The sequence below is a fragment of the Lonchura striata genome, chromosome 9 (assembly GCF_050655825.1).
Source record: "Lonchura striata isolate lonStrDom1 chromosome 9, ASM5065582v1, whole genome shotgun sequence".
Taxonomy (NCBI): Eukaryota; Metazoa; Chordata; class Aves; order Passeriformes; family Estrildidae; genus Lonchura; species Lonchura striata.
In genome coordinates this window covers 2,375,505-2,437,292 of record NC_140711.1, presented here as the reverse complement: position 1 = coordinate 2,437,292, position 61,788 = coordinate 2,375,505, and the positions used below count along the sequence as shown (strand labels likewise).

At 43.5% G+C, this 61,788-nt stretch overlaps 1 protein-coding gene and 1 long non-coding RNA gene across 2 annotated transcripts; one reads left to right on the top strand and one right to left on the bottom strand.

Moving 5' to 3' along the window:
* Window positions 1-7,690: 7,690 nt before the first annotated feature.
* On the bottom strand, window positions 7,691-61,351 carry LOC110484829 (vesicle-associated membrane protein 2). Its single transcript, XM_021555754.4, has 5 exons — window positions 61,055-61,351; window positions 26,209-26,326; window positions 20,986-21,144; window positions 19,031-19,082; window positions 7,691-16,672 (listed from the first exon to the last, which is right to left on the bottom strand). Coding segments are annotated over exons 1-5 (348 nt in total). The 5' UTR covers window positions 61,057-61,351; the 3' UTR covers window positions 7,691-16,655.
* LOC146766566 (uncharacterized) lies at window positions 21,141-23,867 on the top strand. The gene is made up of 2 exons (XR_014957268.1): window positions 21,141-23,141; window positions 23,516-23,867. It is a non-coding gene; the product is annotated as an uncharacterized LOC146766566 (long non-coding RNA).
* Window positions 61,352-61,788: the final 437 nt, after the last annotated feature.

Here is a 61,788-nt window from a genome sequence, read left to right as displayed (position 1 = left end):
TAAGTCAGTGAATAGAAAAAAAAACAACAAAAACAAATCCTTACATTTCTTAAAGTAGAATGGTTAAAGGACATTAAAAAAATCAGGAATTAGTAATCCTAAGTAATATTACCTAATTGTTGTTCCTTAGAGGAAAGGCTGTACTACAGGAAAGCAAAGGAGCTATATTTGAGAAAAATGGAGTCACTAGAACAAAACAGAAAGATGAAAGAAATCTTACCTTGCCAAAAAAGCCGAGTTCTGAGATATGCCTTCCATACACATCTGTAAAAATGCTGCTCATGGTTTCTTTGGGTCTGGATAGAGAACTAAAGGAGCATTGGGGTGTCTTTCTTTCTAGTGGTCTAAAAAACACATCTGGCCATTCATTCCTTTTATTGATATGGGTAATTTACAATTATCACTTTGATTCCCCAGCCCTGCTCTCCTACTGTACATTACCCACCAGCTGTGGTTGGTAACAATGCTGGTAGCCTTTGCTGCCTTCATTTAACACTGCAGAAAGCAGTGCTTGGTTGGGAGACTGATTCTTCTCATGCAGTGACAGCATTCTTTGTCTTTGTAAAGTGAACACAGTGCAAGGGAGACTTGGGGCAGCCTTAGAGTACAACTGCGTTGTGGTGGCAGCCTGGGAGGGAATATCCAAGTCAGCTTTGAGGTAGTGGCACTCCCTGGACAGGCACAGAGCTGAGTGGATGGAAAGCCCACCCAAGGAACCAAGGAGTGCTGAACCATGGAGCCTGTGGTGCCAGAGCCCTGCTCCAGCTGGGGAGCACACAGCAACGTGGGCAGGCTGCAGCCGTGCTGCTGCTGCCACCCTGACTCGTGGTGCTCTGAAGTTTGCTGAAGCCCTTGTGTGGTCCCCCACTCACGGCACTGCTAGAGCAAGGAGAATTTTCCTCTGCAAAAGGACTTTGCACCTTTTCTGTGCTGGTTTCCCTATAGTCCTATCTGGGATCCCCTATCAAGAGTTACCTAACACACGTTAAGAGGATGGTTAAAAGCAAACAGGTGTTTTGACTAAACAGCTCATATTTAAAGACTGGGCTAATCTACTTCATCTGTGTTTTGGCCTAATCAGAGATGCTGTCCTACTCTTCAAGGCACTTCAGAAAGCAAACTAAAAAGGGACTGTTTTTTAAATGACAGATTTTAGACTTCACTGGAACCTAATAACCATTGAATCAACTTTTCTTGTCATACATTGATTTACTACTGAGAAAACATCTTCTCAAGTTCTAAACTGCAATTAAAGCTCATTATCTATAAGTTATTGCCTCACTAAAAACTTGATCATTTGAACTTGGACTCAGATCCCTCAGAAATACAAATTAGTGCCCAAGACCAGAGACGTGGCATCTTCCCACATTGTGAGACCCTTACATTACACATCAAATTGTGAGATGGAGAATCTTGCAATTCACACTGAGCTAATGTCAAATGCCAGTTACAGAAGCCAAATCTATTTGAATGAAGTTTTTCCCAGACACACATTGGATTACAGTACAATGAATTGTATAGGAAGATTATTAACAAAATATACTTGAAAATTGACTGGGCCCATCTGAGCACAGCCACTGCTACTGAGGTGAATGCATTTCCTTGTTTTCAGTTTGGAATGCCACAGCAATCCTGTAGGATCAGTCCACTACAATCAAAGTAAAACAATAGGAGAAGATCTAGTATGAGGACATGTGTATTGCATCACTATTTGCATACTTTAATAGCTTCATCTGAAACAAAGCCTCAGATCCCCTTATATAATCAAGGTTTTTTTCTTTGTTGGCAATGGCACAGGTGGAATTAAGATTTTGTAATATCAAAAATATTTTACAAATAAAGGTCTAATTTTCAAAGTTTACCTGATATTTTGTAATTTCTATTGTCTGCTTTGTCAAAAAGTTTTATCAAAGTGATAATTGATTTACCGTGACGTGGAAAAGCAAAAGCATACCAGGAATTAATTTCTTAGCTCAGTCTTAAGAAAATTGTGTGTGAAAGTTGAACACTCTTGTATATGAAGTTACATGGTCAAATTAGGCACAAATCTCCTTGTTATCAGAATATTGTTCTCATCTCAACACTATCATTATCATAATCACAGATGATGGTGTCTGTAGTACACCAACGTTTAGTATTTTAAAAGCTTTTCCGTTTTAGATCCAAGACACAGAACCATCCATTCCTTAGTAATGGTCTTGGCTGTTGTGAGTATTGGCATGTCCATATCTGCACTGGGTGATTACAGTGGTGCTGGGACACCACCAGAGAAGAGGGAATTTTTGTGGAGCCCTTGTTTCAAACATGTTCCTGCAGTGCAGGAAGGGGTGTGTGAGAACACTATGCAGAGCTCTGAAGAACTCTTTGTTCTCCCTTCAGTTCTACTTTACTGACTTTGGAGAAACCAGTTATTAAAAAGGAAGGTAGGGAATGTTCTTAAATGAGTAATGTTTGTTCTGTGACTGTCAGACTGCATCCGTAACTGGTTCAGTAGCTCCATTCAGCTGGTGAGGTCATTCCTGTGCAACACATGACACGGGGAGCCTTTGTACAGCTGCAGGCAACATGCTTCACCTTGCCTTGTAACTTTGGAGATGGCAGTGGAGGGATCAACAGGCACTTCATGTTGATGCAGAGTTTTCTCGTGCTTGCAAGAGCACAGGACTGGCTGAAAACACACAAGAAACTCACAGCCTTTCACTTGAAGACCAAGGTGCATTTATATTTTATACTTGTTTTATAATAAGGCTTGAAAGATTCTATTAATGACAAACAAGACAACATGATCAGTCAACTTGAGCAATGCTAAAACAGAGAATGTCAATGTGTAGAAAGCAGCCCTGGAAGCATCAGGAAAATGCAAAGATGGCTTGGGCAAAATGTGCAACTTTTCTGGCTAGACACAAATCATCTGATTACATTTTTCCATAGAGAAAGTGTAAAATTTAAGAGTTAGTTAACTTACTTGAGAAGTAATAGCTATTGAAGACAAGAGGGGGAACAATATTTCATTCAGCACCATGAAACAGAGAACAGGTGAGATGAACCAGAGAGGAAGATTGAGACAATAACAAACCCACAAATAAAAATTCAGTTATGTTTGAAAACACTTGAGAAATTCAAAGCCTCAAATAGAGAAACTGATGTACAAGAGATGAAAAGGAGTCCTGAAAAACTATTAAAATGAATGCCAGTTACAGCAGAATAACTAACCCAAGGGGTGGACAATATAGTTTAATCCCATACAGACAAATTGTGACTAAATTTATTTTGCATTTGAGATTGAGCCTGACCCTCTTAGCCTATGTTGGCATCATTCTTGAGCTAAATTCACCAGAGCAGTGAGTGGTGACTGACAGAACCCCTGCTGTCACACTGCAGTGCTGCCTGCACCAACTGCCCCTGTTTGACATTCCCAGGCTGGCACCATGGGGTGGTCGTGGCTCTGCTCTCTGGATGCCTCCTGACACCAGCAGAATCACTTCAGGGAGCTCCAGCAGGCAGCTGGCTGCACTGCTGGACAGCTGAAACCAAAAAACATGGGGCTTTTTGTTCTTTGGGGTTTTTCCCTCCATTAAGGCAGTTTTAAAATCAAGAAAACCGTTATATTTTTATATAATTACTTATTTATCTACGGGGAAAGAAAGTTTAAAGACAGCCTGCTTTCTGGCATTGCAGATGTGTAGTGATGTGCCCACCCTTGTAAAAATATTTTGAGGGCAGAGGTGGTTCTGCAGATCTCCACATAAAGCTCCCAGAGATCTGTGGGCTGCCAAGAGAAAACAATCAGGAGAAGAAGCTGCTAGTTTGAGTGGATTGCATTTGGACTCCTCCCTCATGTCTGGGCCAAGTAGGAGCAGACAGGTTATATGCTGATGAGGTCCTTTTTAGTGATTATGTGCCTTTTTCTTCCTCTCTTTTTCAGGCTCACACCATGATGCACAAGGCTGGAGAAGTGTTCAGACTGCACTGTGTATTAATGACCCAAAAAGTCCAGACACAGGCATACCTTGCCTTAATGGCATCAGAAGACACTTCAATGTCCTACATGAGAGCTGATAAATCTACCTTTAGGCAAGGGAAGCCCATAACGGGCACAGCACCACCACTTACACAGCAAGCTTGGCTTTCTCACCCCATACAGTTTCCAATTCCAGGCTCAGCTGCAGAAGATGTGGGCTGGCTCTCTGTGTTAAAGACAGGCCTTGGGGATACTTGTGCTTGCAGATATCCAAAGATGTCTTTTCTCCTTCACAAAGACTATGGTTTTTTTTCATCTAGCTGCCAACCCTAGGCATCCTGAAAGAACAGTATTTTCAACAGGCATTCAAAGAGAAGAGATGCCTGAGCAGTCAAGAAATGCCTCAGCTGCTGAGTGCAGAAGGCAAGTTTTACTTTTGCTATAAAAAACCTTGGGGGGGAAGAAAAAGTCACATAAACTGTGAGACTTTTGAGTAAAACAAAAGACTGAATTGAAACTGTTAGGTGATTTGATAGGCAGTGTCTCAGGTCCCTTGGCTGCCATCTGGCTGAGCACTGGATGCATCAATAAGATTTGTTTTGCTGATAAAGGCAGGAGAATCTGGATCAAATTAATTATTGAGGATATCGCTTACTATTGATTCAACAATGATAATTTTGTTGGTCCTAAAATATAGAGATAAAAAAAAGAGATTAAAAGACCCAGCAAGAGTAACAGGATGATTCGGATGACTGCCATGGGGCTGAAGGGTAAAGGCAATTGTGAGAAATTCTATGATGGTAGTAAGATATTTTAGATTTCTTCAATGCAGACACCAAAACATTTGTGGCACCATGTACAGCATTTAGAAAACCTTTACTTAGGGCAGAGAGCTGAGACCTGCACTGGTCAGAAGACATCGAGCTGGCAAATGTGCATGGATGCACTGTCAGGATGCCCAAGAATATGGGCAGTCAAACTGAAGAAGAACAGCAAACAAAAGAGTAAGAGCTATACATTGTGCCCAGATAGTAAACAGAACAATAAAAGAGGTTTTGAGCCAGCTCAGAAATAAAGCTCAGATCGAGCTTTCTAGAGGATTGAAGCTTGCCAAGAGTGTGTGTGGTTATGAAATGATGACTGATAAGCAGGTAAAAGGATAGCAAAACTAATCCAGACACTTCCTGGTGATAAAACGATTGAACTTTGTCACTGAAACTTGTAGGTGTCTTCAGAGTCAGACATTAAAAGGAGATTAAAAGTATTCTTTGCCAGGGCAATGTGTGCATTGTAATTACTGGTTTACATTCCCACATCCTCAAGCACTATTAACCCCAGTGTACCTTGGGGCATGACACTTTCAGATGCTTCCTTTCTGCATCCTATTCAAAACTGAACTGACTCACTGGACAGTCTGATCTGAGAGGAGGAATTCTTCCTTGTCTCCCTGGTCGTTTGACTCACTAGTGAGAATTTTTGGTTTTCTCTCTTCTCTACCTTTTCTTGGATCATTAGAGAGGAAGTTTAACAAAACCTGGATTGGTGCAGGGCTGATCCAGGCAGCTCTTCCAGTGCACTGTCTATATAGATCACTACAGATCATATCACAGGAGCATGCACTGGAGAGTTTTGGGGAGCCTTTCCAACTCCTGCTGTAACTGGACTGTGGAGCAGGTGTTTTCTAGGCTGAGCCAGGGAAGGTGTAAATAGCCTGATGTTGTGTTGTACATTTTCTAGTAAAAAGAACAACCTGTCTGTCATTAGGTAAGTAGTAGAAGCCAAATTACCCAACCCACTATGTTCTACAGAGTAAATCTGCATTATGGCCAACAGGATGTAGAAACACCAGGCTTTGCTTGCCTTTGTAAAGCAGTCAGCCAACAGCTGTAAAATTCTAATTACACTGTTCAGATGAAAAGAGTGTTATTTCTGCAGAATCATTCAAAAACCTGCCCCTTAAAAGTGTAATAGTACAGTGCCAGGAAATTCCCCCAGTAAAATGCACTGGTTATGGTTACCACAGCCTGGCAAGAGCTTTTGATGATAGCTGCCCAACCACAGGCAGTGTTACAAGGTTATATTCTTCTAGATTAGAAACTCCTGGGAAAGCAAAAAAAGCTGTCTTGGCTCTACACTAGTTATCACTGCCTTGCCCTCTTTCTTATGGAACTTGAGCAGTTTACCAACTTTTCTTCTCAGATTGCAGCTTTGACCATCTTTAGTCATGTGAGACTTTTTTTTTTAATTTTAAAACTGTCAGGAGCACTTAAAAGCACTTATTCATTCACTTACCTTCAGGTACTTCAGCTTACAAAGCAAAGTGTACAGACAGTCACTTCAAGGATTGTTTTCTCTTCGAACTGTCTTGTACTGACTTTCCAAAGCATGTGCATGTCCCAAGAGCTCATCACCCCACATAATTTAACAATCTCTGGTAAGCAGCTCTTCTTTCTGCTCCCTGAAATGCCATGAATTATGCAAATCTGACCAGAATAAGATAGATTTAGATTTTTCATATAATCTTACTGATTCTTCCACACCCATCTAAATATCTCAATTATTTAAAACATAACTTCATTTTCACTTGTTTTTATCATCTACTAGAATTCTATGTAAGCTCAAGAATCAGAAATTGGGATTTTTTTTTTCAACAAAACTGAGCTAATTACACAACCTTGCTGTAAGAGTGCTAGTGGAGCATCAGCCCATTGTACTCCCTTAATGAGCCCCACTTTGGCTTTGATCAGTATCCTGTGTCCTTTAATATCATGTTCACATGCACCAGTCAACATAATTCACTTTCTCTTTTCATCCTTATTTGCTGTTTCACATAGACCAGAATGTGCAATGTATGAAATCAGTGATTGCTTTGTCTCCTTTTAGACTCAAAAGTGTCCCCAGCTGATTGCCAGGTGCACTGAGTTACCAAGGACAAATCTATAGTTTTACTAATAAAGAACCTTCATTTAAAAAGGCATCTTGACATTACCTGGGTTTGAGGTGGGGAGAGACAATAATGTGCCTTTTATGTGTTCTGAGATCATCTGCAACAAAATTAGAGAAGTTGTTGAATAATGCCCCCGATGCATCGAAGGTGTGGAGTTACTGTGATGCTTATGCAATTTAAAATTTAGGTGTAGGTGCTAGGAAGGGAGAAAAGCAGCTTCCAACCCTTGTCCCTTCAAAGGGCTTAATTGCTCATTAGGAATAACCATGGCAACAGTTACCATGCCCCATTAATCCATCACACAAGTGGCCAGCACCAGCTGCTTCAAGTTAAGGCAGGAGAGGACCCTGCAAGAGTCTGTATTCCCCTCACTGAAAATCCTTCTTTTCTTCAAAAATCTGTCCAATGCAGACCAAATTGGTGATCTGTCAGTATTTCAGAGCATTGTATTCCCCAAGTTCCCCATGTCCTGTTAACATGAAAACCCATGTTACCATTAAGAAAATTAAGAATATGGTCAAACACACTAAATACATTTTCTCATCTGCTCCTATTCACCATTTGTTAATGTTTGTATATTTTTATACAGGGTTCATTACTGTTTATACAACAGAAGTGCTTTTTCTTTTCTATTACACTGAACATGTAAAAACTCATTGTGAATTAGAAAATCTTCATTTCTAGAAGTCTCTAGTATTTTACACAGAGACGGAATGAAAGCTGAAGCTGCTGAACTGTCCGTAAACTGTGTGTATTGGGAACAGAATGATACAAACTCCAACTTCTTAAAACAAGATTTATTGGCACAAACATACATGTTACAAATGTCTACGATACTCTTGGAAAATATGTTCACCACTTCAAAAAAATCACTGTTCACAGAAAAAGTACAGTAATATCAAACTTTGTAAGTCATCACAATTTCAGCATCAAAATACATGCATTTTATCATTTATAAATGAAAATCCACTGACCTCCAGGTAAAGCACTTTAAGAAATGTCCTGGTCTCCACCACGTTATTTTTTCCTCTCCAGATAGTTCCAATAAGGTGCAAATGGGTTGTTTTCTGTAGAGGCACGAATCACAGCTCCTTGCTCAGTACAGCTGAGTCTATGAGGTGAGAGATGCTGTTCTCAGCACAGACTTTCAGCTCCTTTCTGAGTGTCTTACTACAGAGCTGAACACCACTGTGTGGCCTTTAAAAGAATGCAACTAGAGATTTGGTCTGGAGTTTGGGCTTTTAAAAGGGCAACTGAAAACTTATTTCTGATTGTTCCCATTACAGGAAGTAAAGCTTGATGAATCACTAGGAAAGAGGTAGAAGAAAGGTTTTTATTTTGCAGTGCCATTCCATCAGCATTTGAAACAGGTGGCATATCCAAGGATACTTGAGAGGAGAAAGAGCAACCTCAGTAAATCCTTTTCTTTCTTTGGTGCCAGTCTAGTAACTTAGCAGCCACTCAAGATTTTGTCCCTGACCTCAGACAGCACAGAACAAGACTTCAGCAGATGTTCTGACTCTGATTCTATGCCTATTCGGTGTCAGAGAAGCAGGCTTCACACACACACACACAGGGGAGAGAATGCACTGATGTCCTCAGCATGATCACGCCTGCCTTAGTCCAATGGCAACAAGAAAGAAAGAAAATTTCTTGATGTCAGTGGAAGTTCTTTGAAAAAAGGGGTGTGGCACTTAATTCCACTAGATCTGAATTTGATTCCAATCAGATCAGTGCACAACAAAACAAAAAGGCAAAACCATAAACCACATGCACTTATAAAGGTGTTTCCTGCACTTTTATCAGTCTCAGTAGAACATACCCAATGATGGAATTTGTTGTGGAGCCATGGGCCTTGGAGATTTTCAAATCTCACTGAGACAAAACCCATGCAATCTGCCCCAGCCTCAAAGGCAGCCTTGCCTCGAGCAGAACATCAGACCAGACAACCCCAATCCTTTTCTCCCTAATTTGTTATCATTCAAAGGAAAGGCTCTTCCTCTTCTGAACTAGAACATGGCACAGATTCCATGCCAGGCCTGGGTTTAGCAAGGACAAATGAGGGTTTTTGTTGTGTTAAACAGAAAATAGACATGGACTATATGCTTAGGCACGTGTTGAAGCTACTTCCAGTCCTGGGCACGCCTTGCTCCTCACTCCAGGCTGGTGAGTTTGAGACACTGCAGTGCTGAACTGATTACACAAACACCTCCAGAGGCTGCTCTTCTCTGCTAACACTCAAGTATAAGTCATTAAGGAAAATACTAATTAGCTGGCTATGAACTCATTTCCTGCAATGAGCATAATAAGCTTATAATGAGAGTTCATATATTGCCACTTAGAGGACTTTTTATGCTGCAAAGCAAACTAAGGTTGCTCACAGTAGACAGTGGCTGTTTCATCTCTTTCCTACTTGGAAGGAGAACATCTCACCCAAATGGCAAATGCCTGTCTACATATATAAGCACTTTCTTTGGAAAGGGGAAGGAAAAAAGAAGTCATCAAATAAAATTTTAACCTCTACACAGTTGGTGCATCCCCCTCAGAATGTATTTTTGCAACAGACAAAGCATGTTTTTAAGTCCTGCTCTTGAGTAGGAGGTGCTAATTTCTAATCTTTCAGTGATGCTGATAAACCTCATGTGAGTAATATTTTACCACGTTTGTGGTTGGGAGAGGGAGGATGTTTCATTTACAAAAATAATGATGTTTTTCATGACAAGTAGTGAGCTATGTGTAATATTTTATTGTGCAGATCTGTGAGTGTGTCATAGCAATATTAGCATTTTATTGTCTGGGGAAAAAAGTAGATGGAACACAAACTGAAGTTAGCTTTTCTAATGAGAAAAAAAATATATTCTTTCATCTATAGTTAAGCTTTGGAAACTAATTATTTGACTATTTTTATAACTGCTAATTGCTTAAATAATACATAAATAAGTAATGGTTAAACTTTATACCGATAGTCTTTACCATACATTTCTACTTTTAATCAGAATTTTTTCCCCTTTGGGTTGCATGAAAGGCTGAACTTGCCTTATTTAGTAGCTTGCTACTGGCATGTAGTCATTCCAATCACTGAATTTTCAGTTCCAGCTAAGGTTACTTTCATTAATAAAGAAATTTTAGCAAACTGTCAGATCAATACTATAAATATTAATAGCCAAACTTCTGGAAAAAAAAAAATGAATGCATTGTGCATTTGTAGGTCCATTATATGCACTATCTCGATCCTCGATCTTACAAAGAAAGTAATTGCAGCTGCCATTATATTTTACTTTAAACAAACCTGCAATGTATCAGGGGTATAAACTGATTTAATTCTTTTAAACCTTTCCTCACAAAAAGCTCAGACCACCACTATGTATTCACATATACATGACAGTACAGTAATGGATTCAACAAAGGGTTTTTTATCCTCCCCTTAGACCATTTACAGGTGGACAGGCACAGGAACTGGAAAGGATCAAGAGTAACCAAAATAATCACACTGTGTCAAAAAGATTCCATTACTGAGCCCAAACTGCTCTAGGACAAAGTGGACATTCAGGCTGGATCTTTACTGCCCCAAACATTCTGAAATCCTAATTTGACTGAAGTCCTTGGCCACTGCTGCAGCTGCCAGCAGCCCCATATCTGGGGCTACAACACCCCAAAAGGTGCTCTCTGCAAAGAATGCTGCACCATCCTTCCTGCATCTGTCTCCTGCATCATCCAGGAAAAACACTACTAACTGTCATAGTTCATTGTAAGTATTTTAATTTGATAGAAAAGCACTGCTTAATTTTAATATAGAAAGGGTTGTCTTAGGTAGAGCCACTAAAAAAAAGGATTTTACTGAATGTTAGCAATATTCCACTTGCACCATTTCCCAATTTACAATATTGTGACTACCACAATATCCTTATTTACTGTTTCCTCTATTTTCAACAAAATTAATGAAATTACTGTTATAAGAACTGTTAAATAAATTCCATTAAAATTCCAGTGTTCCAATTTAAGGTAGTATAGCAAAAATACTGTTGTTTAGTCTTATTTTGTATCCCATAATTTTGAAGCAAATGGAGACCCAGGAGCCACATTCTGCTGAGCAGAGAGGGGAGGTTTGAGGAGAGCTGGGTGTTGTGGGAGGAGGTTCAGCTTCAGCTAAGCCCCACCTGAGCACGGGCTGAGAGCAGCAGTGACAGCGTGGCACAAGGTAGGGAGTCAGCCCAGAGGGCAGAACAGCCCCAAAATTCTGTGCTACAAATAACCTACACTCCAAAACCACAATGGCTTTCTAAGAGAACAGAAAGAGACTTGAAGAATAATGGATAAGCCAGACACTGTGAGAAGAGCTAAAGAATGGAGAAGGTTTTTTTCATAATTGTCTTTGATGTTCTCTATGAGATTTTCTCTTTGAGAACAAGTACTTTGCCCTTTTAAACTTATAGTACGTGGCTTCTTTGGTTGAATAGAGAGTTACGTGCAAACCACGAGGCTGTATTCATGTTTTGAAGAGGTGCAGGTTCTGGGTTTTGCTTTGGAGAGTTAGCAGATGTGATACACTCATGACAGAATGAGGTTACTGCAGGAGTGACTCATTGTTGAATAATCAAGTGTTTACTCCACCAAAACTGCATGTAACCAGACTGCCACAGTTTTTCTGCTTTATTCTAAGATGTAGCTTTTAAATGTCAGTGCACCAGGAAGAAAGGTAAACTCCTTGGGTGGCTCAGATCTCTTTATGCATGTGTTTAAAGGCAGAGAGCCTTAGGGTTCTCAATGGAGAAGAAAAACTACTGAGCACATCAATTGAGACACACATTAATCAACTGAGGAAGAGAAATTAACTGAAGAGGAAAACAAAATCCTTTCCTGAAGTATTTCTGAAGTAGACCAGATGGAGAAAGAACAACTGGTGTGAAGTTCTGGTTTGGTTGTTTCATATATCCCAATCTAGTATCTCTCCTGACAATAATGTTACCATTTGAGAAATCTTCAGCCAGTAATTTCTTTAGCTACAATTCATTTTTTTTTCAAATTACTTCAGCCTTTTGAATTTGCTTTTAAAGAAGCTGATTTGAGGATGCTTGTGCTTTCTCTGGCTCAAATGTATTTTGTCCAGCAACAGGGTCCTAAATCAGGTGAGGAAGAACTGGCTGGAAGAGCATCTGAGTCTTCTGACGAGATACAGGGCCCAATGTTCATGATCTATTACAGTCTAAAGTTCAGGTCAGGATCCAAACCCAGATCAAAGGGACTTTGAGGCCTTTCTCTAATACTCACTGTGTACATTGGGAGGGAGCCCAGTGCCTTATAAGGCTGCTGGTTCAGCCTCTTCCCTGTTTAAAGGGCAGGAGAAGCAGGGCTGAGAGATAAATCCGGGATCATACCCAAGTGCTCCCTAGGTTATTTGTGAAGAGCTCCCACCAACATGTGATCAAGGCGCTCTCTTAAAAAAAAAATAATAGATCATGCATATTCCCTCTGTGTGGATAATCTCCCACAGAATAGAGAAAATTCACTCTGTGAAAGCATGAAAGAGTTGAGATCCAGCTTCTAAAAGTTCCTCAACTTTGAGTCTCCCATGGTCAATGCCCTTTTAAACAGCAGACATCACCATTTTGCAGGTATGCTCTGATATTGATGTCAAGACAAGAACTTGGTCTTAAGAGCTAAAATCCATTGTATTCAGACAAGACGTACTGCAGCTGCTCATAAAATTAAAGTTAGGTGAAGCCTTGTCACAGGAGCAGTGACAGCAACTGTGGAATTTTAAAAGGTCTTGCTGCTCAGACAAAAGCATAACAGATGAGGCTGTTCTAATAAAGTCCTTGCACAGCCAATGATGTCCTGCACTTCTATCACTGAGTGTTTAAGTCACTTATTGCAGATGACTATATAAAAAGAAAAAAAGCCAAATATTTTACTTGCCTGAACTGCTCCTAGGACTAACATCACATGGGTTCCAACTGAATGAAAGTGCTCACAAGTCCAACTGGACTACATTTCTAAATCACCCCTTTATCTTCCAGACCCGAGGTTACATTCAGAATCCTTATCACATTCTCCCATCCTCCTTCTGGATGGATTGATGGTACTGATTAGGTTCCACTCTGTTGGATTGACTGTGCTGCTATGCAATGCTGTCACGTGAAAATCAGGTCAAGTACCTCGTTAGGGCTTCCACACTAAGTTTTCCTGCCAAATTATGTGCAACACTGTTTCGGGGTTTAAAGCCACATGTGTGTTTTGGGTTAAAAACATCTGTGTTTTTGGGTTTAAAGCCACATCTGTGTCACTGCAACGTGAGCTAAATTGGAGAGAAAGTGTGCCTCAATAGCCTGTTGATAGTGGGTGCAAGCAACACTTGTTCAAGCTCAGAAGCTGATGTAGGATCATTGACAAACCACTGAGAAGCCAAGCAGCAGCCATGGTACAGGCACTGAGCAGCTGTTAACCCCTTCCTTTCAGCTGTGCTCTGTGTGAAGGGCATCTCCTGCTGCACAGCCTCAGGGATGTGCTGCAGAAAGCAGAGGAGGACTTCTGGTAAGGATGAATATGCAGGTCTCAAACAATAACTAGTTCTGGATAAAGCTATCAGAAGCATTACTTCCAGCCAGAAGAGGCCTCAGTTTGGTCCCCAAGGTGGCAGTGAGAAAGCAATGGCCCCTGAGGGTTTGCCAGGGGGTCACTAAAAGGAAGCCCTTTTGTGACTTTTGACCAGCCCAGGCAGTATCACTGGCACAGCGTAGGAGCTGAAATTCTGGTTGGTGCTGACTGAACAAGAATGACTGAAGGATTTCATGGAAAATTCACAGGCAGGCAGTTGTAACTGCACGGACATTTCAAATGTAGAAGAGCAGTGGACAGCAATCAATCCTGGCTCCAATGCAAGTGAGATTTCCAGCTGTGTCTATATAGATTGTGCTCTGCACCAGCCTGCACGGATGTGAGAAATGCTGTTGCACAATCTGTGACCCTGAACAGCTCTCCATTACCATATTCTCCTTGCTGAAGGTTTAACCCTCTGCAAGAGCAGTTGAGCTCTGTGCATCAGGGCAAGATATATTTGTTCATGCTCCCTGGGCAGAATTAGAAAGATTACATGGCTTATCTTACCAACTACAACCAACCACCACAGCACAAGTAGTAGCAAACATTGAGCATTCAAGAGCACACTGTGGGCAAATAACTTTGAAAAGTTAAACACATTAATTCACCATACTTCACCACACAGGAGGAAACAGTCAGGAGGAAACATTCTACAACCCACCTAGAAGGCAGGTTTCTTAACTCTTCCTTGCAAATTCTCACATTTAGCAGTCATCCCCATTAGTTACAATTTTGAGAGAGAGTGAATCCACATTCCACAGAGAACGGTTTCTATTCTCCACTCTCACCTAAAGGTGAGATTTTATTTTGATTATTAACTTGCTTGAACTACATTAGCTGGGAGAATGTGAGCTTTGCATCCTTGTAGCACTTCCACTGCAGTTTCATTTGGGAGCTTTGTATGTTTGTAGCTAGAGGATTCAAACTCTTTAATGTGTATATGCACTCCTATCAGCTGAGTATCAGGTCAGCCTCCCAGAGGAGAAGGAACGTCTGTATTAAGGCTCAGTATCAGCATTTCACCTTCCTGATTGCACCACCTGCAGTAAAGCTATCTTCATCTCACAAGTCTCTTCAGCAGAGAAGCCCTGTGAGGACACCACGCTCTGCACGGCTGTAGGTGGCAGGGTCCCACTCTCAGCAGATAATTCCTTTATATCAGATCTCTAGTTACCGTAGCAGTTTAAAAAGGCTCCGGAGGTTGAATGGCTCATTCCTCTCCCAGTGAAAGCTCATTCATATGCAGCCCTCAGCTGTGTCCCCTCATGGAGTCAGGCCTTTCATCCCTGCTACGTTTTTGTCCAGCCCAGGAGGATTTCTGAATTGTTTGTGCTCTCACCCAGTGAAGGACTGAAGTGATCAGGGCATACTAGGGAGTCCACTACCACATTAGTAACTTTAAATATTCAGCTTCATTAAGGCTGGGCCACTTATGACTTAATGATATGAAGTAGTACACGTGATAATAAAGTGATAAATATGTGGGGAAAAATGTAACTGGAACCTTTCAATCGATCATTACTTATTCTCTCTGCAAAATTCTACTTTAGAACAACTTATATATAGGTTCACAGCATCAAACTGGTCAGGCTCTCAATTTTTTTTAACTAAAACCATATCAAGAGAGATAGTCCAGAGTGGGAATATTTACACTACTATTGTCACTGTTTCTTTTCCCTAGATAAATTACAGACAAAAAACCCCAACCCAGCAAATTATTTTTTAATTCTATTGATTCTTTTTAGAAATTTTGAAGGAGTTATCCTAAAAAGACCCTTTTCTGAATTTCCTGGTTCAAAATTTGATTAATTCATTTTTAGTTTGGTTAAGGATGATTAAACTATTCACTGTTTTAAAAAGAAAAGCAAGAATTTCACAAGAGCATAAAGAACTTTCTCTCAAGCCACAATATATAATTTCTTATAATTACATTAAATGTTAGTTTAAATTAATTGAGTATAATAGGTATCTCAGCTGAGCGCTTTACAAAGATGACAGTATGGTTTATGAACTACCCACATGCACAAATTAAAATATATCTTTTTAACGCCTATTAACACCACTACTTTGAACAGTGTTTCTGTTCCTTCCTCTTCTCCAGGAAAGCTTTGCTAGGCACCCTTCCCTTTCTCAGCCTCTCCCCACTGTTCCCCCCACCCTCTCCCTGATTTTTGAACCATCCTGGCAGTGGGGACCACTTCTGCAAACTGCAGAGGCAGCTTCCCCCGCCGAGCTGGGCAGCCCCAGGCATCGCCAACGCTGCTCATGGGCTGCAGCTCAGGGCCTGATTATTGGGGATTGGCATCCAAGAGATGGTCCATGAAACCTGACAAATGGTGCCTTGAGTTTTCAGCAACAGACTGTACCTGAGTCATTTGTGATGTTTGTATTGCCACTTCTGCATTTCACTTGGCTTTTTCAGGACTGTCCTAGCTAACACTTTTTGTCTGTCACACAGGTTTTTTTTTTTCCTTTCTGACTTTCATATTGAGGCCATCTTGGTTGTTCAGAACACCATGAGGTGTTTTCCATAAGGAAAATAATTAAATCCATAAAAGATGACAAACCAGTCTTAATTTATTTCTGTGGACAGTGTTTTTAGACTTGGATTCTACATCTAATCTCAAAGAAATCTGTGTTTGATTGGCTAAATTGAAATATGATATCTTACATGAGTAATTACAGGTATCACTCTCTTCACTGGGAGTAACAGATACATCTGACAATGGATTTTGCCATCCAACTTTAGGAGCTTTAGGAGAATTTTGGTCCTAATGTTTGCTGCAATCTTAGATGTGGGTCCAATCCACCCAACAGTGTCCCTTTAAAGAGGAGCTTCCCCACAGCTGCATTCTCTGATTCTGAGATGTTTTAGGATGCTTTTCATATACTACAGTTTCTGAAGGTCAGTGCATACACATCTTAAGACACAGTGATTAGACAGTGTATGGAACTACTTGGCAGTATTTAGCTGGTACAGTTTCTTGTGGAAACAACAGAATTCCAAAATACACCACACTGAATGCTTATGGGTTATTACAAGCAAAAATCCCAAGACACCGGGAATTAAAAAGCGGAGTTCAACAAAGGAACACTGATATCGTCGGTTGATATGAACAAAGGTGTGCCAAGTCTTCCTTCTCTGCTTTTTCAAGTGGAGAAATAAACTGGGAAATGAAGCAGAAGGAAAGAAAGATTAAGAAAAGGACAAAACCCAGGAGTTATTACAGAGTTACTCTTGTGCTTTATCTTACAGCAGTGAAGGGAGGTTGCAGACAGGTGGGATCAGTCTCTTCCCCCGGGCAGCACTGACTGAACAAGAGAACACAGCCTCAGCTATGTTAGGGAAAGTATAGGTTGGAAATTAGGAAAAAAATGTTCACTGAAAGAATAATAAAGTACTGGAACTGTCTTCCCAGGGAGGTGGTGGAATCACCTTCTCTGGATGTGTTTAAAAAAAGACTGGACATGGTGTTATTGTCTAGTTGAGGTGTTAGGGCATAGGTTGGACTTGATGATCTTAGAGGTCTCTTCCAACCTCATTATTCTGTGATTCTGTGTGGGGTCAGAGGATTGCAAACATCTTTAGCACCTCTTAGCTGAAGGAGCGTGACGTGTCTGGCACGCAGTATTCCTTCCACAGGGATGCTCCTCCTGTGTCCAAGGGAACTTGGAGGGGAAACTGGAGTAGAAAGCAGGGAAGACTGTGGCTCAAAAGGCAGAAAGGGCAAGGGCTGAAGTGATGCTAGCTGCTGTCCCCAGCCCCAGCAAAGCCATGTGCTGTTCTGCACCCTCCTGCAGGCAGCTCGGGCTGTTCAGCACCACGGCTGCTGTGAGGAACAGCTCAGTTGGTCTGCACCTACAGCCACCCCCATGGAGGGGACAGCCTTGTTCCCACTCAAACCACACTGGAAAAGCCATGCAGGCCTTGTCCAACAGCACGTGGATGCTTGATGTCTATACAATTTAAACATATACTTGAGAGCTACTGTAAATAAACACTGCATTGAGTTAAATACACAAGGTCCTTCCTGGAGCTGCAACCTTTAGGCACTTATCACAGAGGAATCAATTTGAAAAATAATTTGAACAACAGGTACACTCAAATCTCACTGACCTGATCTCACTGTGCTGAGCCATGGCCTGGGTTGAACAATAGGACACTCAAGTCTATGATTAAATACCCTAAACTCAACCTAACCGACATCAAGCCTGCACTGTCTTTTTTGTTTGTTTTGTTTTTTTGGGGTTTTTTTTAAACTTAACAGGACAGGCATTCAACATTTTAAACCAGGAGTGAAGCAACAGTCTTACTTAGATATGTTTCAGCCTAAACTTCCATGGAGGAGATGTGACCACTTTTTACTTTCTTGTTAAGACTCAGATAATGCTCAATGAGGAATATATACCCAGCAATTAGTTCAATGGCTGCACATCTTTTGTCTGGTTGCTGCACAAGGGCTGGTCTTTCAATTAAGTACCCAGTTAATATAGTTAATTAATATCTAACAATTTCCCATTCTTGTTGTATCAGTGTTACGAAACCCTGGAATTATTCTGGGTCACTCTGGTGCCAGCACTCATAAGGCTAATAAACTGTCACATGTATCTCATTCCTTTTAGTCATGTTTACAGGTGATCCTGTAAGCTTTCTTTACAGGAGCAACAGAGGAAAACATGCTGAGTATCAGGCATGTAACTTGAGAGCTGGGAATTAACTCACATCCCCAATCTGGCCTTCTGGTGAATCTCTTCTGGGTTACTACCTGCATTGTGTATCTGAAGAAATCTCCCTTTTAGGAGTTAATGCCATATTACAGTTATGTCACCTAACAGCTGTTGCTAACACAGGGTTACATAAATGAAATGCTCAGTTCCTGTCATTACAAGGCCCCTGAGTCCCACCCAGCATGACTGCTATTATTCATTCATAGCTAACGTCCCCACAACAACTGCGTGGAACAAGATGATCTTCTGAGAAAAGAAGTCAGTGAGACTTTGGGCCATCTTTAACATTTGGGCATTCGAGGTGCACAAGGAAACACTGACATCTCAAATTCTAGCTGATATGGCAGAAACCAGGCACCTACACGCTTCTAAAAAATTCACCAGATGCCTGTTTGCCTGTGTGCCTTCATCCTCTTTTTATAGGCATGAGGTATTTCAAGAATTACTGTTCTTAGTAGAAAACACCAGGACTGTGACAGTCATCATAATGAAAGGAAGATCTGAGACTGCATAAAAATTTATTTAAAACATAAAAAGGGAGAGCTTTTAATCCTAGGGAAAGTTATGTAACATGCTAATGTAAAAAACATTAAATGTCAACAAATTCTGCCAATATGTGTTCAGGGAGTTTGCAGTAATTCTCACTATGAAAGCATAACACTAGAAGGGAAATTTCACCAATTAATCAGTTTAAATATTTGATATCCATTTTTTCATTGTTTTGTTTTTAATGTATCAGCCATTCTTAAGTCACAAGCTATTGAGATCATAAATAAAAGAGAAAATTAATTACTCACTTATAATTATAATGAGAATGACTGCGCATACTACACCGAGGATGATCATCATCTATAAAAAGAAAGTTATAAGAAAGAAAAAGAGAAAGTCAGGTTTTCAGATGAAAGACATTAACCCCTCAATTTTTTTTACTTAGTGAGCCATTCCTCATACTTTTAACTCTTGTAAAGACTTACTGCAACAGACTTGCTAAGACCCCATACTTAGTGTTGGTTTTAAAATCAACAATAGACAGAGCCTCTTGTCAAAGCTGGCCAGTTTGTCAGGTAAAGATGTTGTGACCAACCTCAACCATTCCCAGTAGCAAAGAAAAACTCATTTTCCAAAGTAAAAGAACTCCCAGTGGCGGGTTCACACTTGACACCAAATCACCCCATCCCTTCTCGCCACTCTCCTGAGTCAGTGAAGAGGCAGCTGGAGCTGCCCAAAGCTCTTTGTGCTGCTGCTGGTGAGACAGGAGCCCATGGTAGCCAGGACAGCTCCAGCAGGTTCTCCTGGAAACAGCTCGGTGCACAGCAGGAGCCTTCTCCCCCAGGAGCAGGAGAGATGCTGTGCAGCTGTGCACAGCCCCCAGCAGCAGGGAGCTGCCTCCGAGCCCCCCTGAGGCTCCCTGGAAGCTGATGAGCCCTCCAAGGACGCTGCAGTCCAGTTGCCATTATTGCCCCAGTGAGCAGAAAGAATGAAAAACAGCCAATGTGGGCATGTTGAATCAAGGCTTTCATTCCTCCTAACATGAGGACATTGGCTTGCAGCAGATTCTTTTTAAATTTCTTCCCTCTCTTTCCAGAGTCTGGGAGGCAGAAGGACGGGGGATTGTTTGCCAGGAGAAAGCAGGAAGGGACACTGAGGAAAGGAGAATGAGGGCAGGTTTGAAGGTCTAGTGTAGTGCAGGTCACTGTGGTGACTGCAGTCACATGAGTAAACCTAACTCAAAATCTGTGCCTGTAGCTCCCAAAAGCCCTGCTTCCTGCCCTTCTAGACATATCAGTTGGGCACCAGCTCAAAGAGGCCCAGAGGATCTGCTTTGTTGAATTTCTAACGTGCATCCTTTTATTTCTGGAGTGTTTTTACATGTAGTTTACCCAGAATATTTTGGCTTGCTTTACATTTCATAGCACTGTGGATTGAAGAGACAAAGCAGACAACAGGCTAGTGAGGGATGCATGTGGGATTCTCCCTTGGGAACAGCTGGTTTTATTTGGGTGGACATAAGTAGTCAGCAGAAACGTTGGTATTGAGAAATGGAAATGAAGCTGAACTTTTGGCACAGTGTTCACGGTGGTGGTGCATGAGTAGGAAGAAGCAAAGACAAGAGTCTTAGAAGAGTAAGAGGAGATGAAATTTCTGGGTCCAAAATCCACAAGTGCCAGAGAAGGTCTGAAAAGGCAAAGGACAGTGAGGCTCCCTCTGCTCTGGGGAAAGGATTAGACTTTGGAGACAGCAGAGAAGGCAGCTGGTTGATCAAAGCCCTGCTCTATCCTAACCAGCCCCTCCTCATAAGAGACTGCCATTTTCTCCCTTCTCACAGAAGTTTGTGGAACCCAGTTTTGGGCATTCTTTATGGTTTAACATCCTAAAAAAAAAGTCAAATCGATGATCCCCACAAGGAAAAAACTTCTTTTCTCCCACTGTTAGAATTCACTGCACCTGATCAGGTTTCGTGGTTCCCACAGAGAACTGACACAAATTGACAGGGAATGCTTTCCCATTCCTATTTGAAGGCACTGGGGAAGCATCAAAAATTGTATCTACATTTTATATACTGCAGAAATTATGGGTTCTGGTAAAGATCAAAGTTGCTTGACTTCTGGAGCCTCGAGGTCAAGGCACTTATTTTCACCTTGACGAGAAGAGATGACTCAGAGGTGCCATCCTGCAGGCAAAGTCCCACTAAATGCAAGAGAAAGCAATTTCTGCCATAAAGTGCTTCTGAACAAGGATTTGTATTCCTTACCTTGCAATTTTTCCACCAGTATTTCCTCTTCAGTTTGGCTGCACTAGTCTCAAACTGTGAGGCACCTGCTTGCAATGCATCTGCCCGGTTGTCGAGCTCCGACAGCTTCTGGTCCCTTTCCAGCACCTTGTCCACGTTCATCCTCATGATGTCCACCACCTGTGAGGCACAGACACACCTGAGACTCCTCCCACAGGACAGCTGAGGGGCGCCCACCTGGTCACACCCTGGAATGTCACACCTCATCCTAAACCCAGCTGTGGGAAATGGAAAACCAGAAACTTCCACAGACACCCGAGGGTTTGCTTTGCAGCCCCGGGAGAAGCTTGGATTGATGTAAAAATAAAGTACACAGACATTAAGCAGAAAAAACATAAACTTAGGTTTCTATAGTGGTAAGTAAGAACATGCCTTTAGATAGTGAGAAACTGCATTGATAAGATGGTGAAGGGTTTATAGTGTAGGGGTGTGGTTGGATAGAGTAGCTGAGAGTTTAGATGTTATAATAGAAGCATTTGTGTGTATGTGAGATAGGAGCCCATCGGTAAAAGTACCCGCAGTGCAGCAAAATTAAGTAAAAGTGACAGGTTAGAAAAGCAAAATAAACCCAGTGGCAACTGTCCATTGGATCAGAAAGTTCTATATTGCCTTGTAATGAAGAACTTGTTACTACTTTGAGCTATGGCTGAATGCTTGCTCCCCTGAAATCTCACAGCCTCTGAGACTGACGTTTATCTTGGCAATAAATCATTCTTAGCCCCACAATAGTCTAAAAGCAGCAACAATGGTACCCAGCCTTTTGCCATATGGTGTGAGATGGCATCCCCTGGGCACTGCCTCAACACCCCAGCCTGTGAAACACCCTCAGTGAGCTACACTGTGCTGGATGCCCTGTGAGGTAGAAAACAGAGACATCATGAAACACCACAGTTACTTTCATTAAAGTTTTTGACTACTTTTATACAAAGATCTGATGAAGATCTCTACAGCACAATTTGACCGACATCACTAAGAACAAGACATTATTTTCCTTGCACATTTCATACCTTTCTCACCTGAAGTAGAGAAACCAGACAGATAAAGGCCACTCTAAAGGGAACTGTGTGCATTTCCTTACCAAACAATTTTCTTAGTCTGCACATCTTTTGGGCAAGACGACTTCTCAGCCATGATTTGAAGTCCTGCTTGGAAGTGGAGGAGGAGAATGTTTTACCTGAGCAAATTCAGCCCAAAGAATAGCAGAGAGCTCAGGCTCATTGCACAGCCAGGATACAAGGCAAGGGCTGTTCATACATTTATTTTATACATTGAGTAAGGTGAAAATTCTCTTCTAGCAAGCCAATAACTAAATAGAAATCCTGTAGAAAGTCACCCCTAATGCAAATGTCAGTGTTACAATCTCAGTAAAGTTGTGTCAAATTTTTCTAGCAGTGAATGAGGCTGATGGTCTGTTAATTCTCATACTCTATAATAAGGAATTCCATGTTATACATATTTAATAAAATTTAACTATTACCTAAAAAAATCCAGAATTATTTAGAGGATACATTATTCAAATACAGTGAGAGGAAATAGGTAGTGAAAGAATCTTTAACAGGACTGGCAAAAGGTCTCAAAATATTTGTTTCACTTGTCTATCAAACCTAATCCAAACTTTCTTACTTGCTTTTCCAAACCAAAACCTTCAAAGCACTTAACTTCATATAAAACAATAATAATTTTCTTAAAGTATTGATTTCTCAGCTAGTATTCAGTTGAATTTTATCTTGGTACAATGATTTGTAGTGAAAATTATAAACCATTTGAAAATGCTGAAACAAAATACTCTACTATTTCCTACCCATTCTCTTAGTTTTTTGGGGGTTTGGTTGGGGGTTTTTCTTTGTTCATTTCTGGGGTTTTTTTGTTTGGTTGTTTTGGGGTTTGTTTGTTTGTTTGTTTGTTGTTTATTTTTGTTGTTGTTGTGGTTTTACTTTGGGATTTTGGATTTTTTTTATGTTGTTTTGTTTTGGGGGTTTTAGGTTTGGTTTTTTGTTTTGTTTGGTGGCTTTGCTTGTGGGTTTTTGATGGGTTTTGTTCGTTTGTTTTTGCGTTTGGTTTTGTTCGTTTGCTTGTTTCCCCAGAACTGCTTACTGACTGCAGCGAGATTTGCCCGGGTGAGATTTCATTTTTGTCAAATAAATAAAGAGAAGTTTGCCCGGGCCTTAGCGGACGAGCCGCGGGGTGCCCGGGGCAGCAGCGGGGCCCGGGACGCGGAGCAGCGGGACACCGGGCGGGGACACCGGGCGGGGATGCCGGGGGGATGCCGGGCGGGGATGCTGGGGGGATGCCGGGGGGATGCCGGGCGGGGATGCTGGGGGGATGCCGGGGGGATGCCGGGCGGCTCGGCAGCGGCGGGCGAGGCTCCGGCCGGGCTCTGCTGCCACCGCCCGGCACGGCGGGAGAGGGACGGGACAAAGCAGCTCACTTTGTGTTTAATAAGTGTCTTCATGGTACCGATGCCTTAGGATTTAGCTTTTCTATTTTTCAGCTCCCGCGCTGCATTAGTGCATGGCTCTCTGCTCCATTCTCTGCCAGCTGCTGCTCTCCCTCTTATTCACGCACAATTCCTCTCCAGGCATGAAACTCGAGGACACCCTGCAGCCTCAGGCTCCAAAAAGTACAGACAAAAGTGAATTGGGGGAGAAAACTGGGGGTAAATGACTTCATTACCTGAAGCTGTAATTGGAGGATTAAGCCCTGATATGTAAATGGACCAAACTTTTAATTGTCTGAAAAACTGGTGCCCATTGTCCACCTTGGGTGCAGCCTCTGGGAGGTTTCTGACTGCCCAGGGTGTAGCTATTGAAGGCCTTCAATAAATACCCACTTTATTCTCTGAATCTCGTCCAGCCTGTGTTCTAGTAGCCACCCCAAGTAATCAGTACAACAATTCATCAAGGTGCAATATGCTAAATACGGTGTGTGCGTGCACACACAGTCGAATGTGTATATAAATTTACAGACCTTTCCTGTTAGCATATCTAATAAAGATGCCTCAATGAGAGGTTTAATTGAATGGTGTGACATCTCCCTATTCTAAAATTTTCCCCCCTGAGATGAGCCCAATTTTGGTTTACAAGATATGTTTTAGAAGGGACCTTGGTATTTCGAGAGAGCATAATGCTTTCCAGTCCCCAGCTGGAAGGCTTTTAAGATGTTTGGCCTTCTGGCCTACCAAAATACCATCACTATGTTAAGATATTAAGTTTTAAAAATTACAAATATGCATGTTAAGGGCATTGAGAATACATAAAAAGTAAATAAAAAGAAAAAATAAAAGAAATCATCATGACATCACACACGGGATCCCTTGGTGTTACAAACCAGTGTCACCCCAGTGACCTCACAGTGCTGGAAGTGCCAGTTTGCCTCCCTTGGCCATTCTTACCTTGTGATTGCCCTGCTAAAAAGGACCTGCTGACCATGTGCTATCAGCTCCAAACCTGTGAACAATTCTTCACTGGAAGAGTGACTGGGCACGAAGTGTCTGCCTGGGAGGGGGTGGTGTCACCATCCCTGGAGGTGTTTAACAAAGCTTGGATGTGGCACTGGGTGCCAGGGTTTGGGCGACATGGAGGTGTTATGGCATGGGTTAGATGATCTCAAAGCTCTTTTCCAACCTAGATAATTCTGTGATTCTCTATCAACTGCAGCCTCTCCCTCAAATGGAAGGCAAATCCCCCAGGAATCCTGGATTTCACCAACATAACCCTCAAATTCAAGAACTAGTCATTGTCCCCCCATACTGGGCAAGAGTAACCACCAAAATTATGTAATCATCTCCACAAAAAAATGTATTTTCATGGGTCTGAGTGAATAGAGCCAGAATACAACACAAAGCAGGAGTTCACTACCCTCACTGATGCCATCTCTACTGATCTACTTGAACAGCCCTATGTATCTGTCAGGCATCACTCATTTTAAGATAATAAAAAGCAATTTTTATCATCTTTTAGGGACGGTTGCTTTTGCTGTCATTCATATAAACAGTTACAGGACCTTCATGATGTAACATGTTCAGGACAAGAAATTTATTTCATTATTCTGAACAAAGGTAGAAGTTAAAATGTAACATTCCTTTCCCCACTGGAAGAGGAAATAAAGAGATAAAGAGAGAACCTAGTCTAGACATTTCTGCAGGCATTTCTGCAGCCAGAGGATGTTGTAAACACACCTGAGCACCAACAGTGTGGAGACCAGAAAGCCACTGTTCCAGATGTTCAACAAAGAAAAGCTTCTAAAAAGACAAAGCCCATTTTGACAGGTGTATTTAACTCATCTTAAGAAATTCATTTGAGTTGGATATTTTGAGGTCTTCTCTGCTATCTTTAAAGCATGCCCGAAGCTTTGGAAAATAAAGGCCTTAGGGCATGTAAGTACATATTTTCTAATGTGTGTTTTATCAAATTGGCATTTAAGGATCACACGGGCTCTGTGCACTTCACCACAGACAGCAAGCAACAAGGTACTTAATCTTTGGAGGGGTTTAACAATATTCTTTCCTTAATACCCAGCACACTAATGCACACAGCAGGTGTGTAAGGATGCCACAGCTGCCACTGTGCTCCTGGCACAGCCAGGGACCACAGCAGCAGGGCTGTGCTCACTGCTCCCATTCCCAGAGAGCTGGAGGGACTCTGGCACTACAGCCAAGACAAGAGTTTAAGGATCCAAGCTGGAACAGGCACATGGTCCTCCAAGATCAACAAAAGGAGTGGGGATTTCTGAGAGATGCTGTTATGCCATCATGTGTGGCTGCCTTTCTCTGGGAATGAATTGTGATGATTAATCAGTTGAGCTCTTGCTAACGAACCCCGCCCTCAGTGACTCAGTTCTGGTGGTTTTGATCAGTCTGGGAGAAGCTGATGGTCTTCTGTCTCTGTGAAACAGCCTGAGAAATTAGCATCTCACCTTTAGGAGTGCAGGAACACACTTACAAGAGCTGCTTCCACTATGACATTTCCTCCTAACCAGACTGACTGGGAGGAATTCCTGAACTGGCAGTAATGCCCACATTTAACCTGCAGAGCTGTTCCTGTGCAGGGATGTTTATATTCAGGATCTCTCTTTACTGTCTGCCTCCTCTGCTGGATCTCATTTCCTGGAGCCAGTGCCTCCAGATGAGCAGGAGCTGCACACGGGAGGCACCGAGCCCAGCAGCTCCTGTGCTGGAGCACTCACCTCGTCCACCTGGGCTTGTGTCTGCTGCAGCCTCTTGTTGCTGGACACGTTGGTGGCAGGAGGGGGCCCTGCAGCCCCTGCAGCCCCTGTGGGACCCTGGGCAGATGCTGGAACAGACCTAGGACAAAACCAGAGAACCAAAGTGACCCAAACCATCTTTATTTGTACACGACCCCTTTTCTGGAACTGGTAAAAAGTACCTATTTCTTCAAAGAACTTTTGAAATTTCAAAGTACTTTCTTCTTCTTCAAAGGACTTTTCAATTGTTTCAATACCTGTTTTCCATTCCTGGATCACAGCCCTACTGCTCCATTCTGTTGGACAATACTATTTTCTGACCCCGACATGGGGCAACTGAGAGGAATTTTAAACACTTTTATTCCATTTTCAGTCTCATGAGAAGGGTGAGACAATACAGATGTTATAATTCACACCATCACAATCAGAAGCCAACTATTTCCTAATTACAATACGTTTATAAACGTTTCTTGGCCTATCAGCTTTTGCCACACAATGCCATAAATGCCTTGAAGTTAATAATCTAAAAATATCCCTCGTGGGTCCTACTACAATGCATCTTTCATAGTTCTATTTCTCTAAAGCCTAGTCTTTTTTGTAAGGCCATCCTTTGAAACTTGTTTCTAGATCCATTTCTCTCTCAGCAATGTCTGTCCTATTCCATGGCATTGCTAAGTCAGAATTTCTTATCTCAAGGTTTGTATACGGAGGCATACTATGTGAGCCTTCTGTCAAGTTTTGAAAATTTTCTACAAATCCATTTCCCACACCGTTCCTTCTCATACCACAATCAGTTTTTACACTATTCCTTGATGGGACTTTATCAAACCTCCCTTGCTGTTTTTTTTAAATGGCAAACAGCTCAAGTTATCTACTGTCAATTAGGCCAATGGCCAAACTGATCACTGGCCTGAGGAGCAGGGCAGAGCTTATGTCCCCCTAAGGAAAGCCAGGCTGCTCTGGTACTCTGTGAATGCAGCAGGAGATGGGCTGTGCTGAGTGAAGCACTGCCCTGCTCCTGCTTGCACTTCACCAAGCAAAGATAAACAGAAGGAAACAAACAGAAACAGGAGGAGATCACATCCATCACAAACAGAAGAGAGGAGAAGAAACGGAGGAGGAAGTGGGGGTGAGAATTGCACACAGCATGAAGTCAGTCATCTCTGGCACCAGCAGTGCTGACCCTCCCCAGTCCTGGTCCCAAAATGCTCACCAGAGCAGCTTCAGCATATCCACAGCCCTGGATGAGTGTGAGCACAGCCCTGACCCTCTGCACAGCAGCCCCTGACCTGCAGCACTGCCTTTCTCCAGTCTGCTGGATAACAAAGGACAAAACAAAGTGTCCCGAAAATCCAGCAACACATCTGGGCTGTCTCAGAGTGTGACTGTGCAGACAAATCACTCCACCAGCCTGAGCAGTGTCCCTGAGCCAGTCATCCTTCACACCCACACTCTACCCTGTGAAACCTCACCTCTTCTTCCAAGGGACCCCTTCACTGCTCCCCACAGGGAAATAAAACCTTTCCTGAAGCTGCAGAGGAAATCCCTGAGCATGTGAACTAAAAAATATCACAAATCCCACTCATGCATTACCAATGCCTTCCCACAGTGACAGACTGAGAGAACACTGTGTTTCTCTGTGAATCATTCCCTTCTACATCCCGGGCTCTGATTAATGCTGCTGGAATTGCAGCCTCATTAATACACTGTCAAAACGCCTGGGGCACCGAAGTTAGCTCCCCAAATGTGCCTTCAGCTGCAAAATTCAGTTTGACAGTACTGCCTGGGGGCTGAGATCCCCGTGGACAGCCCCAGAAGCTGCAGAGATGGAGCAGCAGAGCTGCAGCACTGCTGGGGCTCACACTGCACTCTTTACCTGGGCTGGGAGTGGCATTAGCAAGCTTGAGCTGAAAGTGCAGAGACTGAACCATCCTCCTTGCTCATCCCCGAGGATCTCACGGCCACTACTGAAACCATGAGAAGCAGAGGCTGCTGCCACCTGCCAGGGAAGCACTCCATCCATGGCCTCAGGCCAGCATCCCAACTGGATTTATTCTGAGTTGCCACAAAGGAGCAAAATCCGTAATGTACATCACACACAACACAAAACAAGATCTCCCTGGAGCATCAACAGCCTCAAAGGGAGATCCTGGTACAACAACAGAGCTAAAATTAAAATTGTAAAACTTCTTTGCAGTTAAGGAAGTAAATAGGCATTTTCCCAATCAACACAAGCAGATTTTTGTCCGTGGGAACACTGTGTCACTACTACAAACATCAAGAGAGCTCCTCTCTTGAGTTATGCACTGTTGGAATCCCAGAGACTACAGAAGAGGAGTATGTGAGAAGAGCTTTTCCCTGCCACATGTTTTGCTCTAAGCAGAGCTTATAAATTCAGTGATGCTCTTGGTCAGAGCTACGAGATAACTCCAAATTTGGAGCTCTGCCATGTGCCTTTTCTGCCTAGTAATTCTCATCCCTTTTTTTGCAGCTCCCAAGCTGTCCTTCAGATGACTTGACATACAGTAGACACTTTCAAGGTTGTTCTCTTCCAGCATTCTTGTTGCCATCTAATTTGGTTCCGGCTGCATTTTCTGGGGCTTCTCTGCTCCCTGCACAAGGCAGGAGATGATGGGAAGGAGGGTGTTTTTCCAGGTGCCCTGACCATCCAGCAGGAGCTACTGCAACCTCCAAAGAGAGGTGACAATCTTCATGCTAAGACACAGCAAGCTCGTAATTAACATACCCGTCTTAATTAATTACCTAAAATCTAATCCAAGCTTTCTGGTAAAAAAGGGAGCTGAAGGTCTGCATCACTTGAAAGCACATTCTCTGTGATATCATAGAGCAAAAATTCTGGAATTAAAGTCCAGCCTACATTTACATAATTCTTCTATTATTGCCTCTCTACCATGCTGTATCAGCTTATAATTTCTCAGAAGTGTTATTCAAAGAAATTTATGCAAAAATATTAGCACTATGTTGTAGAAGCTTCCTTTTGAAATAACATGAAGCATCACAACTTTAAAGTATAATTTCTCATGGTCTGACATGATTTTTGGCGAGCTACAAAGAATGCAAAATCCATATTAAAGCTCCATCACTAGGCCCCTAGCCATCAGACTTGTGTACGTGTTTTTAGGAAAAGGAAAAAAAAAATTACTATTGGTGCTGAGAACTGCCATTCCCAAGAATAAGTCAAATTAATTCTGAAAGAGGAATAAAATTCTGTTATTGTTGGTGAAAAATACTCTTAAATGGCAAGCACTCTGAGACATCAGAGCACCAGCAGATTTGGATGGGTCAGAGAAGCAGCCACCAGAGTGAAAGCACTGCAGGCTCTGTGCTTGCAGCCACCTTGGAAGAAATGTTCAGGATTTTCTGAGTGATTCAGCAAAATGGTCTCAGTTGACTCAGACATCCTCAGCTCTTCCAGTTGGGCCTGAAACTGGTAGGTCAAAGTCATGACTAAGAGATTTGTCATCTCGCTGAGATGTTTTGGAAGCAGCTTGCTGTTTAGATCTGACAGTTAAAGGCAGCTGCAGCTCTTAATTAAAAGAGAATTGGAGATATCCAGTGATACTGTTTTGCATTTCAGCACTGGCTGAAAAAGCATTAAGGATGATTGTTCATCTAATATTTTGGGAAACCATCTGACACACACTTTCATTTTTGTTCATATCTGTGAGCTACACAGCAGAATTTTTTCACTTAGTCAGGCTAGAGAAGGGAGAGGCAAATACCAGGAGGATGCCAAGGCACCACTGTGCCTTGGTACAGTTCACATGAGGACCTCCAAGGCTGCTTTCAGCATCTTCTTTTATCCATCCAAAGTGATTTTAAAGCCTCCAACTACAGACCTAATCCCTGCAAAGTCCTTATCCTAACTGCACTGCACGGAGCTAAGGAAAAGCTGTTATTCCCACATCCGGCTGGAAACAGGTACAGGGGGATGAAGGGACTTCTCCATGCACAGAAAGGTGGAGCAGCCCAGCCCTCTTCACTGCCCTCCTCTCCAACTCTGACCCGAGTCAGAGCTCACAACCTATTTCTAGCAGCAGGAATTATTTTCTGTAGACAGTGAGAAAAGCTGAAGCTGACAGCACATGGGAAGTGAGAATCCCATCAGAGCTTTAGGGGGTGTCAGCTGGCAGAGCTCAGGGGAGGGGCAGTGAGGGTGCATCAGTGCAGCAGATCTGATTCATGATCCCTACCAAGAACAAAAAAAGCAGGCAATTTTTTAGAACCCCAGTCTGAGTCCTCTTCCCTCAAACCCTTTCTCTGTTGTTCAAATAAAACAAAATTGCACTGCCTCTTGTCCCCTTTTTTTTTTTTTTTACTGTTCAGGTATCATATATGTGTAGTACATATTTACTGTTGTAACTTACACATATTTAAGACACTTTTTCCACATGAACCCTTTCACAAGGCACCCACTCCTTTGGGCTTCGCTGTGGAAGTAGAGTCTGACAGTCTGTGGTTTCAAAGGCATTTGAAAAATACACCACAAACACCTCTTTGTTTAACTATAAAATAAATCAGAACACTACCACAGCTTTGTACTCTTGAGATTTAACCCTAAAACAAGTATCAAAATTGGCTATAGATGCAAATTTATACACTATTTCAGTGCACGTCAGTGAAAATTCTGTCCCAAGGAGCAGCTGCAGAAACAAACCCATCTCCCATTGTCCCTGGTGCAGGGAAGGTTCATCTGGGCACTGGGATGCACTGGGAAGCTCTGAGGCACGAGGGTCTCTGAGGAAATAAAGGAGCTTTGTAGCCCTGGGGGTTTGCTGTTAGTTTTGAACTTGCTTTTTCTTCCTATGCAGTAACAGCTAAACCAATTTTCCCACTGATAGTTTGCAGGATAGTTTGTACTGACTGTGCTTGGAGATTTCTGCATCCTGGAGGAATTTGCAGGTTTCCAGCTTTGTGTTAATCAGGTGCTACCCCATGGGGTTTTACTTCTGCACGAGGTCAGTTCAGCCAAGCCTAGCTAAAAAAGCTTTTTTACCAATCAGTGTGGGCATGTGAAGTTTGGCACAACCCTAACAAAACCCAGTGTGATCAACAGAGCAGACTCAGATTCTGTGCTCCTCTAGTCAGGTGTCACCTCTCAAAGAAATTGGTATTTAAATTCCTCATGATTCTGAGCCCTCCAGACTCAAGTCCTTAACTGAACAGACTTAACAGCATGGGCCTGCCACAGCTGTGGGAGGACAGTCATGTTTCTCCTTGTGTCCAGGAAAGAGACATCAAATATCCACTCCAGCACCTCCTACCAATTTTTGTTTGTTTTCCCACAGTGAATGGGATAGTGCCAAATGGCAGGTCCTGTTACTCTTTGAAAACCACACACTAATTCTGTCAGGAGAGGTGCAGAGACACTTCTAGCACCCCCATAAAATTAAGTGTTCTTCAGGTTCCCATTCCTCTCACAGGTAGGTAATGATGTTCTCTGCCTGCAGGGTGAGAGGATTCTCCAAAAGACAACCCTGGCTGGAGACCACCACCTCCAGTTCTGGGATGCTCCCAGTAGGGTAATGTGCTTTTCAGTTCAGCTGCCCACTAATTGTACATATTTCAGCTTTCTAGCTCATCATTCCCCCTCCTGTTACTAACCAGCCTATATTAATGAGCTAGGTTTATCCTTGTTTTCATTCTACTCATCTCACTTCTGCAGGGGAACAAGCAAATGGGAGTAAAGAAAGCCATGGTATCATAAAACTGGTTAGGCTGAGGAGACAACAGCTGATTGACAGAGCAGTATCACTGCTGGGCTGGTGGCCATTTGCAGACTGTGGCTGGAGGGATTTTCACACCACAGAAAGATGTTTTCAGCCCTCTGAGACCTCACAGAGGGAGTAGAATTAGCTCCCAACAAGAGCAAAGAGGCTCCCTTCACTTCCAAGGGAGGCATCACTGCTTGAACAGAGATTTGCTCTTCATTGTGCTTTTTTTTCTATCTGAGCCCTTCAGTATTCAGTAAAAATGTGACTATTGACAAGTAAATGGCTACAAGCTTAGACTAATTCTAGTCCAGGACTATCAAATTTCAAATTATTCCTCATGCTATTTGTAATCCCTGTGTAATGAGTAATAGTGGATTGGTGGTAGAACACAACCCCACATACAGAAGGCATTAGCATTTGAGATGTCTTCATTTGGGAAAGAAAGTCCTGCTTTGAACACAGCTCTGTTCTCAAATGTGCTTTTCATGCATTACCAACAATATTCTACAAGGACTCTCCCTTATTGCCAAATATTTACTCTGATCACCAGCCAAAGGATAATACTCTGCATTTAATGTCCTGGGAAACATTTAATGAAATATTCCCACTAGTTTATTATGACTGCATTAACCATCTGGTGTACTAAATATGCACACAGAGGAAAAGGAGAGGAACCCTAAGACATTGTCTCGAGTTTGATCAACATTTGCTAAGTCAGTAATGACCAACTGATTTATCTTCCTCAGTGTCCTCTCTTCAAGCCAAATGAATGTTGCTTACTAATTTTAAGGATTAGAGGAAAATTTGATCTATGGTGATGTTTTTAAGAACATTCTTTCATCATTTAAAGCCCTTGGATTTACATACCTGCATCTTGAAATTTTTTTCATAAACACTATTTGCTATCTGTGTTATGACTGTGAAGTTCTTGTGTTTCCTTTCCTACCGAGAACAGAGAAATATTTTTATTTCTCACATCTTCATTTTTGACATCTATAATGCAGTATTATTTTAGAAACATTTCCATTTCCAGACACTTTACTGCTGGATACAATAATAAGGCAGATCTCAATCTTTGTCCACATTGTTCAGCAGTTCAGAATTAATGCAGGTTACTGATGGAGAACTTTAAGCCATGCATTTGATCCCACTTGACCAGTCCCATCTTCACATCTGCAGATTTATACACTTACATGCAGAGCACTGAAAAAAACAATTCCAAAGTAAATCTCCTTTTGTGGCAATTTCCACAGACTGACATGTAACTTCAACCAATTTTAGTCCCATACTATGTGTTTTTTATTAGAAAAGGGTTACTTCTCACTGGATGGTATGAAACTAGTTGTAATTTTTATACTAAATGAGATTTATTTTCATTAGAGAATGAAATCAAATACAGGTGTAAACAATAAGAAAAAACCTTTCTCTTAGTAATTATACAGATATTAGCATTATATTGTAAAAAGAGACAAATGTAATTTATGGTTTTCTACATTTTGCTTGTTTAAATTCATAATTTGCTTAATTTCCATCAGGCTGCTTTCAGATAGGAATTTGCTTAGTAAAACATATGGAAAATAATTTCTCTGATATGTTCATAGCAGTTAATAACTAAAATCTATCTTTAGTGCAATGTCTACACAGAACACCAAAACACTGTATTGCACAAAAGTCAGTTTTCAGAAGGAAGAGTTATCTCTAGTTCCTAGGTAGTATTTAACTGCACCTTCTATTAATTCTTACAAGGTTTCAGAATTGGCAGGTTTCTGGTTCCTGTAATAATTTCTCTTCACCAGCTGAAAGAACACAAACTTCCTTTTTTCCCCTTTTTAATTTTTTTGATGCTTTTCATTTTTTTAACCTTGAATTATCTGGGTGAAGATGTGGGCTAAAGGCAATAAAACAGATCACAGACCTGATTTTTGTGCCAAATTTTCTCTCAAAAATGTTACTGTTTCAATATAAATGAAATCTAGTGTATGTAAATGAACCTGTGGTTACAAAAAAATACCAGAATTTTCTTTTGCCAAAGTTCCTTATGCTCATTGGCCCCATCAGTTATGTCAATGTGGTTCACATGAGCTGAAGTGGTCCTTGAATCCCTTTGGTACTTCAGTACCTTCAGCTCTGTCCTGCACACTGAGGTTACACACCTGGAAAAAGAACCCAAAGACTGACATCACAGGAAGAGGTGCACTTTTCTCCCTAGAAAATTTTATTGAAGGAATTTTAGTCCAAAAATAGGAAAGTGCTTTTACTGGCCATAAGAAGACACAACCCCCCTCAGCTTCAGTGACAAAACCCCAACAAACCAAGAAAAAGAAGAGATCCAGCAGAGAAGTCAAATCCTGGATAGCACTGGATAAATAAAATAAAATAAAATAAAATAAAATAATAAAATAAAATAAAATAAAATAAAATAAAATAAAATAAAATAAAATAAAATAAAATACTAAATCCTGGATTACACAAAGCCTTTCTTTTTCTTGCTCTAAGTTACTGATGTGAAATTAGGGAAAGAAAGCTGACTGCAAACACACAATGCTGGTTTAAAGCATAGATCACCAAAGTACAGCAGGTTGTGAGAAAGAGGAAGCCTAAGAGAACAAAGCTTTACTCAGAGCCTTGGTGAGACACATCTGAAACAAAGCAAGAATAAAAGAAAAAATGAGTCACCATCATTGCTTACTGGGAGCTAAGAACTGCAGCCTGCCTCGATAACAAACTATAGGGCACAGACATAAACAGCAAACACGTTGCTAGAGAAACGTTTCCAGAATTCAGGACGCTCAGGCTGGAGTAGGTTTGGAGAAGCCCAGTGAGGCTGAGCTCCCTGGTCAGGTCTGGCACGTTGCAGAGCCCCACAGCTGGAAGGAGAAGCTCCAGAGCAGCCCCAAACCCAGCTGAGCCCGGGCTGAGCCCCTCCTCCCGAGCAGGAGGCACTGCGGGGCCCCGGAGCTCAGGGCTGCCGGCAAAGCTCCTGCTCCTGATGCTCCTGATGCTCCTGGTGTGCCAGATGTTCCTGATGTGCCAGATGTTCCTGATGCTCCTGATGCTCCTGATGTTCCTGATGTACCAGATGTTCCTGATGCTCCTGATGTTCCTGATGTACCAGATGTTCCTGATGCTCCTGATGCTCCTGATGTTCCTGATGCTCCTGATGTGCCAGATGTTCCTGATGTTCCTGATGTTCCTGATGCTCCTGATGCTCCTGATGTTCCTGATGTACCAGATGTTCCTGATGTTCCTGATGCTCCTGATGCTCCAGATGTTCCTGATGCTCCTGATGCTCCTGATGTTCCTGATGCTCCTGATGCTCCAGATATTCCTGATGTTCCTGATGTTCCTGATGCTCCTGATGCTCCAGATGTTCCTGATGCTCCTGATGCTCCTGAAGTGCCAGCCCTGCTGGACGCCCTGGGCAGTCCGAGCAGGGAGCTCCCTGCCTCCAGCCCTGTGTGGGCTTCCAGCTCCTCGGTGTGCCCAGGGAGAGCAGGGGCAGCCTGGATCAGCATCCCCTGCTCCCACTGCCCTGCTGCTGCCCACAGAGAGCAAGGGAGGCTCTCAAAGGAGTGCTGAGGTTGATTCCTTGCTTTTAAATAGTGTTTTCTTAAGAGTGAAGGATGGTTTTTCTGCCTGTCTTTTCAGAGACTCAGATTAAAAGCCAGGAGGGCTTTGGGGGATTCCCATTTTCCTACATATCACTCCCCAGAATTGCTGATTTAGAAGTAAATTTTAGAATTAAAGAATTTTAGAATTTCTGCATTTTAGAAGTAAATCAGCTCTTAATCTGGTTTTGTTTGTTTGTTTGTTTTTAAAGTCCCAGAAACAACAGAACAGATGGAAGAAAGTCACTTTTCCATCAGCAGCAAAGAGTTTTTGTAGCCTGTCTATATATCTGCCACTGCTATTCAGTGGCAGTTTCATCACAGCTAAACTTCACAGGGTAATTACCACCTCTACTTACATTAAAGCTTAATTATCAGGAGGCTGGTTAAGTTTACATCTTGTCTAGCTACTCAGCCAAGAAAACTGCAGTGAATATTTTATCCCACCTATTCATTACTTAAACAGCAGCCTGTGCAAGTGTCAGAGAACAGCACAGGGATCCGTACAGAGACCCAAACTCTCACCCTTATTTCTCCCAAAATGTCATGGTCAGTTCCTGAAGAGCTTCCATGAAGCACAGCTATCATTTCCACGTGTCCTATCACACGGGCTGCACCCTCCCACAGTGTTATTCACACACATGTCCCTTCTTCCCAGTTTCAACATCCATCAATTCCTAAAACTGGAATTTCATTTAACCAATAAAATACATTCAAGCAATAAATGGTAACTTCTCATTTCAAGTTCTCACTGAATTTTAAAAAAACCTCCAAAACCACAAAATATTTTTAATAAATCAAAGCCACAGCTTTAAAGACCTTTTAAAAAAGATTTCTTAGATTATTTGGCCAAATAAATCACGTGATAAATGCATGTGAATTCATTAAATACCTCCTAACAGAAACTTAAAATATGTAAAGTAAGATTGGTCTATAACATTACAGCCAGCTCCCCTGAACTCCCCATCCTCATGGGATCCCTGAGAGCCTTGTGGTTTCTCCTTAGGCTAAGCTCCCACCTTTATTTTACCATCTGCCTTTCCCTCCAGCTCTGATTTTTAATGCCCATCTTTGCTTTACACAAAGATCATGTTTAAATCCCTTTTCCAGGACCCCAGTGAGATTTCTGGAGCCCCCAGCCACACTCTGTGATCAATGCTGTGAACACCTGCACATCTGCAAAATGCCACAGTCCAGAAACTGAACACCAGTTTTGCTATTCTTCCCCCAGTAAATCTGCAAACATCTGCTAATTCAGTGAAGACCTGCTTACTCTGATTGTATCTTTCAGCTTAGTTACATTGAAGACACTGCCTTTTGCTATTTGTGAAAATGCCCAAACATTTTCATGCCTGAAAATCTCCAGTGAGTTGCATCATCACAAGCAACCCTTGGGGCTCTCTGGGTAAATGGAAACAGTCTCCTCATTTGCTGAAGGAGCATTTCTGCTTTGCTTTCCATTCCTCTGAAACTTGGAAGTTAATTACTTTTACAATACTTCAAAAGTAACCACTTGTTTCTCATGTCCTTCTTTGGAAATAAAAAGTCCTTGGGATTGAGAAGGAACATTTGAGTTTAAATTTATGCTTTAGAAGTCAAAGATTCAATAAAAATTTGAATTGTCCATGTTATTCGGGTGACAAGAACTGGTGACAATGACACTTTGGTCAAAACAACACATTTACAATCAACCATAAACTCCTGTTTATGTAAATAAAGCAGAACTCAGGTGACTGAAACGTTCCCCTAGTTGGCATTCCCTGCCCTCAAAGCTGCTCTTCAAGCTCTCTCAGCCTTTCCATCTGTTACAGCCCTTGAAGGGCCAAGTATTACCTCCTGCTACTTCAGTTCTGGAGCAGATACATACTTTAAATATGAATGTTATTCATGCATCTATTTCCATAAAATAAATAACTTTCTACTGCTATCCCAACTAAGTACTGGGAATTACATCCACCTGTGCACAACAAATTCAGCCTGCCTGCAGCAAGATTCAATGCACTGACAGAGTTATTACTTCTCTATTACTATTCCCTTTTGGCCCCTGTGTCCCTGTGCAGTGCAGTCATCCCTGTGGGGCAGAGCTGTGGGGTGGGCTCCAGACTCCCAGTGCTGGGAGCCCTGTGGCTGGGATGCCTTTTAGAATGCCTAAAGGATTTTAGTTTTGTGGTTTTCAGATCCTGTACTGCATCAGTGCACAACTCCAAACTCCATACAGAGTGTTTGCTACTGTCTTCACATTTTGGACAGACAATAAATCCCTCTGGGCCTGAGATCAAAGGACACCCTACAGCCTCAGGCCCCAAAAAGTACAAACAAAAAAAAGTGGGGGAGAAAACTGAGGTAAATGACTTAATTAGCTGAAGCTGTAATTGCAGGATTAACCCCTGATATGTGATTGGACCAAACTTTTTAACTGTCTGTAAAACTGGTGCCCATTGTCCACCTTGGGTGCACCCTGACTACCCAGGGTGCCTTCAATAAATACCCACTTTATTCTCCTGATCTTGTCCAGCCTCTGCTCCAGGCAGCCCCTCCAAGGCTTCAGCTGGCACACCTGATGCCAGGCAAACAGAGGAAGGAATGTGCAGGGCTGCAGCCAGTTCCCTAGGTAACCAAGAGATGTTTTAAAAGGGAAAGTGGTGATAAGTAAATAAATGCACACAAAAAAGGCCCACACACATGACTAACTTTCCTAGATACCAGGGACAATAGAGTGGCAGAACATGGAAACTCATGGATCTCCTATCTGTGAAGGAACAAATTTCTGCCCAGTGAGATGGTTAAACAGCACCTTCATTCACAAGTTCCTTGTGATGCTTGGGGGTGTCCAGCCACCTAGAACAGAGGCTGGGCAGAGCTGCAGAATGAAATGGGTCTTTATTGAAGGCACCCTGGGCAGCCACAGCCTTCCAGAGGCTGCACCCAAGGTGGACAATGGGCACCAGTTTTTCAGACAATTAAACGTTTGGTCCATTCACATATCAAGGGTTAATCCTGTAATTACAGCTTCAGCTAATGAAGTGATTTACCCTCAGTTTGCTCCCCCAATTCACTTTTGTTTGTACTTTTTGGGGCCTGAGGCTGTGGGGTGTCCTTGGATCTCAGGCCCAGAGGGATTTATTGTCTGACCAAAATGTGAAGACAGTAGCAAACACTCTGTATGGAGTTTGGAGTTGTGCACTGATGCAGTACAAGGATTTGGAAAATACAAAAGCTAAAATCCTAAGGCATGACTTGCAGCAGCCAGGAGCATTCTGCCATCAGCCCCTTTCCCCTTCCCTGTCCATGACTTTCCCAGCCCCTCACACCACAGGCAGCTCCTGAGCAGCAGCAGCTCTGCAGAGCAGGAGTCCCTCCCCTGTGGAGATCAGTCACTGTCCATGCAGAGCCCAGTGCCTCCAGAAAGCCAGCAAGGTCACTGAGTGCAGCAGATCTTCCCAAAGCAGCCCTGCTTTACAAGGATCCAGCTGGAAGTCCCACCTTAAATCTGTGACACTGCTGGTGCTGGCCCACGAAGGGGCTGCTCCGTGCCAGGTGCACAGCTGGCACATCTGCAAGCATTTCACACCAGTAAGGCACCTTAAAGTTAACTAAACAATAGGTTACTGTTGTAATAGTAACCAAACCTAGATTTTATTTAGATGGCAGCAGGAAATTGTTTGGACCGATAGTAAAAATTTTGGGAACTAACCACACAAGGTGAGTCAGTTCCCAATGTCAGCAACTGATTTTGACATAACTGGGAATGTTTATGGCAGAAAATTTACCTCTGAATTAGGTTTTAATTTTTTTTTTTTCTTTTCCCCCTACGACTGCAATGGAAAAGAGAAAATGGGTATGAAAAAGGACTCGAGAAGCCACCTTGAGCACCCCTTGTCTCCAGGGGGACTGAGCAGTGCTCCAGGGCTGGCCCAGGGCTGCTGCCCCTGCCTCGTCTGTCCCTTTCCCAGCACTTTTTGGGACATGTGGAGGCTCTTTGAGCACCTGGAACCTGTCCCAGCACCACAGGCATGAACCCTGCAGGGATGCTTTGCAGTGCTCAGGGCCAGGGTCCCAGGGAGGGTGCCCAAAATGCATCTGCAGCAGTGCAGGCCCTGCAACCAGGAACCAGCTGCGAGACCACAGCACCCAGAAAAGGAAGAATTTTGACTTGTGAATATAAGGAAATCTTGGTGCCTGCATGAAATCCCTAAAATCAAGCTCTTTGTTTTCATCCATGAAGCCCTAGAGTGGCTGAATATCCAAAGAGGAATTCAGTACAGAAATGAATACAAGTAATTCTCCTTGCTAGAATTTCCTTGCTATAATCTTCTCTGGATAAAGTTGCACCTTGATATAAACCACATCTATTCTGGAGAAGTGTCTATGAAATCATTGGCAAAGTACATTTTAACCTGTTCTGTGCCTCCTCTCTTTATAACTGTTTCGATTCAATTCTGTAGTCTTAATTAGAGTCAACTTGTTAAAAATAATTTAATAATATACTCAGAAAATCTTGACATTTTCAGTCTGTGGCCTGCTGCCTGTGAATATTTAAAATATTTAACTAAGGCAAGTATCACCAGAAAGACAAACTACAGAGTTATTGGGAAAATAGATTTTGAAGTCAGATTCCAGCATTCAAATGGAGGAGAAAATAATAGAATTAGTCCAGCCTAGATGAAAAGACCACATTTCCATTTTTACAATAAGATTTTAAATAAAAATAACCAACAGCTTGTAAGTAATCCTCTGAATAGAAGTTCTGAGAGATTATTTTACACTATTAAAAATAAATTAGATTATCAGGCTTCTTATAGGCAATTCTGAACTGAAAAGTTAAATAATAAACTGTAGAGTATTCACTTCAAAATCATAGAAGTTACTAGCTGGAGAGTTTGTTATGCTACTTTAGAACCTGAAGTAATTCCACAAATATGTACTCATTAATATCTGTGCATGTGTACCTCAAAACCAGTAACCATGAGAGCTCAGGGAGGTGTCAGACATTAAATTACTCTCCAGTCTAGCAAACAAAACCATAATGATCCACGATTAGTGGGTTATCAATTTAAATGGATAAATGAAGGCTAAATTTAAATTTTAAAAAATTGAACATCAACACACTAGTCCCTGCTGTAATTCAAAAAACTTGCAGTGGCATAAAAATCTAAACCATGGAACACTCTATCTACACAACACAATAAATCAGGATTTAATGGCATTTTGGCCTTAGTATCTGTTCCAAGCTGCACTTCCTTTGAAAAAAAATCAATTTCTAGCTGAAATAATTTTATTTTTACCAATTGCTATTAAATTCAGATTAAGCATACATTTGGTGATTATGCTAATCTCTCCACACTGCTACATCTAGGTTATTCAAGTAAATTAAATGTAATCAATAACCTGCAGAAAAAAACGTAATTTTGTTAACAATCTCACCTTCTGGATTGCTGCTGATTTTAAAGGCTTTGTTTTGCTCATACACTGTTTATTTAGTCACTGACCACTAACAGAATCCTTTAGGAGTGAAAAGAGCAGCATTCCCTTTCCAGTAATAATCCCCACGGTCTCACCACCACCATCCAACCAAGCAGGGGTAAAGCAAATTATATTTTGCTCTGTGCTCACACAGGGGACAAACAAGAGGAGAAAAATTGGATCCAAACTCGTTTTAGCAGTGGAGCAACTCTGCAGCTTCTCACTCCTCTCTTGCATCCTGCCTTGATCTCCTCTGCACAAAGCTGAACAAATTCCCTGGTTTCCCCCAGTCAGTCTCCTGAGGACTCAGGACCTCATAAATAGTAGAACAATTATTAGAAATATCAGAAGTGATTGCACAGCATCACAGCTTTTTAACAACAAATGCAAATTCTTGAGAGTTGCAATGATTTTGTTGCACTCACGTGCATCCCTGCAGAATCAGCTGCAATGCACCCCGTGCCTATGTGGATTAAGAGCAATACTTCCAGGAGCTTCAAACCAGCATAAAAGAACAGTTTGGAAGTGGTTATTGGTATTTTGACACCCCATAACAACCCTTTATGGCAAGTCTCCAGAGAACCTGCAGCTTGCTTCCACACACAGCCTTCCTGAACAGCACCAGAATGAGAAAGAACCTTCTGGCACCTTTTGCCAAACACTTTTTATTAATATTTTTACTAACATTTCATGGGATTCAATAGATTTGAATGGCCTGATTTTCTGAAAAAGGTTATTTTTCTGAAGGTTCTAGTACCACTTTGTACTGGGTTTTTTTGTTGCTGTTTTGGTGTTTTGTTTGTTTGGTCAGTTGGTTTGTTTTTTGGGGGGTGTTTTGTTTGTTTTAGATTTGGGGGTTTTGTGTTTGTTTTGTTTTGAAAGAACTTTAACTCAGCCTTCCCTCTTGAACATGCAGAGTTTTATATCAGGGATTAATTACAGACCTTATGTAACTCCCCACCTGATGGTTTGTGCAGGTAGTTCAGGGATTTTGCTGGAATTCAGTAGGATTACTGTCCTCCCATCACAGAGGGAAAGGGGATAATCTGACACAGGCATTTTCCTGGTGAGAAATGCCCTGATTAATTGCTTTTAATCCGAAGAACATTCCAATCGTGTAAATTCAGAGCATTCTGTCAGTGAGTAGGCCTGAATCACACATCTTTGGCTTAACTCATGCAGAAAAAGTGACAGCAATTTCAGCACCCTGTCATCTCCTTAAGAAAGCAATTATAGTAAAATATTACTGTCACAACTCCAAAGTGTATCAGGCAATGTCCAAGGGGCTTTTAACAGTGGGGTACAGCTCCATCTCACCCCTTCAGCTTCCTCTGGTGCAACTGGAGACAACAGCCAAAGTCCAAAAGGAAAGAATATTTTCATTTGTTTCTCATTTCTATGTTGGTTTGCTTGGAAATGAAATGCATCAAAGCAGGATAAATACTCAATTCACAGGCTTATTTATTTATAGAACAAACTCTCATGGTATATTATCATACTTCTTCACTTTGCATCAATTTCTGCCTTTTTTTGTGGTTAGGGTCCCCTAGGAGCTGTTATTGATACTGAACCTTATCCCTTCTCCTGGTCTAAAATGACAATTACTCCATTTATCCCCTGCTGTATGATGTTATAATTGTCAGCAAAAAGCAACTTTTGTTGTTGTATTATGAACTGTTCCACGAGGAACTAAACCAATGAAGCCTGGCTTCATATCCAAAGCTGCCACATCCCTCCCTGGTCACCAAGCACCTTTAGCTCACCTGTTACCACCTTGCAAGACTTGCTAACCTGCAATTCCTGCAGTTCCTGCCACATCCCTGTGGGAACCCAGGGCTTCCCTCTGGCTCCCTGGCAGGTCTGGGACCCTGGCAGGGGTCAGGAACCCCCCTGGACAGAGCCCCCACAGACACTGGCTGTGATCTCTGTCCATGCAAAAGAGTTTGCAATCTTACAGGATGAATTACAAACTCTGAGTGTTTGATATAAGTATTAATTAAGTGTGGCACGGGTGCAAAAGTAGAATTTTAGGATTCTAGATTAGGGGTCCAAAAGGGACAAGATGGAGGAAATTGGGTGTGTCTTGTCCTTTTTCTCCTTCTTCATGCCCTCCATGTCTCACTGTGGTGTTGGCATTTTTCTGTTGGTTCAGGCTGGGGACACACTGTCCAACGTAGGTGACAGATATTGGCACGTTCTTGTAAATCCAGCCCAGGGAGTTTCTGGTATTTAATGTTTGTCACATCCCACTGAGGGCAGAGCCCCACACGCTGCCCTGCAGGACAGAGCTGGGCAGGGCAGCAGAACATGTGAGAGATAAACAGAATAAACAACCTGGAAACCAGCACAGACCAATTATGGCTTCTGCTTTGGCAGCGGGGCTGACAGACAGAGACTTTCTACAAAGTATTGATGATTTCTCGGAATCATCAATAGCACAGATTCCCACACATCCCCAGCTCTGCTCCAGCCTCTCCCTCAGGGAGCACCAGCCCCACTGGGAGCTGAGCACAGCTGCACACAGCTGCACACAGCTGCACACAGCTGCACACAGCTGGAGAGGCTCGCTGGGAGCTGAGCACAGCTGCACACAGCTGCACACAGCTGCACACAGCTGCACACAGCTGGAGAGGCTCCAGGCTGCTCCTGCCCTCTGTCCCCAGCTGGCAGCACTCCTGGGCCTCACCTCCACCTGCTGCTGATGTTCCTCAGCTTTCAGGACTCTGCACCTCTGAGGCTTTCGCCGCTCCATCGAGTTCAGCAGGATGGAGGAAAGGCAATCACACAAACTGCATCTCCTGGGGAAGGCTGGCCAAAGCAAGCACCATTTTAAACCCTTGCATGCATCTCTTTTTAGCCTCTGCTGCTGCTTTTGTTCCTCAGTTTTACACCTCATGTCTACCCAGGCGAGGACACTGCTCATTTGATGTGGAAGTGGTGTAAGACATGAGCAGCAATCATTCAGCTTCCACAGAATGTTGCTGCTCTGCTTTCCTTCTGCATTCAGTCACTCAGCTGCCCCCAGTGAAACAACATAAAAAATGTGGGGTGTTTTGAAAGTACAAATAAAAGATGCCACCACAAATGTTCGTATTGATCTTGGTTCAGAAGAAAATTAAAAATGCTTGCCTGAAAATCCAGATGTATGGCCACTGAACGTGTGGTCCAAACACATCTCCATTAAGAAAGGTCCTGCTGGAAAAGCACGATGGAACAATTCAGTTCGAAATATTCCAAGTGCTTTGAGGTTCTTACAGCAGCCGAGGGAGCTCCAGTTCCACACAGACACAGCACAAGAGCAGCCAAAGAACGTTTGCTGGTTAACAGGGAGGCAAGCACATGCTCCTGTGATCAGCTTGATGACAGGTTTGAAGGGTTTCATTTTGAATTCAGTTTATAAAAACTCTTTCAAAATCATACACTTGGGGGTACACGTGAAAACATGTACAAGACCAATTAATGAACATGATGCATGTTTAGTTTCTGTAATTTAGCATTAATGAGCCACTAATCACTGATTGTCTCCCAACCTTATGCACATCAGTCACTACTGCACTTGTTTCCTTTGGTTTTTAAAATCTCTTAAGCATTTTAAAATTCCTAGGGAAAAAAGTGCTAATTTTTAAAATTTTTAAATTAACTTATTTTAATTAATTTATTTCTTTAATAAATAATTTAATTTAAATTGTAATTATTTTCTAGTTTTTTTAATCAGAAAAAAAAGAAAATCTGGAGCTTCAGAGTAATTTCTCTTTGTAGCAGCTGAAGATCTGCCTCAGAATTTATCCAGCAAAAACACCAATCTTCAAGCACTGTTATGAAGAGCTTTGTGATTTTTTTAAGAGCTTGTACTTGGGTGAAAGATAAGTAACATGTGCCTTTTGCAACAAGTTTAGAGGTTTACATATGAGTAAATTAGCTTTAAAAAATCTGTTCAAGATTTCCTTTAAATTTTATCTATTACTGCCTGCCTGAGTTTGTTGACTAAATTGAACAAATATTTTGGAGTTATTTATTGCAGAGAGTATTGGCTATGAAATCTGCCCCTTATTCAGTGCTTGGGTATTTCACACACTGCATTTTCTCCTGTTACATTCCTGATCCAGACAGCCCAAATGTGTTTCACCCCACAGTTCATTTATTACGAGGGGAAATCCATCACCCTCAGGCTTGCATGTTACATTTTTTAACTTGTGAATATCTATTTCTCAACCAGAACAACCAGAAAGTAAATGTGCTTCTGCAATTCCCTCTTAAAAGTGAGATTTATAGTGAGATTCCCAGTATTGCTTCGTTTGTAATCTTTGGAATTACTTGATTCCCATCCAATTAGGCACAAGTTCTGAGCAATGAGCCACCCTGACTCAGGGTATCTAGAATGCACATTTATTTATTATGTTTATTTAGCTCCTTGTAGGGACAGGGAGCATCTCCTCACTATTTGTACATGCTCGAGGAGAGCAGAGACTCTGAACTCTCCTGTTATACTGAACAAGAACAGTTTTAATGTGGGTCTGATGTACCTTTCAAGCAAATATGGAAATTAAAGGAACACCCAAAGCTCTATCTCAGCCACACTAATCCTGTGAAAGCAGTGACTCACCTAGTAATGGCTTTCCATAAATTAGGCAGCTAAAAATGGGTAGGAAGCATGAAGCCATTAACAGTTCCTGTAGTGTAAATTCTCTCACTGCATGTGAAGAAAATCCACGGCAGTAAAAATAAGAGATGAAAGTGTCAGCACCCGTCATGTTTAAATATGCCATTAATAATTCAAATCTTCTCTATTTCCTTCCCCAAATGAAAACTGAGTTTCTGTTGCTTTCTAATCCCATGTGTTTTCATCCCAACTATGAGAAGAGAAGAAGTCAAGGTGGCCAAACGCGTTGCTCACCGTGGAACAACCATGTGAGGTGGCAATGATGATTTTTCATTATGTCCACAGCTAATTCTTGCATTTATCCCACCTTTTATTTTATGATACCTCCCACAGCTGTGCTGTGTGTGCTGTCACCTCCCACTCCTCACACCTCCCCAGACATGACTGATGGTAGAAGTGACAGAAAGTGACCCAAAAGAAAAGCACTCAGGGCTGTGGAACTGCAGAGCTGCAGGAGGAGTCGCTGCACTGCCTTGCTCCAGATGCTCTGGGCCTGGCAGGAACAGAGGCTGCCACTGTGACTGCTGCTCTGGACAAGTGCACCGGGGTAAAAGAAGGGTTGAAAACTCTTATGGGTTGAACACTGAAGTTTTAGGGGTGAAATAAGATAGCACGGTTATACAAAAAAAAAAAAAAACAAACAAAAAAAAAACCAAAAACAAAACAACAAAAAAAAAACACAAAAAAAACCCCAAACAAAAAAAAAACCACAAGCAAAAAGTAGTGCCAGACATAACAAAATGCACCATTTTTTCATGCCACAGGAAGGACTACAACAGCCCATCCTAGAAAAGGTGGGAACAGCATGGCCTCACACTGGGAGCTGGCAAAGGCCTCAATACTGCAAGAGTCCTTGACATATTCCTCAGTCCCCCTGTGGCCCTGGCCAATCACTCATTGGAAATTCTGTTGGCATCCTACCACAAGGAATTCTGAATATCAAATATTCAGCTCAAGGTCTCTTAACTTCTCATTTCCAGAGTAATAACATCTCTCGTCAAAACCATTTGTTTTATCCAACCCAGCCTTGCTGCATCTACTTCCCATAACTTCTTGGGGTTTGTTTATGCTTTGCCAAACTAAACAAGATCTTAAAGAGAATTGGACATAGCAGTGCTTTGCTATTAACAGCTGAATTTTGCACTCATGTTGCTCCATTCCTTCTGGACCATGCACCCACTGAGATCTATTCCTTTATGTAATTCCTTCTGGTCATAGGAATGGAGGAGAGATTGCTCTTGCTTTAAAACAAGGGAAAATCACTAGTTAAAAGTAAAACTGTCTAACCAAAAGAAAGGCTTAGAATTTTATTTTTAACTTAGTTAGTTTTTTTCATTCCAAGTTGCCTGTGAGCTGGAGGCAACAAATCAGTCCAGGCACTTAGAAGAGCAGAGGAGCATCCACAAAGCACGGGCAGCACTAATGAGGAGAAGGGCTGGGAGCAGGATTTTCCAGGGCCTTCATCTCCCTCTGTCCCCATCTGGTAACAACAGCCCTGCCCAGCACACGGCCCAGGCACTGAATGGGCTGTGCTGATGAAGGGCACCCAGTACTGCTCAGCTCATCGACACAGAGGTGACACACATAAAAAAACTTGCCTTCCTTACGGTCACTATACAAATCCTTCATCAAAATAAACTTCTAGAGACAGAAAGACAAGAGAGGCAGGTTGTTTCTTAAAAACTGAACAGGCAAATGAGAAACTGAGCCAAGGCAGAGGCAAGCAGGTGCTGCCAAGAGGCACTGAGTGTTGTTCAGACAGGATTGTCAATAAAGGGAACACAGCAGGCCCGTGGGGATGCTCAAATGTTTGGAGCAATAAACCAGAGGGGCGAGCAGCAACACCTGCAGATGGCTCTGAGTGGCAGAGTGCCTCAGGAAATCCAGGATTTTATTTAGGGCAGGTGAAGCCTGGCACAAGCCCTGGCACAGGTGCTTTGTGCCAAGGCTCAGGGAAGGATGGGATATAAACGGGACAGGGAGGTGCAGCTCTGCTCGGCCCCAGAAGCTCAGCCCAGCCTTGGACAAAGTCACTGATCTCAGCTTCTGGAGGCACTGCAAAGGCCTGATTCCCACTGAGAGGGAGATCCTGCAGACCTGCCTTTGCTACTCAGCTCCAGCTGCTGTTTCTGTGGCTGGGACACAGAACGAGGCTCCTGGACACCTCCGGCAGCGCCGCTGATCCTTGCTGGCACCACCTGAACAAAAGGTTTCCCCAGAGCTCTTCACCCATGAGTATTTCCTTAGCTCACCAGATGATTTCTGCCTTTCTCTCTGGGATAAGCTCCATAATGTTTCTGACCCTAGCAGGACCTGCTCAGACTATTAAAGAGGCTTTTTTAGAGTTATTACAATTCTGCCAGTCTCCTGTCAGTCTGACAGGATCTGCTGGCAGTGCAGGGAGCATCAGGCTGCAGCCACCACGCAGAGCACAGAGCACTGCAACAGGGCAGGAGTGCAGCACTGCAGCTCCAAGGTCACTTTGACACCACAGAAGTGGAGGCTGCACCAGACAGGGAAAAGTCCCAATTCCCACTAATAACCCTTTAGCTACAACATATAATCTCAAGTACTTAGCCAGCCATGTAACTACCCTTTATCTCCAACAAAAAACCCTACTCCTTCCTATTCCCCTCTTTTATGTTTGAACTATTTTCTCCAGGTGTTTTTTACCTTGTCACAATCCATTACCTTCATATGCTTTGATCTTTCCATAGGGAATTTATTTTCTCTCTTCAAAGATCTTTTCTAGTCAGAAGATATTTTCCCCAGTCCACAGGCTCTGTTCCATTCAGATGTCACAGCAGGATGCTTATTTTTACCTGCCCTTTTTAATTTTTTTTTTAATTTATGAACATTTAAGAACTCAAACTTCAAATTAGAACCAAGCCAGGCAAGTTTATTCCTGATGACACAAGATGTGGCCTCTGATGAAAAATCTAAAAGACACACATTGTGTACACACTGCTGCGACAAATTCACCCCACAGGAGGTTTTGTGAGGCAAAATAGTTACAGGAGAGCAAAGATACTCAAAGGTCAGTCATAGATCAACAGTTCTTATTCTGAAGGAAAATAATCCAGAAAATATATTCTGTACAGCTACATTTGCCTTAGATTTCCAAGGAGATCTTAATTCTCCTTTGGTTCATTTGTCAAAGTTTGTATTGTGTAAATATGTGCAGTGCTGAGGTTGCCAGTGTTGCAAGAATCAATTTGCTTTACTTCCATGTGCATGACAGACTGGGGACAAAGAGAAAGATGCTGGATGCATCCTCTTCCACAGAGTATGGTACTGTACAGCCCAGGATTTTCTTCTTCTATGAACAGGACCAGTTCCTGTGCAGCCAGGGACCATCCACTGTCCTTCTGTGAAATAAACTCTCCATTTCTCTGATGCTGTAGGCACCAATTAAAATAATTGTTCCTGGTTTGTTGCCATTAGATGTGCCACTAATGACACCTCCCCATGGGGAGGGTGAGCAGCAGCAGCACATCCTGGATGCAGCCAAGTGCTCCTGACAAGAAACAAGAACTCAGCAAAGCCAGACCCCCAGACTGGGGCCAGAACCACCCCAGTGGACTGGAGATGAGGCCCCAAACCAAAATGTTAAATCGCAGCATTTAAATTTGCCAAGTAACTGCTCCATTGTAGATATTCTGAACAACAAACAAAACAAATTGCCTGTCCCAAAACAAGCCATCTAATGCATATACAAAGAAAAAATATCAGCCTCTCAGGGCTTTATTTCTAAAGAAAGAACAAAACACTGAATTGTCAAACAGAACATGCCTGAAATCATAATGCTCATATGTAAAATAGCTCTTGCACAGAATCATGGAAAGTTCTGAATTGAGCTTTCTTTATACACATTTGCACAAAGCAACTGTCATTATAAATAGCAGCATTTTTAAAAAAAAAAATCTGCACGCTTCTGGGCAAAGGTGTTTGTTCCTGTGCTGAATATCTTCTCACCTAAAGTCTCACACTTCTTGTGGAGTATTAATACCTTCTCTTAATCCTTGTAAGATCAACTTGTCTTTGTGATCTGTGAGCTGTGCACCCTGAGCATTTATCTGGACACGCCCAAGAGCAAGTTCTATGTAAAATCTATGTTAAAAAAAAAATTACACAGATATTTAGAAATACAAAACACATCACAAGTAAAGTAAAGCAGATGCTTTAAGGAAAAGTAAAGGCTTCTCAAGAAGAACCCTGCCTTGGTTATGGCAGTGCCTATAAGGAGTTCCCAGTTCCAAACAAGCCCCCACCACTTGGGCAATGGTTTAATAATCAAAGATGACCAAACAAAGTCCTTGAGTCTTTTTCTTTTTTTCCTTCTTCCCTTTGTTCTGTTCTGCAGACAGAAGGCAGAGACAGCAGTAATTTCATTCTCTGCACAGCAGAGAGGCAGAGTGATCTCTGGGCATCCCAGGCACTGTGTCCTTGCTGGCTCCTCACTCAGCCCCTCCGTGGCTGCAGCCCAAGAGAAGAGCAGCAGCTCTGCTGTCCCCAGAGCCTGTGCTCCTGCCCTGCTGCAGCCCGATGGACACGCAGGGACAGCAGAGTTATGGCCCAGGCACAGCCCCTGAATACAGATTGACCTGGCTGATTGCAGCAGGGCAGAAACCCTCACCCGTGTCCAGTGCAGACACAGCCTTTGCTCAGGAGCTCTCTGGCTGGCAAGGATGGCTCCAGTGGCCACCCCCGCCTCTGCACGCACACAGCAGAACACCCAGAGTCCCAGATGCTCCTGAAGGACGTTTGGACAGAGATAAAGCTTTGCTTAGAATGCCAGCTCTCCATTCTGAGAGAGAATTGTGCTGCTAGGCCTGCTGAGAGGTCACAGCACCTCTCACGTGCCTCATTCCAGTGCTGAGGCACACATGGGGCTCTCATCTGGGATGTGAGGTCAAAGTAAAAGAAGCCTTGTCCATCATGATAATTCTCACTTTTCTGTGCTGCTCCCGAAAAAAGGGTTTGCCAGGTTGGAGCTTGTCAGAACAGAAAATGCAAAGGCTTTTCAGAAATTCAAAATTCTGTCAGAAAGGGTCGAGGCCCTCACCTCAACTCCCCACATATTCAAAATTAATTTTATTCTGACCCCAGCCCACATCCAGTCTGTTCCGTTATGAAAGAATGAGCAGAGTTTGCCTGGTTTATTCTCTCAAAGAGACAGCCAAGAAGAATAAATGCAGATCATTCTACTTTGACCAAATTAAAGGAAATTGTAGCTCAGAGCAAAGGGATTCCCACTGTTCATCTGACAACACAAAGGAATTACTGCAATCCTGTCTCCTGTCACCCCTGGCAGGCTGTTGGATGAGTTTCTGTTGTTTGTCCTTCATCATTTACCTGAAAAATCCCAACAGCAACCTGCACAATCAGTTTCGAAGCAAAACAAAGACAAGAGAAATAAATGTAAGCCCCTGCGAAAAATCCTTTCCACTGGAGGAGTTTTACATATGGTTACATGTACCCAAACAGTGAAGCACAAATACTGTGCTTCACTTTGAGGAAACAGCTGCCTTTGCTGTAAACAAAGAAGCACTAGAACAGACCCAGAGACAAGCACCAGCACCAAAGGACAGAAAAATAAAAGTGAAGTTTTAAATTAAACAAACATTTGGCCAGTCGCTGTTTAGGTTTTGTTAAATGTTTCATATTTTGCAATATGTGAGGATTTTTCACGTTCACTCAGCAAAGGAAGTAATGCTTAATTCGTTGGGAGTTACCTTCTAAACTACCCTCCTTTTTTTAATGTTTCCCTTCACACTGTGCAATGCCCCTGCAGCACCTCCGAGGGAAAGCACCTTGGACAGAATGACTTGGCTCTGAGCTGAGCCTGATCCAGCCAGCAGCCCTGCTGCCTCTGAGCACTTTGGATTTACCTTCCCACCCAGCTGTGACCTTCTGTTCCCCCTGTGCTGCATAGCACTTCATCTCCTGAGAGGATTCAACACTTGCAACCACTCAGTGCTGCCAAATGTGGGATTGCTGGAGTCCTTTCACTTGACTCAAGACCTGCAGACTCCTCCAAGAGCACCGTGAGGAATCCTGGTGGCCCTGGGTCACTGCCAGCACACAGGAGCAGGGGTTCTGGAGAGGAGCTCTGCTCCGTGCAGTCCCTGATTCCCTCCCCAAGGTGCAGGCCCTCTCTTGATTCATACACACACAGAGACACTCAGAGCTGTGCTTCCTTCTGCCCAAACATTTCCTGTTTGACTCGAGTTGTTATGTTTTACTCCAAGTGCTTCTTTCTGCATGACAGGTTTCACCATGCAGGCAGCTCCTGCACAGGAAGGGCTGGCAGAGGCAGAGCAGGACTCAACAGGCTCTATTTCCAAAGCTGAGCTGGTGAAGGAGCAGCAAACAGCTCTGGGAGCCAGCAACAAGGAAAACACCAACTTGCAGAGTGCATAACTGGCTTTGCCAGGTGGGGGTTAAACAAGAAAAGCACCTGTCAGCTGTGATTTCTGTCAGGAGATTGTTCAGCTGCTAAGACATCTCAGTCTGCACAGAACTTAATCAAATCTGCTCCTTCTCCCCTAGAGTCAAGCCCACAGAAGTGCTTGTCACTGCACGGGCAATGAGCACGCTGATGGAAAGGTCTGGGCTTTAACATTCCTGCTGCTGAAGCCACAGACCAGTCCCAGAGGTGAAATACAAGGGAATACATCACTTCATGTACATGAAGCAACAGAGACTGACGTGAAAAATGTGATTCCTGTCAGCATGTCAAGACGTGTGGGGCACATTCTGCCTTGCCATTCCCTCCCCCTGACTAAAATGTTCAATGCAAAGAAAAAAAGCATCAGGTTAAGTGACTTGAAATATTTTTGTATTTGTATCATCTAGTAAACAAAGTTGCTGAAAGATGTCATTGTGTGATCCTCGCATGTGTGTGGGAGACCAGCTGAGCTGTCAGGAATGACTGTACAGCTCCCTGCTGGAAAGAAGAAGTCAAACATTTCACAGCAGACTTTTGTAGCCTGGTGGGATCTCTGCTAAACACTTGGGATACCCGGGCTGTCAGTGCTCCAGGAGGGTATTGCTGATTCACCCTGGCAGTGCCCACTCCCAAGGGAGCTGTCCCAGTGCCAATCAGCAGCAGGGCTCCCAGCACAGCTCTGACACCAGCTCTGCAAATTCTGCCTGCAAACCCTCGGGTGAGCCAGTGGGACAGAGGCCATCACCAAAGTCCAGTCACCCTCTGAGGTGCAAACACAACCCAATGCCCAGAGCCTCCTGGAGGGCTGCTCGGGCACTCAGTGCCCTCGGGGTGTTTTTGCTGCTATTGATGAAAGCCCTTTGTTCCTTTGCTTCCCTTCCCCTTTCCCAGCTGAAGTGTGAGCACAGGAGGCAGGTGCTGGCTGCAGGTGCTGTCTCTGTGCACATACTGCAAGTGGATGCTGCTGGATATGTGAAGGGAATCTGTCAGAGCTATCAGCAAACCCAGCTGCAGTTCAGAAAGATTTCCCACAAGTCAGCCTAAAAAGAGTGAGGGGGAGAGGGGATGAGAAAGTTTTGTCTCTTCTTTTAGTGTTGCTCAGGATCACTGACAGCAATAAGGAATGCACAGGCTTAGAATCCCTCTCTAAATTCCAAAATAATGTACAAAACACTGAGCCATACATTAGTCTGTGCCCCAGCTGGTGGGGGCCAGCAGAGCAGGTTGTGCTTTCCAGCAGTGCCCTCTGCCTTGCTGCAGCACACTGTGATTAAGGCCCTGCACAGGGCCAGTCACTAGCAGATAGACAGGAGCTATTTTTGTATGTGAATTCAAATGAACAAATGCAATTTCTACCCACCGACCTCCTGAAGCAGAGGAGGAGGTCAGTGGGTTTAGGGACAATTAATGATTTTCGTAATTTCTAGGAAAGCTTTATCAGTATCCTTACATTTCTAAAATGCTGACACATCACACGATCCAGGGCCTCCTGAGCACATCACACCAGCCCAGCCTGCAGCACCCCTGACCTTCTGTGTGTGCAGGGGCATGCTGAGAAGCCAGGGCTGCCAGCTCCCAAAACTTTTCCTGCATGGATGCACACCTGTCCTCTCACAGGCTCCAGGCTCCAGCAGAGCTAAGTACTTGGGGTGATCACTCGCTGTGAAGGTTCAGAGACTGATTCCACCAAGAAATGCAGTTTGCATGGGAAACTCACTGCTCACCTCCTCTAGAGGCATACAGAATCTAGAATGAGGAAGGAGATCTGGAGAGGCAGGGAAGGAACTGAGCTAGGGATCCATCCAGCTTCTGATGATACCTTAAGTTTTCATTTTTCATATTTTTCAGATTTTCAGATGTGTACTGCATCAGTGCACAACTCCAAACTTCATACAGAGTGTTTGCTACTGTCTTCACATTTTGGTCAGACAATAAATCCCTCTGGGCCTGAGATCCAAGGACACCCCACAGCCTCGGGCCCCAAAAAGTACAAACAAAAGTGAATTGAAGGGAGCAAACTGGGGGTAAACGACTTACAAACTTACAGTTGTCTGAAAAACTGGTGCCCATCGTCCACCTTGGGTGTAGCTTGGGAGTCTGTGACTGCCCAGTCAATAAATACCCACCTTATTCTCCAACTCTGCCCAGCCCCTGTTCCAGGGAGCCACCCCAAGGCATCAGCTCCTGCCCTGGCCAGCACCACTCCCTGCCTGCTGTGAGGACCCCTCTCCTTGCTCAGGCAGGGAGATCTCCTTCCCCTCCAGTGTGGGCCTGGACGCTCCCACTCGCTATAAACACCTTTGGTTCTATTAAACAGGTCCCTCTGCCCTGCTGGGGCAGCACTTACAGGGGAACAGCACAATGGCTTTCCCTGACTCTCAGGGACTTGTGAGACACTTGTAGAGAGCTGGGAGCTGACACCCAGCTGGAGAAGCCTGCACTGCAGATGAAAGGTGAGAATTCACTTGCAGAGAATCTGGGTTTTGTTCTCTGTGGGAAGAACACAAACTTCTGCATTCGAGACAAATTTAATAATACATTCCAGTGATCTGCATTTTTCCAAGCTCCTAGATTCCCTCCCTTCCTGAACACCATCTGTTTTCCCATTCTATCAGAGGTATCTCTGTGGCATCCACTGCCAATGGGTTGAAAATTAAAGTTATCATGGATGAAACGTCAAGATCTTGAATGTTTGGGAAACAGCCAAATGTTAGTTTAATTAACTCCAACACACTCAATTATGACTGACCTTTTCAAACAGAACCAGAGAAGCAATGAGGTTGGAAGCAACCTCTGGAGATTATGTGCAACCATCTGTTCAAAGCAGAGCCCATTAGATGGACTTGCTCAGGACACCATCCAGTCAGATCTTTTATTAGCTCCCAAAACAATTTTCAAAACATCTCTCCTCAACACAGGCACTGCAAGAAGTCCTTCAAGAAGTTACTTCAAACCAAATTTTCCAACTTCATTTCCTAGAATGCAAAGAAATGTTTTGATAATTTCATAACAACAACATTTTCCAGAATAGGAAATAAGAAAAAACATTTTTGCTACAATGACTGCATTTTAATACTGGTCACTTTTCAAATTTCAATTACCAATTAAAATTTTAAAATTTCTACATATAAATTCCAAGCTGGATCTTGTGTAAGCATCTTAAAAGAAAACCAGCACCTATCCAGTACCAAGCACTAAGAAGAGTTCAATTCAACGCTTTTCACTGTGTGTTTCTTCTCTTCAACTCTTTTCCAGATCACACAAGGAGTTTTGGAAACTCTGTGGACAGTTTTTGCCTGCTCAGACTCCAGCACAGGGAGACCATTGGATGGGACAGGACCCATCACAGCCTCTGGGATGTTCCCAGCACCCAGCAGCTCTGGTTCTGTCTGCAGCTGCTTGCAAAGGTTGTTGCAATTCTGTGTGGTTTCAGCAGGTTTCAGAATAATGAAACCTCCAGTGAAGTCACAGCACAGACCCCCACAAACACAAACTTTCAGCTCTCTGCTGCTTCCAAACATGCAGTGACCACATACTGGAAACCATTTCCATACATCTACTGGCTCACAGGAAGTGTGCTACAATGCAGCGAGAGAGATGAAAAAGATGAGAATGTGCTTTAAAAAAATCAAACTAAACAAAACAGAACTCCTTATGGGGTTTATCTTCTAAAAGGTGACCATAGAGGAATATCTACTTTCCAGAAGAGTTCTATTTTAATGCTGTGATACTGAGTCCAGGTGTAAGTTAAAACACATTAAATATTAAATTTTTCTCTCATTTATTCTGAAATATAAATATTTTTATTTTACTTATTAAATTTTTCATCCAAAAAGATCAAGGAACTGGATCACCTAATTCAGATTATTTGGTCAGAAACTCCCATTCTAATTATATCACCCAGTACAGAAGCAGCAATACAACTGCAACCAACAGAACACTTGCAAAGGTACAGACAGCTCTATTTCAATGAGTTACTCAGTAATTTACACTGAAAAAACAAGAGGTTGTCATAGCTGAGCAGTTAAAAAAACACCCCCTTGCAATCACTTGATGCTTCTGCAGTGAATAATGCAAAAGGGTTGAGAGTGCTCAACCACAGACACAGGAAAAAGGGAATTGCATCATTACAGAAACCCGGCCTGGTTAATTGGAGGTAATGGCCATGAATAACGACAGCAGAGGGTGCCGAGTGACGTAGGAGAGAGAATGTTCTCTCTCTGAGTTGCAATTGCTTAAAACAAACAGTTTGGTCAGCCTGAGCTTACTGCTGCCCGCCTGTGCTGCTCCTGCTGGAGCTGGGAACATCTGGCTGAGGCTGTCAGGAAGCAATTCCCGACTTCCATGGGGTCTGCACCCCACAAACGGTGGCAGAGGAGCATGTTGGTGTTCAGAATTTCTGATTTCTTTGTCTGGTGATTAAGGACTCGAATGCACAGAGCTGAGAGTTTGTTGGACTGGTTGCTCTCTCTTTTCCCACTTTCCACCCTTTCTCCCTGGACGTGGCTGCTTGGTAGAAAGCCCAGTGGCAGTCAAGAGGAGAGAGAGAACACTGGATCCATTTTTCCCCTCCCCTCAGCCCTGCCTGTCCATCCTCCCCCCAGGAACATTCTCTACACTCCTGCACACAAACATGGCTTTGCCTGCTGCTTTACAGCCTGATCACTGATTCTTCAGGAAGACATTAATTAGGGAAATAGTTCCTGAAGAAGGAGAAGTGTTCCTTTGCCAGACCAATTCATGTGCTGCTGCAGCCACTCTCAGTATCCTGTGAGTCACCTCACAGCTGAACCATCAATGGAAATGCTGGGAGTCAAGGGGAACAAGCTGCAGTGATGCACAGCAGAATGAAGGAGAGCTAAGTCACAAGGAAAGAGACCTCCAAACTACATGTGTTTGGGTTTCATCTACTTCATATCAGCCTGTTTGGAAGAATGTTTATTAGGACACATAAACTTTGCCTGTACTTGTCACATATCCTTCCCATCAGCTCCCTTTTTGAGATTACTTCCTTGGCTGAGGCCTTCAAGACACCACACAGTTTGATCTCTACACTTTCAAACATTCATCACCCAAATATCCAAAAGATTTATGACCTACTTGGGCCACCCTTACTTCAAATGGCAAGTTGAGTGTATAAGGAATAACACTTCATGTGAGCTGGGAGCATTTATTTCTCCTGCAGTACATGAAGTTGATCTGGGTCTGCACGATGCCACGTGAGAGCAAGTCAGCGGAAGCCAGCAATGAATAAAACACATGAATCCCCCTGGTCATGTCTCCAGACATGCAGATTAAGCAGCAGCTCCTACTCCTAATGCACTGACTTCAAGGCTCCTACGAAGAGCTGCGAGCCTCAGAACCAGCACACGGGTCAGGCCAGAACTGTGCTGAAAATGGGGTGCTTCCCACTTCTCAGCATCCTTTTCCAATGTACACAGCCCTGCTGCTCTGAGAACAGCCTGGTTCTTTTCACTATAAGCAACAGGACATCCCTTAGACGAGAAGAGCAGCTCCACAGCCACAGCTGTGTGAACCAGTCCCAAGCCATCGTCCCTCTGGCTGGCTGCAGGAGGAGGCAGAATGCCAGCAAATGTCACTCCTGACCTTGGCTGCCTGGGTCTGAGGCAGCTGGCCAGGTATGAAACCCCCAGAGCTCCAGGGACTCCCATCTTCCTGCACAATGGGTCCGTGGAGCTCTCGTGGAGCACATTCCTGAGGGAGCACAGACACAGCGTGGAACACTGCACCTCTCTGAACGAGTATCCCTCCATTCCATGCTTGTTGGACTTCCCATGGCCATGCCCTGGCTGGATGCACTTCTGTAAGGCACTGAACTCCCTGCAAGCAGTGGATCAGGACTGTGAGAGGATTCTACTGAATAGTTTGCTGATTAGTACAAGAAAGGGGCAGGGAGATTTTGACAAGTTTTATAAAATTATGCCCACAAAAGCAGGCCTAAGTACTGCTCCACAAACAACAGGAGACAATAGTCACGACATTCTTCTCAGGGAAACTGAACAGGCATTCAGCCACAACAGACTCACTGCTACTGCTGGAACCTTTTAATCCCACCCATCACCTCCTTGCTGCTCTAAAACAGGCACAAGGACAATTGTTTTAAGAAGCTCTAGCTGCTGCCTGGGGAATGGATTGGATTTTGCCCTGGGGGCAGCCAGGTGCTTTGCTGGTGTCTCACAGAAGGTGTCCCTGCAGTGGAGCCCTTGGTCCTGGATTGATGCAGAGGCACCCTGCAGCCTGGCCACTGAGCTGGCTGGACAGCAGATGACATGATGCCTTGAGCTGCTATTGTATGGAATTAGCCACTGAGCTGTGACCATTGTAAACCAGACAAAACCACCACTTCACCTGCTGCTCTTGGCCTGTTTTCCAGCAAGGAACAAAGCTCAGGAGCAACTCAACTCTGAGCACCATTTTGTCCTTCACTGCTTCTCACATCTCCTCCAAATGAGTTTGTATGTTGTATGCTCTTCCTCACACCTGGAAAATCTCTCCCAGCTCTGCTGGCAGGTCTAATCTTTCTCTGTTCTTGCTTTAAATACCTTTTATGCCCTTCTCCTTTCATTCAGCCTTTTGATGTTACAGCTTCCCCTCCTCTGCCTGCGTAAAGGCAAAAGTTCTGTTTCCAGAATGGATCTCACCTGCCCAGGGTTGTGCTTACTGTGAGAGGCCACGGGGACAGATTCCCACCTGATGTGGATCATACGGGTCTGCTGGGGTGATACACGACCATGGGTCACAGAAAACATGGTGAATAAGGAACACTGTTCTCTGGTTTTCACTACAAGAGTGAGATCAGGCAGAACCTGCTCCAGGTCAGCCCAAACCAACAGGGAGCTGCTTCCACACGCTGTATGGTCCAACTGCAGAGCTCCTCACCCAGGACACTACAAACTGAGCACCTGGACACCTTACGAGAGAACAAAGCCCACAGGAGACATGAAATACTGAGAACTCTCCTGAGGTTCAGACACTCCCCAAGCTGGAGACCTTTTCCTAAGCTGGAAATTGGGAAAGTATTCTGGGAATACCTTGGTATTCTGGGAATACCCTGTACCCTTCCCTGAGCAAACCCTGCAAGCTGCTGCAGGGGACAGCACCCGGGGATGGGTGGGGCTGGCACCTGGCCCAGGGCAGATCTTCATCCCAGCAGTGAAGTCACAGCACCCTGAGTGTCAGTGCAGGTCTGGACAGGCAGAGGATGAGCCCAGCACTCCCACAGGTGGCACAGCAGGAGAAGGAACCTCCAGAGAGCATCTGGTGCTCACCGGCAGCTGGCTCTGACAGCCAGGCAAATCCAGCTGCTGCTGCAGGGCAGGAGCTCACCCACACTCACCTCTGCGCTTCAGCAGCAGCTCAGCAGCTGCTGGGACAAGACATCCATGGAGTTGTTCAAAGGAAAGGTTTCATTACAACATCTGGCAGTGAAACAGAAGCCAACTGACACTCCCAAAGACAAGGTGGTTTGTCTTGATTTTCTTTCGATTATCAAACTCCATGTCCATTTGGCTAAATTAGACAAAAACTGCTCTCCCATTTTCCTCTAATTTTTGTCAGCAGACTGATGTAAAGCCCTACAGAAGAAGTATGACCAAGTTATATCAGTATCACCCTTTCTACTTCATGAAAACCTACATACACCAAGACTGAAACACACATGGGTTAAGTTAAACATCATCTGATTATTGCTTAGTGTCAGAACAGCTCCGATTGTGTAGAACTGCAGCAGCAAACTCATATATTAATCATTGAAGAACAGCTCACGTACAAAGAGAAGTGTTTGATGTCATCATCTGGCTCAACAGAAACACAGCTAGGCAACAGGAGCCTACAATGAACTGCCTTTAACTGACAGGCTTTGGTGTTTGCATAAGGAATCTTCTATTAGAAAGTTGCCTTTTTGAATTCCAAGGAGTTCCTTGCTTTAGAAATATTTTGGACAGCACGAACAAAAGCTTCTTGTCTGAGATACTATATAGGAAACAGCATTAAAGACAAAAGCTAATATGTGATTGCAGACTCTATTTCGAAAATGCCTCCTGAGGAACAGTTGGTTATTGGAAATATTTTTAAAGCAATTTATTCACAGATTTCCAAGACAGTCTGCACTGCTCATGTTCTCTGAATCAACCAAGCTCCAGTTCTTACAGGATCACCCAGTACCAGCACAAATGACTGTCTCAGACATCTCCCCGGGCTCTCCCTTAAGGGTCACCGGGAATGAGCAATGAATTGAGGCAATAGTAAAATGATGCATTCAGCTGCCTGAATCCTTTTGTGAATGAAGAAGGGTCTGATCAATTCCTATTTACCTCAGCACACTCTTGGTTTCGGAATGGACTTTGGGGGTTCATCGCTGCCTAGCAGGGAATGTTAATGCTTCCATTAATGCTCCATGTAAAAAACTCGGAGCAGGTATTTGGAGAGATGGGAACAAGAAGGAACAGATTATTATCAAGCACTGCTGACAGGAAGCCATTGGCACCGGAGAAGGTGAGGCTGGACTGATCAGACAGCCACCGTCTGCGAGAGAACATTTCATTAAACACGGAAAACAAACAGGACCCGCTTGCCGTGGAGCAGCAGCGCTGGGTGACTCATGCAATTGAACCACCCTGACTCGAACCTGTTGAAGATCTTGGCCCAGCCTTCCCTTTTCAGCACGAATCCGACTAGAGACGTGTCGGTAACCCCCGGGCCGCTGGATAAACACGGCGGGAGCCCACCCGTGCGCCCAGGTGCGGCAGCGGGTCCGACGGGCGGTGCTGCCGCAGCTCCGGCTCCTGCCGAGCCCCCGCCCTGGCAGCCGCGGCCGCCCCCGTGCCCGTGCCCCCCCGCGGCACAAGGGCCCCCGAGAGCCGCAGGGGCTCCGCAGCCCTCCGGTACTCACATGGCGAGCGGGGGGCGAGCGGCCGCGCCGGCTCCCTCTCCAGCAAAGATGGCTTTCGGCTCCGCGCCCGCTGCCAGCTGGCTCCTACTGTTGCAGGCACTGTTGTTGGGAGAGGAGGGGTAGGCACCGGCTACTGAGCATGCCTGCGCCTCGCATCAGCGGCTGGGAGCCGAGGCGAGGCTCGGAGCGCCCTGCACGCCCTCCCGGCCGCGGAGCGCCCCGAGCCCGCGGGGGCAGCGCCGGGCCCCGCGCTGGGCGCGGCCACCGCAGCGCTCGCTCGGCCGGCACCTGCGGGCCAGGGGGAGCCGCGGGGTGTTAACAACCTTCCTGCTGCCCCTCCTCGCTAGGAAGAAACGTTTTTTAAAGGAGGAGAATGACGGAAGGTGCTGCCGTTCGATCCCACGCTGCCGTGCGTGTCGTTTCATCCACTTGTGGATGAAAACCCACGGAGCAAATCCAGAGACAGATAAGCTACCAGATCAAGCACTGATTCTGGAAAGGTTATGTCTCAGAGGAAGTACAGCCCTTGCTTCTGGTTTAGATGTCACCTCACATTCGCCCTCAATCCAGGCATCCAGCCTCACCCTCCGTGAATATCAGCACCCCCCTGCGTGCCCCATTCCCCTGTGCAGAACTGAAACTCTGCAACAGCACGTCTTCCTCTGCATGCAAACCAAGGCCTTCACGTACTCTGAACAGAGGTGAAGGAATAAGAAAGTCTGTGTGGTTTTTTA

Excerpts from the sequence above, each read along its gene's own strand:
- LOC110484829 (XM_021555754.4), bottom strand. Across the intron at positions 21,145-26,208 it reads CACAAGCCCAGGTGGACGAG|GTGGTGGACATCATGAGGAT; the intron begins GTGAGTGCTCCA and ends TGTGCCTCACAG. Across the intron at positions 19,083-20,985 it reads ACTGGTGGAAAAATTGCAAG|ATGATGATCATCCTCGGTGT; the intron begins GTAAGGAATACA and ends TTCTTTTTATAG.